At 36.0% G+C, this 68,348-nt stretch overlaps 2 protein-coding genes across 3 annotated transcripts; one reads left to right on the top strand and one right to left on the bottom strand.

Moving 5' to 3' along the window:
- Positions 1-8,960: 8,960 nt before the first annotated feature.
- On the top strand, positions 8,961-16,920 carry LOC141433259 (very long chain fatty acid elongase 7-like; the record flags this gene model as incomplete). The annotated part of the gene is given in 5 exon segments (XM_074095221.1): positions 8,961-9,039; positions 14,226-14,416; positions 15,420-15,494; positions 15,645-15,944; positions 16,538-16,920. Coding segments are annotated over 5 exon segments (855 nt in total). The 3' UTR covers positions 16,775-16,920.
- A 773-nt stretch (positions 16,921-17,693) lies between these two features.
- On the bottom strand, positions 17,694-53,140 carry LOC141433258 (very long chain fatty acid elongase AAEL008004-like). 2 transcript variants are annotated; one of them, XM_074095220.1, is made up of 6 exons: positions 53,066-53,140; positions 31,750-31,897; positions 29,255-29,445; positions 26,535-26,615; positions 24,972-25,271; positions 17,694-20,874 (listed from the first exon to the last, which is right to left on the bottom strand). In XM_074095220.1, the coding sequence occupies exons 2-6, from the start codon at positions 31,808-31,810 to the stop codon at positions 20,608-20,610; spliced, it is 900 nt and encodes a 299-aa protein (XP_073951321.1). In that variant the 5' UTR covers positions 31,811-31,897; positions 53,066-53,140; the 3' UTR covers positions 17,694-20,607. The 2 variants fall into 2 exon arrangements, with proteins under 2 accessions (XP_073951321.1, XP_073951320.1); XM_074095219.1 differs by lacking the exon at positions 53,066-53,140 and adding an exon at positions 33,690-33,817.
- Positions 53,141-68,348: the final 15,208 nt, after the last annotated feature.

The raw sequence follows: 68,348 nt of genomic DNA, 5'->3' as shown, positions 1-68,348 counted from the left end.
TCCTGAGCCGAGCGGTTGTTTTGTTATTACTGGATGGAAAACGAGCAAGTGGGGTCTCCTGATGGTAAGAGATCACCAACCACCCATAGACACCTGCAACACCAGGGGGATTGCAAATGCGTTGCCAACCTAGAGGCCTAAGATGGGATACCTCAAGTGCCAGTAATTTCACCGGCTGTCTTACTCTCCACATAGACACAACAGTGCAAGCACTGCTGCTTCACGGCAGGATTAGCGAGCAAGATGGTGGTAGCACCACCACACCACATCCAACCACATCGGTTACGTTACGTGTGCGACAACCTTTAAGATGTTATTATACTTTTTTAATTATTTAAATTCGTATCTTTTATTTGCCACTTTATATTTTACTCTCTAAAGAAATAAATGCAATAAAAAAGTAATAAAAACAAACACGAAAATTCTTACGCAAAGATTTTACTAGACAACCCTGCGGTGTTCGCGTTATAATGACCTCATGCGTAACCTTTTATCAAAGTCATTTTCGACCAAAAAACAGATAGGCATAGACTCTTAGTCAAGATCTAGGCTATAAATGATTTTTTTTTTCTCTAGAAATATGATAGTCCTGGGGTTGAAGTTTGTCCATCTTTGTTATAATCTTAGAGCAGTCATAATAAGTCAGTCTGTTGAACTTTGTTAATTGTAATTAATTAAAAAGTTTTCACTGTTTAAAAATTTATAAAAATCTGAAAAAGAATAAGACATATTTAAGTTCATTAAATACTAACCACTAACATTTAAAATGATACGTAAAACGTTCCATCTTTATCTTGTTTCATGAGATGTGGTTATTACAAAACAGTTAAATGTTTATACACATGGCATTTGGTTACTATTAATTTATTTAATAATATGAATACATTTCAAGTAAAGAAAAGTAAAAAATCCAATCAACAATATTAGGAATGGTTAATTTACTATGTTTAACATTGACTTGTTTAATTTAAGTTGTTTAATAATAGTACAAAATAACTTTAATTTTAAGATAAAATAAAAAGTTACTAACTGATTACTTGTTTATTTTAATGTGAATCATCATCGTGATCATCGTTCTTTATACTTTAACATCTAATTAATACCTTTAAACAATTTTTCGTATCTATGTAAGGGTTTTCGGGGATGAAATCCTAGATTGGTCTTATATCTGAGAAAAAGCTGGTTACCGAGTTTCAGACCGAGGTACTACTGATTATTATATGAGTGGCTACATGAGGGAAGGGACTTAACAAGCAGAATTGTAGCAATAAATAGCCCATGGCTAAGACTCTGTTTCCACCAGAGATCTGCGAGGATGCGTTGCGAGGAACTTGTTTTTCAGTAACCGATAGAAATGCTTCTTCTTTTACTATCCTCGCGCAGCACCACTGGTGGAAGCAGCTGAGCGGAATAGTATTTAAAATTTAGCCACAGAATGTAATAGTACATTACTACACATTAGTACATTACTGTAGAGGCCGGGAAGTAGGGGGTTGCCGGCCAAGCAGATATAGACGGCCGAGCGTAGCGAGGCCGGATAGGGATTCGAGGCCGGCAACCCCACGTTCTGGCCGAGGCTTGTATAGTACTTTTCTCAAAAATGACATGAAATAAAAAAAAAAAGCTGGCGGGACGCTAGTCTGATCAGCCTGTTGCGTGCGCGCGTGTCGCACTGGCTGCTGGCGGGCGGCGGGCGGCGGGCGGCTGCGGGCGGTGGTGCTGGGCGTGGGCGTGCGACGTGTCGCAGAGCGCGCGTTGAAACAAAAGACGGTCGCATTGCCGGCCAGCGGCCTGCAAACTTTGTGAAATCTCTTTGCAGGCCGCTAGAGTGACGGCGCGCACGCACCTGAGCCGCAGCGCCTGCAGCGCAATACTTCTCGGCCTATTATTTCTAACACAACGTCAATATTTCATGTCATGTTTGAGAAAAAGTAAGAACTATCAGATTTAACAAATTTTATAACAAAAAATAGAACCGACTACAAAAAACCCATGATAATTTTTTTCTACCAGTTCTGAAGTCGGTGCCTCAGCAGGAGTGGAACTATAATCGTCTACCTCACCTACAACTATACGAGTATATTGGGCTTCAATCACTCCTGCTGGCTCGTGCTGAGGCACCTACTTCAGACTGGTAGAAAATTATTTTCATGGTTTTTTGTACTTGGTTCTATTTTTTGTTACAATTTTTTTTCACGCACTTTAGTGAAAAGATCTAAGATACAATAGTTTATTGTCAACGGCTCAACTTTTACGAAAAATTGAGCAATGCAGAGACGTTCATTATTTCCAGTGCCCTATTTCACGAAGCAACAAGTTACAGTTTACAAGCGGTAGTCTTTGTTTCACAGTATGCATTGAAAAGAGACTACCGACTATTTCACCATATGAATTACGATGAGCTTAAATTGCTTAGCAACTGCGTTAAAGTAATTGAAATTCAACCATCCATTGGTCAAATTTGGTCTTCATCATCAGTTCTACTTCACCAAATGATGATTTTCAAGAGCAAATGACCGAGTTACTCCTAAATATATCGAAATTACCATAGGCGTTCCTACTATATTTGAAGAGTTCCCTCGATTTCCTTAGGATACAACCGTCAGATCCTGATTTGGTGCTTACGGGACCTAATTGAAAACATTCCTAGACGAACGGAAAAAAAATAATGAAAAAAATATATAAATGACGGAGTTCTGAGGTAACAAACATAAAAAAAAATCAACCGAATTGATAACCTCCTCCTTTTTTTGAAGTCAGTTAAAAATACGCTTGATTTATCAGACTTATACCAACAATTCCTACTTAAATCTCTGCAAGTTAAAGTTCGACTAACTTCCAGTAGTCTGATCGACTTGAACTTTGTCTTACTTATGTAAATTGTGTGACAATACGAGTACAATAATCTGGTAGTGACATCCTGGTAGCCCGCCCACTCAAGGTTTTTGAAGTTGGTTCCATTTTTTGTAAAAAAAAAAAAACATATTTTTTAGCTAGTTTTAGTGATTTGTAGCCAAAGTGCACCTCACAACGATACCATTAAGTTCAAACACAGCATAGTTATATCATTTTATGACAGAGTACCGGTACCTACGGTCTTCTTTACCAGGGTCCAGTTCACCAAATGATACTTACTGAATGTAAATACTTGACTTGATGTTAGAAATGCCAAAATCCCTATAGGTGTGCTTTAAAAATTCGAAAATTCGAGGGTTGCCCTCGATTTCTCTAAGATCCCATCATCAGATTCTGACTTGGTGTCAAAGGGACATAAATTGGGGGTCATTTTTTTTCTCATCCAATCTTGTAGTGTGGGTGTATCGTTGGATAGGTCTTTTAAATATTCAACTTTAAAAAGTAAAAAAATCCATTAAAATCGAGCGTCCCCCCCCCCCACCTTTCTAAAATCTAAACCGGTGTTTGGAAAAAAAAAAAATTCAGGATGGTAGTAAGTATATCAAACTTTCAAGGAAAACTATAACGGCTAAGTTTGCTTGAGAATTATTAATAGTTTAAAAGTAAATAGCAGCCTAAGGTATAAAATATACCTAAACTTGGAAGATTCCGTATAAAATACGAAATCTTTAGAAGAATATTACTTTTTTTTTCGTAATGACTACGGAACCCTATTTCGGGCGTGTCCGACACGCTCTTGGCCGGTTTTTATCATTAGTTTAATTGAGAACAGAAATACGTGTCCAATATTTTCTGATCATGTAACTGTCGGACTATAGTAGATTGTACAACGAGAGCATAAAACGAGCCATTTTACCCGAGACGTTCATGCTATTATAATATCTACTCTGCCTACCATGTTCTTGGTGATTAAAGAATTTCTTTGTTTGTTGTTGTGTATGGCAAGAGTGGATAGAGACGTCAAGGGGAAAATGGGTTTAGCGCTAGAGTTTTACACACTATTTTTCGTTAGATTGCGAAGAAATTAAACAGCATCAGCGGAAATCGGAGCCAATACGGGGTTTTATTGATTTATTTTGATTGATTTAATTGATTTTTACATAAATTAAAAATATGTACAAACTTCTATGTTTGTGGCTGTTTACACCTGATTGCCTTGGTCTTAGAAAAAGATTTTATTTTATGCACTAGAGCATAAAAAGTCATTTTAGCCAGACAGGTGACACTCTTTACCGGCTCAGATAATACCGACTTGGAAATACCGACCCTGTTTTTCATCTACACACCCATAGAAGCTCATGTAAGTTTTAATGGGGGTGTTCATGAAAAACAGAGTCGGTAATTCCATGTCAGTATTATTCGGCCCGGTAAAGAGTGTCACCCATGTGTCACCTGTCCAAACGATCGAATCAAAGACACATACGTTCTTTTTTAATGTTTTTTTTATTCTGGACTATGGAACAACCCGTAACCGACCGGACTGTCGTAATTTGGCGGTAAAGAAAACTTTCATTTTTTAAAATTAATTGTGATGCTACTTATAAATCTGATATTTTTTTCTGTTAATTAGAAAGGTTATTCCTATTGATATAAAAAGTTTCAAGCGTGTATACATTTTTCAGACATTCCCCATTGTATCTTGCATTTTTTATTGGATTTATATTTTTAAATTCGTAATATCTTTTGAATAATTCAAAATTTAAACAGTCTCGAATATACGTAATGGTTTATTTGGATAAGGATTAATGCAAAGGTATGGATAAGATGGTTTAGTTGTGGTCGGCATTTATATCAACTTTACGTAAAAATATTCTTAAATATCGTAAAACCTTTTTTTGTTCTATTATCATTTATCAATAGTTTCCGCAGCGCATGCGATGAAAGATATTTTATATCAACTTTTTTACACTTTGAGCTACCTTTGAGGAACCCTATTTTTTTCAAATAAAAAATATAGCATAAATAGCACTTTGGAATAATTTAGCATAAATTTAGAATGGTTAATAGTAGATTGTCCAACAAGAGCATAAAACGAGCCATTTTACCCAAGACGTTCATATAGCCCGAGCCGGTACGGAGAGGGTGGATAGACACGTCGAGGGGATAATGGGTTTAACGCTCGAGTTTTACACTCTGCTTTTCACTTAGATTGCGAGGAAATGAAATAGCAACAATGGAAACAATTATTCACTATCTATGTACCTTTTATTTTATATGCATTATTATATAATTCTTTTTTTTTTAATTTTACTGATTTATTTTGATTGATTTGATTGATGTTTAATTTTATATATTAATTATTAAAAAATATATGTAGATTACCTTGGCCTTAGATGAAGATTTATGCACTAGAGCAGTAGTTTTATTTTTCTGTGGCAAAATTTTTGATTTGTGGGCTGCCTCAGATGAATGATTTTTATTGCTTTTAGGTATGCATGAGCATAAAAAGTCATTTTGGAATGTTCGCCTACTAGTCTCCCGTGGATCCACCTGGACCACTTTAATCACTGCACTAGAGCAAAAAAGTCATTTTAATGTCGCCTAGATACAGCAAAAACACGAACTTTGCGAGCATGAGGTGTTTTTTTTTTTAAATCAGTCCAATAGATTTTGAGTTTATTCGTAACAAACGTCCAAAAATCCAAATCTTTTCTCTTTATAATGTTAGTATAGGTAGCCATTCACGATGACACGTGCCGTGGTTTTTATTACAGTCAAGGGCAAAGATATCGACACGGCCAAAGCTACAAAAATATGTATACACGACTTTTTGCACTAAACATTAAGGCCGTGTATACTTACATATTTTTGCAACTTTCATTGCCCTTGACTGTAGGTACAATCTCATCCTACTATAATATTAAAAATAAATGTTAAATGTAAAAGTTTGTGAATGAGTGAGCGAGTGAGTTTGTAAGTGAGTGAGTATGTTTGTTACTTCTTCACGCTGAAACGGCTGGACGGATTTGAATGAAATTTGGCAAAAAGTTAGTTTTTAACCTGAATTAAAACATAAAATACTTTTTATCCCGATATTCCCACGCGATAGGAATAAAATCTCTAAATAACAACCGTTGAGCTTAGAGTCATGAAATTAAGTACCTATGTAGATAGCTGGACATCTGAATTAACACATAATCTACTTTTTATCCCGGTATTCCCACGGAATAGGGATAAAATCTCGTACTAATAACCGCTGGGTTTAGAGTCATGAAATTTGGCATGGTTGTTATAATATAACATCAATGAAAACCGCGATGTAATTTTAGAGAATTCCCACGAGAATTTAATAAAATCCCAGAATTTCAATTTTAACTGCTGTATCTAATGATTTACGCGTACGAAGCCGCGGGTTAACGCTAGTTAATGTCTAATTTTGACAAAATCAAGCGTCTTCGTGGATGGCACTAGGAATATACCTAATAGATGTCCGTTGTTGTACACTTCCCCCTTTCTAGGGAAACCATGCTGCCCGAGCATTACTAGCCTAATAAATAATTATCACAATGAATAATCCTTTGGCTAACGGCTAAGCAATAAACTGGTCGCTCATATTTTCACTTATAACATTATACTCACAAGTGCAGTATTTAGGTAACATTACAGATAATTAAGCGATGTTTTTGTTACATTTGTGCTTTTCCAAGCTATAAATACCAACGCCTATTAATATTATGTTCAAATTTTAGTGACCAACTGGCCTCTTAATTTTATTTTTGACGAGAATTACGCATTTATTCGTGTCTTGACATTATATTGGCCGCCACTGTATGTCGTAACCCAAGCTCAAAAGTCACTTATTGTTCATCAGTTCCAAGGATCAGTCTTTGGCGGTCGATTTTAATGGATATAAGTTTTGACCTATTTCGTTGTAAGATCAGTGTGATCTGATCGCCATCTACATCGGTCGAACGAGTCATTGAGGTGTCGTTTAATAAAAGAAGATCACCGATTGATACGTGAGTAGATACCTAGTTAAATTGATTTACAATATATTTTAATTCTTCCAACTATTGTATTTTTCACCTACGATGAGTTCTGTGACACTTGAAAATTTTCCGAAATACGCAGACTATGTTCGCAAAATATTTTTTAAAATAATTTCTATTTTGAAGCAAAATAATCAAAAAATAATCAAAAAAATGGTAAAACTGTACTTTTAAAAAAAATGTATAGCAATATCAGTGTCCATTAAATAAAATACATCGAATACGATAGAAAAATATATTTTTCTTTAAATGACGCTATGTGTGAAACGGAGCAGAGTAGTGACACAACATTATCGGCAATTGCCGCGGTTTATTATTCAATAATGAAAACTAAGATATTTTAAATTCTTAAACAAAACTTGCAAGATTTTGTAAACGCGGCTATTTGGAACGCGGCCGCAGCCATCTTGTGCCTCTTGTGGCCAGTGCTTGTCAGTATCACTGTCAGTACGAGTGCGTCTGCCTTTCCGTTGCATTTTCTTAGCATTGTATTTTGTTATTGTTCATTTTTGTTTTTTAATATACTTTGTTACTTTGTTACTGTTTCTCGTTAAGTTTGTTGTTATTCTTTAGAAAAATGCCGAAACGGTCTAAAAAGACTGTTTTGAATATCCAGAGTCGGGAACTTGCAATTCGTTTTAGGGATTATTTTGAGCGAGAACGAGAAAACGGTGGCCCGGTGGGTGGAAAACTGGTTTTTTTTTTAATATAATGCAACTTCTCCAAAAAAAGGCACTGATAATTCTTAGAAAAATCGATAGTTCACTCGATAAATGGTACATCTCTAAAATTGTCAAACTCGAAACGACACAGAACTCATCATAGGTGAACTTCATCATCTAGATACCATACATCTGGGTATTAGTAGACGTACTGCGAGTTTGCGTGTTGCGAGTTTATAAGAGGTAACTTCTATAATTATTGAACTGATTGTATTAAGACTTTTCTTAATTTACATAGGATACTTTTGATCTTTTAAAATTTAACCTCAATTTTTTTCATCGGTACCCAAAACACACTACACGCTGTACGCTTGGGTAAAAGAGAAGCAAAGTAAAAATTTACCTTTATTTATTTATTTAATTTGACCTTCGCAAAGTAACGCTTGAATCAATCAATTAATTTATATATTAGGTAGGTATTTTATCCGAGGAAGTAATAAGGCGTCTTCGCTTTAAATCAGGGACTGGAAACGTTTAGCCTTAAAGGAGCTTTGATAGGGCATTTTGATAAGGGGGATTTAATAGGGTTGTTTTTACAAACCCTAAGGACACGCTAAACCTATCATCGGCGTAGTTATTTCTTTGGAGAAAGGGTAACTTAAATACATACACAAATCCTTCGCGATTTTCGCTCGCTGATCATAATTATTATATCGAAAATACAAACTGAGACATGGATACACAGAAAAACCGGAAAAAGAGACCAGCACTCTCAGCATTCCGTACTGCGTGCTATAACCCCTACACCACCGCTGGACAAATAAAAAAGTAACAAATTTGGAGTTGAATTAAAAAATACAAAAAGACTCCAAAAAACTAATCATAACATAATTATGTAAAATAGTGAAAAATATCTTAAATTAATAAAAAAAAATGATACAGTTAATTCGACTAAGTACAAACCCTATCCTAAAACCCTATCATCTGTAACCCGTTTTAAACTTAATAGGATGGTTTCAAGCAGTTTTAATCTTTATGTGCAAGCATTTTGGTTCATTATTGCACAATCAAAAGCGTAGTCGCTCATGCGTGTCGCGAGAGCGGAAATCTCTGAAATTGCTCGAATGCGTAAAAAAGAAAGATACGATCAATTAGGGTTAACCCAGTTATTGCTAAGTTAGTGCGAATAACCTACCAATACCCTAATGAACTAGGTAAGCTCCATTGCAGCGAGTTAACTCGTTTCGTTTCCCTGACGTTAGTCAGTTAGTGTAGATTAAAATTTACAATGTTCCTAACTTTTGAGATACTTATCTACCTAATAAATAAATCCCAGCTACCGACTGCATCGCAACTCACGCTTTTTGATTAATTTAAACAAATTATTTTGCAGAATTTTTTGGTGTTGGTAGGCCGCAAAATGACTACGACGGTCAACCTTCGCAGTTCATGGGACTTGTCAAAAAGCAAGTGTAAGTAGCAGTCCTACTTTCTACAATGTATAATATTATAAAAGTGAAAGTTTGTGTGTGAGTATGTTTGTTATTTCTTCACGCCGAAATGGCTGGACAGATTTAGATGAAATTTGGCAAAAAGTTAGTTTATAACCTGGATTAAAACATAAGATCCTTTTTATCCCGATATTCCTACGGGATAGGGATAAAATCTGTAAATAATGAGGAGTCCTGGTGCTTCACCATCCGTTCCATTTCACCATATGCATTACGATGAGCATAAATTGATTAGCAACTGTGTTAAAGTAATTGAAATTCAGCCCGTGAAATACTTGTTATTAAGTACTCGTAGTAACTCCGATGGTCAACTGTGGTCTTCATCATCAGTTGCACTTCACCAAATGATGATTTTCAAAAGCAAATCTACGAGTTACTACTAAGTATATCCAAATTACTTTAAAAAACAACCTCCTCCTTTTTTTGAAGTCGGTTAAAAATATAAAAATATTATAAATAAAATAAGGCGTCCTCGTGAAAACGTTACCCATGTTCATTAAGATCTATGAAGGTACCAATGTAATCACCTGGTACCCTGGTAGTGATGCCGTCCTAATTCAAAATGACGTAAGTAAGTCCAAAAAATGCAATTTAGTTTTCTTACTCATTTCGGTATATTTAACGTCAATCTATCTTGTGGGCTTGTTTTTGAAAGTAGCAGTGTCATATAATAAGACAGTAGGTACATATCACAGTTTACCTAGGTACTGAAAATACTAGTGGTGTTGCTTCAATTTTTACTAAATTGTATTTCCTGTAGAATCTACAGTGTACATCATTTCTTCATTAAATAACATATGAAAGGTTATTTGAGTTTACTTTTATTTATTGTATATGTATTATAAAACGTTAATTATTTATAAAACCTGTACAATTTTAATATCAAAAGTTATTACTTTGAAAATCTGCTCCGTAATTGAATTCACTTATTTTTATTCTGCGGAAATTTTGCATTAAAAAAAAGAAGTCTGTCCATCAGTGATAGTGTAGCTTTCTATTAGTAATAGAATTACTTAAATAAGCTCAGTAGTTTCAGAGATTACCCCCAACAAACAAAGAAATAAACAGAGTTGAAATATTTTCCTATTCCATGGGATTTTCTAAAAATCTTTCCCTAGTGCACCTCTCTATTACTTTAGGTCCATCTACTTATGCCAAGTTCAAGTCTCTAGCAACAGTAGTTTTGGTTATGCGTTGTCTGTCAGTCAGCCAGTCATGGTACAGTTCAGGTAGAGTTAGGCATACAATTATAAATAAATCAACCCTGAAGTTGAATTCACTTTTTGCTATCCCACGGGAGTTTTACGTTTTCCCGGAGAAAAGTAGCGTATGCCAATCAGGGATAATGTAGCTCCCAATTGGTAAAATATCTTTTTAAATCAACCCCAATGATGAATTTACTTAAGTATTTTATCCTGCGGGAATTTTGCATTCTTCTGTAGAAAAGCAGCCTATGTCAATCAGAGATACTGCAGATTACTATTAGTGAAAGAATTTTTAAAAATCAGCTCCGACTTTGGATTGTCTTACTTACTTCTATGTACCTATCCTGCGGGAATTTTGCATTTTCCCAAAGAAGAGTAATCTATACCAATCAGCAATAGTGTAGCTTTATATTAGTGGAAGAATTTTTAAAATCAGCTCTGAAGTTGAATTCAGTTTTTCTATCCCATAGGAATTTAGGATTTTCCGAAAAAAAAGTGGCCTATGTCAATCGAGGATAGTGATATTATATCATATGAAAGATTTTTTATAAGCAGTGCTAAAGTTGAATTTACTTAAATTATTTCTATCCCGCGGAAATTTCTCAGTTTTCTGGAAAAACGTATCCTATGTCAATCGGGAATACTGTAGCTTACTTTTGTTGAAAGAACTTTTAAAATCGGACCCGAAGTTGAATTCACTTATTTCTATCCCGCGGGAATTTTGCATTTTCCCGAAGAAGAGTAGTCTATACTAATGAGAAATAGTGTAGCTTTCTATTGATGTAAGAATTTTTTAAATCATCCCCGAAGTTGCATTCAGTTTTTTCTATCCCATGGGAATTTGGTAATTTCCCGAAGAAAAAGTAGCCTTTGTCATTTGGGGATAGTCATATCACATAATATGTAAGAATTTTTTAAATCAGCTCCGTAATTGAATAAATTTTTTCCTATCCCGCGGGAATTTTGCATTATCCGGAATAAAAAGTAACCTATATCAATCAAGGATAGTGTAGCTTACTAACAGTGAAAGAATTTTTAAAATTGGCTCAATAGTTTCAGAAATTCGACTGAAAACAAAGAAGCGAAAAAGTTTAGATATTTCCCTATCCCGTGGGAATTTCGAAAAATCCTTTCTTAGTGCGCGTCTACATCTATTAAGGAACATATATTCCAAATTTCAAGTTTCTAGCCCTAGTGGTTTGGGCTGCGCGTTGATCTATAAGTCAGTCAGTCAGTCAGTCAGTCAGTCAGTTTCTTCTTTTATATATATAGATAGATTTTACATAATTGTAAAAGCCGTGGTGGCCTAGTGGTTTGACCTATCGCTTCTCAAGCAGAGGGTCGTGGGTTCCAACCCCGGCTCGCACCTCTGAGTTTTTCGAAATTCATGTGCGGAATTACATTTGAAATTTACCACTAGCTTTGCGGTGAAGGAAAACATCGTGAGGAAACCTGCACAAACCTGCGAAGCAATTCAATGGTGTGTGTGAAGTTCCCAATCCGCACTGGGCCCTGAGAGGAGGCCTGTGCCCAGCAGTGGGACGTATATAGGCTGGGATGATGACATAATTGTAACTACAGTAGAACTCCTAACTATGCCTCCTAAATGTACCTACATTACCCAACATGGATACAACTTTGCCATTACCGTCTACAACGTTTTTTACTAAACTCATGACAGAAATCCTAATTCACTTTATCATCCTCATCATCATGTCAGCCGAAAGACGTCCACTTCTGGACATAGGCCTCCCCAAGGCTCTCCACTCAGACTGGTCTTGTGCTTTTCGCATCCACCGCAATCCGGCGATCTTAACCAGGTAGTCACTCCATTTTGTTGGAGACCTACCGACAGCTCGTCTCCCAGTCCGCGGACGCCATTCGAGAACCTTTTGACCCCATCGGCCATCAGTCCTGCGAGCAATGTGCCCCGCCCATTGCCACTTCAGTGTTGCAATTCTTCGGGCTATGTCGGTAACCTTAGTTCTACTGCGGATATCATTATTTCTGATTCTATCCCGCAGAGAAACCCCGAGCATTGCCACATGCTCGCATGCATACATTCACTTTATACAAAGTAAAATTTTCAAAATATATGCAGTTGCCCGGGCCAAAAAAGAAGACTACGTGTAACAAATATACTTTGTACTGAAAAAATATATTGAACCCACTGTCGTAAATAACGCTTTATCTTTTGGAAAGAATGACCTGTTTCCGAGTAATTGACTGTAAACTTAGTAGGCTAAGGGGCTGTGTTTATTCGAACAAAACAAAAAGAGACAGCATCACATTTATCCGTCAAATAAATTTTAACTAATGGATGGTGAAACAGGGGTTAGCCAATAGGTACTTGTATTTACCGTACCTACTTATACAGTCAAATTCTTAATCTTCTGAGCAAAAACTCGATCAAAAATATGTATCTGAACACCTACGCCTTAACAATAGAGTCGTTTTCACATATTTTTGATCAAATTTTTGCTCAGAAGTTCAAAAACTCGACGGTTGTATTTACTCTTTTATGATATAAACTGAAAAATCTGCGTTATATTGACATTACAGTACTTTTAAATTTAAAAATATTCCTTAAACGACTACACGCAACGCAACTATTAACCTAGAGCAAATGGACGTAAGTTTGACTTGAAAAATTAATCAAAAAAGACGCATGTCTATTTATTTATTATATACACAATAAATTAAATTTTAAATTTATGTGTTTGATTCATTTTAAAATGTACCGTTATATTTGAAAAATTTGTAAACTTTGTATACTTTTTTAAGTGTGCTAAGAGCTAAAAACTAAAAACGCCCATTTCTCAACTTCTATATGAAACTGACATGCACATGCGTCCTTTTGAATTACGACGGCATGGCCTGTGAATAAAAATTTTGCTCGTTTTATAAGCAAGAAATAATAATCTGTGGCCCGGTAGTGCCCCGCCAAGCAATTAATAGTGTTTCCTCCTTGTAGATAAATACTCATCTTAACATTTTTTTTAATGCTTATCGGTGATTCACCTCTATCTCACCTGATGATACGGTTTATATCAATCCAATTTATGAAAAGTGTAAACAAAGACGCCATTTACCCGACCAAAGACATTTAATGATGTGAAAACCTAGAAAAAACGTGCAAAATAATTAATCTGTTCAGTAAATCGATTAATTTATTAATTGAATAGATCAAAGTATTTTTGTCTATTTTATTATGTACAATACTTGATTTAATTCCAAATTCAATTATAAAAGCAGTAACTATTTTTTAATTTTATCGTAAGTAAATAAAAATCGCTTATTAAATCGAGCATTAATCGATTTTTAAAATGTCAAATTTTCCACCTACTCAACGCTAGTCTATGCTACTACAGATTATACCCATGTTTCATTCAAGAAATAAGGTCAGATTTTGACGAAGATTTTTCAAATAAAAATTAAATATTGAAATTAAGTTAATTTTGGTGAAAAAAGTGATTATACATCTAGTTTAAAGACACGAATTATAGATGAATGTGTTATTGATTCGATCCACTGGGTGTTTATGCAAGAATTTTGATAAAGTCGGTTTGTTTACACTTTATATAAATTGGATTGAATTGGTTCAGTAACAGCTTAATCACCCTGTGTCTACAGGAGGTCTACAGTCTGTAGGTTTGGTGCTGCTATACTCTAAGTTGATTTTTTTTATCCGTCTATTGACATTGGCACAAGCCCGTAGAGGCGCCACGAAGAATAATCATAATGATGCTAATGTCAAGTTGATGGAGCAGACAGTTCACGCGTCTTTCTTGTTGCTCATTGATGCTTTTAATGTCATTCATTTTTTATACAATTTATGTATGACTTTGTATTAGAAATACTATGTACGTTTGTGTTATAAATGGTTACAAGCACGAAATTCATACAAGAAATTCCATCTCATTTGAATCAATCCTTTTCCAGACGATGATATCGACAACCTACCTCTTGCGAAGAGTCCTGGACCAGTTTTAATGATAGTGGCCTTATACTTGCTCTTCGTGTTAAAGTTGGGGCCTGCATTTATGAGGAAGAGGCCAGCGTTCAAGCTCACTGGCACACTATTTGCATACAATGCTATTCAAGTGGTCATATCGCTCTACTTAGTACAAAAGGTAAATGTCAAGGTCCAGAGTAGACCCGAATGGTGCAAGGGACATTGGCTTTTGTTGGACATACGCTAAATCTCGAATACTCGAGCAGTGTTTGGCGTAGACAAAAACTTATGACCAAATCGTGAAGTGTTTGCTGCAAAGCAGAAGAATAAAAGAAAAAAAGAGATACAGCAGAATGAACATGACTCATTCTGTTAAGAGTTACATTCATACTAGTGTAGGAGCAGCTATAGCATTTTTCCCTAGCATCCCATTAGCAGCTCTAGTTTATTATGCTTTAGAAGTTCTCAAGCAATTACTTCTGTGTAAAAATTGTGCATACGTGGATGTAGTTTGCATTATCCTTTTTAAGTTTCCGTAGTCTTACAAGGAACCCTTATAATTTCACCATGTCAGTCCGTCCGTCAGTCCGTCCGTATCTTAGAGACAGTTAATGGTAAAAAGCTGTAATTTTGTTTGAGTATATCCTGTCCAAAAAAGTGAGAGAATAAAATTTTGAATTTGGTTACCTTCGCTTCCCTACCCGTAAAGTCGGGATGATTTTTTTTTCTTCGTCTAACCCATAGTGTGGGGTACGGTTGGATAGGTATTTTAAAAACATTATACTTTATGTAAGCTTTTTAGCAAATAAAATCATGATGGTAGTATATATAACCCTTAATAAGGCCCCATTTATTGGAGCATACATAATGAAAAGCAGCTATCGAATACATACCTGATAAAGTATTTTTAAAGATAGCCTTTTTTTAACAATTACAATGGATATGGTGACGTATTATAAAAGCAATAAGGTTGAATTTCCAAAGCAATGCAAGTGGTCGGTAAATCGCCTCTACCTTTTTAATTAAAAGGTAGCAATGAAATTAACAGCTTAGTAAACTTCACAAGTTAAAGAGTAATAATCGATCAAAACTTAATAAGTATTGAATATTTGCCGCATATTATTATGTCACCCTGCGCGTGGTCTGACTCCCCAAAGTATTCAAGGGTTTTTCTTTTCCAGTATTTCAGAGGAATGCTACAGTATGGTTTTGTACCCAGAAAATGTCTCATGAATGACGAAAACATTCGAAAAGAGGTGAGGATATACTATTTACTTTTTGCACGTTGCAGATCATAATAGCTTTATGTGGATTGTAGCTCGTATTCTTTATGAAGTTTGTTACAATTAGTGCTTTTTCACTTATTGTGCCCAAGTTATTAATAATTTTTAGTTAATTATTTTCAGGTGGTGTTCGGAATTTGGCTATACTTTGCCGCAAAAGTTTCCGAACTTCTTGATACTGTCTTCTTCATTCTCAGGAAGAAGGACAGCCAAGTGACATTTCTCCATTTGTATCATCACTCCATAATGGTGATTGGTTCTTGGGGATTCTTCAAATACTCGCCCTCGCATACTGCAGTTTTCATAGGTTTTCTCAACTCCTTAGTGCACGTTTTCATGTATACATATTATGGATTGTCTGCATTAGGACCAAATATGTCCAAATATTTGACATGGAAGAAATATATGACCTCATTTCAGTTGGTAAGTAATGATTATGTAACACATATTATTATATTTCTTCAATATTTCAACCAATGGAAAAAATATATAATAAATTTATTTTACTTGCAAGCAGTAAATTGCAGTTTTTGGAATTTTGCCGGCAAAATAGCTATTTAAAATAGCTATATTGTTCAAAAACTGTGAATTAAAAAAATGTAAAATGACAATAGTTTCCGATTGAAGCCAAAGATCTTCCATTTTAATTGTTCTAAAATTTGATTCTGGATCAGCAGATTAGAAAAGCTTATCACAGCAGAGCTGTGACAGTAAAGACTACAAATTATTAAGTAGTTAAAGCCGCCATTTCATTGTAACTACGGATCACGTTTTATACGTAAAGTTCAAAGAATTCTCAGGGTTTGTGTGTATGTTTTTGAGTGTTTAGTTTTAAATGGGTACCACTGAAAAACAGCGGTGCTACTTACTGCAACATTATGCTGAGGGGGGCCCAATTTATACTATTCGATGTTCATTTGTAATTCTTTGGTTTTAATTATTTTTCCGTGTATCGAATCTGTGTTCGATTCGAATGTTTCTCTTTCCTTCTTTTTATTCAAATTTTTGTTTTACAGATACAATTCGTTTCGCTTATCGTTCAGTACGGCGTAACCCTTAAGGTGACAGAGTGTCCACCATCCAAAGGCGTTGCCATATTCATCATCAGCAACGTTGTGTTCTTCCTGGTTTTGTTTACTAATTTCTATCGTCAATGCTATATTAGGAAGGATTTAACAAAATCCGACGATGTTAATGGACTAACAAGATCTGTATGTGTTATAAATGAAACGGAAAATAAAAAAAATAGTTGAGCTTAGTATCATTGCTTAGTTTAATCAAATGAAATTACCTGTCTTTGTGAGTATGGTTCATTTGTTGTTCGTTGTTCGAGAGAAATAGGTTTTGTTAACTATATTTTTATGTTTTTTTGACAAATGGTAATAAAAAACTTTTCAAATCCTCTCGTTTTATTTAAAATAAATACAAAGTGACAAAGTGGGGTGTGTAAGGGGTCTCATATATTATCTCACGAGACCCAAGCCAACCTCACCTGCCCGCGGTGCATCCTGCTTACTAACAAACGAGGCAAAAGTGGCGACCCACCAACCCGCATTGGACCAGCGTGGTGGGCTTATGGTCTATTGCTACCTATGGATGTCAACCCCCCCGAAACGGTGGTGAGAGTTTGTCCCGTGATGACGGTGACCGGAACAATCCTCGAACCAAGGGTGCTAAGAATCCCCGAGCGTTATCGACTTCTTTCCGTCAAACTAACCAGGCACGCAAAATGGACAAAGAAAATCTTAACGTTTTAACATACAATGTTCGAATTTTGTTAAAAGATAATCGATTGGTCGAGCTTTTTTTCTCTTTTTTTTTTGTTGAGGCTTTGAACACAGACTCCAGGTGATCATGTCAGCCTCATGGGAGCTCGCTCATTTTCCAAATTATAAATGCAAATGGCTTTGTCAGGTTGGCTCTGAGAGCCAACAATTGACCTAGCCATTGTGCATGGGGCCCAAACCTCCAAGTCATGTGGTACTCGAACTTTTCACTGTATTGTGCCATGTATGAGTTGAGGTACAGTGAGACTTTATGTTTTTATTAGCACGGTAGCTTTATTTCCAATAGCAGCAGATAAAAAATAGGTTATTAATTAAAAACGAAATATAAGTAGTATATAGCTGTTTTGAGATTAAGCTACAGTGATGTTTACAATAAAATAATAAGTTTATATAATCAATCAGGTCTTTATTGTGAGAAATTAAGCATGTTGTTTAGAAGTTAAATGATTAAATTGCAACATTTCAACAAAAAAAATAAACTTATTTCTAGGTATCAATTATGCCGGATATTATTCGTATTCGGTGAAACCCGTGTTCGGCCCATCTTCAGAGGTACCCTATAGAGGTCTAGCTTATTAATATCCCATAATTAATTAGTTTTGAGCAAGTGGTACAATACAGCATAACGCGCAAAAAAATTACAGACAGATATTGCGATATTATATTGCAGTCGCTCTTCAAATTTATTGAATACATTGCAGTTGAGAGCGGCTCAGAACAAAAAGTTTGCTATCGTCAAACAATAAAAGTTATAAAATGTTGCCAAGACTTCTGAATATTATTTTCAAAAAGAATGTAAGATAAACGTGTAACCGATTAAAATAACCCTCAATTAGTTACAATAATCTACAGAATTAACACCTTATTACTATTGGCAGAGAGTCCTGTATCTCGCTTTGGAAGAATTGAACTTGATTACTTAATATAATTACCTATAAATCTATCTAGATTTTCTTAGCATATATTATTTAGTAAGACAGCATCCGTGTTTTAACCAGAGTAGCGTATATAAAACTTATTTACCGTCGAGATTTGTATGTTACTAAGCGCGTAAGAATTAGAGCGAGCAGATAGATGAACTAGACGACGATTCTTCTAACACGCTAAGAGCCTGTAAGAACCTAGAAATACATTTTCTTTTCAACAAGATGCATAAACCTTGTTTTATTGCACTCACGCAAAGAGCTGTCATTTTTTATTAGTCTTATGATGAGTAAGAAAAAATATCCGATAAAGATATCGATTTTTTCCTTAAAAATCATCAACCTGCTATTTAAAATGATAATAATTACGGGCCAACATGCCTTTGGCAAAAAAAGTCCACTGCTCTGGTTCGGCCTAACAGTCAGTAATTCTAGTTGCAATTTAAAGCTGTCCTATTTTGATCATATGTATAACATATTATTCAACATAATTGAACATGAGAAATATATTTAAAATGTTGTGGTAAGACAGTTTTAACGTTAAAGTAGATACCCAGTAGCAACAATGTTAACTACATCTCACTGATCATTTTAAATAGAAAGTCTAGGAATACGTTTAAATTTCGTTTTTAAGGCTGATTGTAACAGTCTTGACACCACGTCATGTTAAAAAGATAATTAAGCAAAATTTGAAATATTTACTTACGTACCTATAATATTTTTCACCTTTGATGAGTTCTGTGACGTTTCAAGTTTGATGGTATTAAAGATGTACCATTTATCGAGTGAACTATGGATTTTTCCAAGAGTTATTAGTGCCTATTTTTGGAGAAAATGCATTTAAAAATAAAAAAAGTCCAGTTTTCCGCCCACCGGGACTCCGTTTTCTCGTTCTCGCTCTCGCTCGAAATAACCCTTCAAACGAATTACAAACTCCCGACTCCGGGAGTTCAAAACAATCTTTTAAGACCGTTTCGGCATTTTGCCAAAAAAACAACAACAAACTTAACAAGAAACAGTAACAAAAATCAACAACAATAATAACAGAAATGCACAATAACAAAATACAATCCAAAGAAAATGCAACAGAAACTCAACTCGTATACAAGGCAGACGCACTCGTACTGACAGTGATACTGTTATACTGATAGTGATAGCACTGGCCACAAGAGGCACAAAATGGCTGCGGCAGTGTTCCAAAGAGCCGCGTTTACAAAATCTAGCAAGTTTTGTTTTTAAAATTTAAAATATCTTAGAGTTCATTGTTATTGAACATTATTGAATTTTATTTTATTTTGCTTCAAAATAGAAATTATTTTTAAAAAATATTTTGCGAACATAGTATGCGTAATTCGGAAAATTTTCAAGTGTCACAGATTTCATCATAGGTGAAAAATACAATACATAAAAATATTTTGAGCATGTCATATTTGGGTCAGTCAACTTTTTCGTGTTTGTTATTCTGTCCCGTTGTCGAAGAGACAACAGTGATAGAGTTTCTTAAAAAAAATGCTTTGATATATGCGACTAATATGCTTAGGAGACAGTCTATAAAATAATAAGCTTGTAACTATGTCAAAATTTATACTTGATGAATTTTAACCACAGAAAACATAGAGAAACTCGTGATTTTAATAAGTTGTCCAAGGGACGTAACCATGGCAACGAGGTACAAGAAAAAGTTGATCGACCCCTTTATTAGTTATTTAGTCTACGCTTTCAAGTCCCTTTACAGTTCCTATGTACATTGGACGCACTAGAAAAGAGCTAACGCTCACAACAAATTAATACATTTACTTGTACAACCGCATAATATTAATATGTATTTTCAATGCTTAATTTACAGATACATTAAATAAATCTGAATAAATTGTGCAGTCACGATTCGTGCAAAAGAAGCAGATACGTTTCGTAAAAAGACAACACCCACTTCTCATGCAGGAATCACGCTTTTTACCTAACTACTAGAAATTAAAGTATTTCCATGAAACCATTTCCAAGCCCGCAAAATTCAAACAAGCCTTAAGCCAAACCAAAATAATGTAGCTCAATATAGAAAAATAATGATGCCAATTTATTTGGTTACCTTTATTTTGTACATAACGTCTAAGTTAAAGATTGCAAGCATTTGATCGCAATTAACTAAATACCAATCGAATAGTTACGTACATAAAATTCTGTTTAATAACCTTTTTTTTAACCAACTACAAAAACAATTAATGGCTTACAAATATGCGGTAGAGTTGCTTAAAGTGCAGCAGAGTTGCTTTTTAAATGTAGGTAGATTATCACACAAAAGTAGCTCTCAATAGATATACATTATATCATTTATGTACATTACAATTCTTTACATTTACAAAATTAATCACATATAGCTTATTTGATCTTCTTTTCATCACTCTGGTATTTGATCTCATTGGTCCCATTTCCAATTTTTGGGTGATCCTTTAATCCATTTTCTTTATTAACTTGACCGTTGGTTTTCGCTTCTTCTGGTTTCTTGTAGGACTTGTAATAAAAATCGTAAAAGAGATAATAGAAGAAGATTGAGTTCGGTAGAGTGAAGACCACACTCCAGCGAGGGTAGCCGCAGTCGTAGAAGAGAAGCTGTGAGGAGTGGAGGAATGCTATGCAGAACTGGACCTAAGAATAAAAATAAATTTAATTTTATAAAATGCATTAAGTAAATACACGGTAAATAAAACACAAGCTCATAGGTGAACTGATCTAATAATAATAATTTATAAATAAAAACAAATTAAAGGTAAAGTCGAGCATAATTTATTAATTGAGTTGCTTATTTTCGGTCACATAATTTTTACTTCATTCAGTGTTATGCAACAGTCCTGTTTGTGCCACACGGTGACTCAGAATAATTTATGAATTCAGAATAATTAATAATATGAAAAATAACAGGTACCTAGTAAGTGAACAATTATTGTTACCACTCACTGTTGCTATTTAATTTCCGCTAAATCGAAGTGAACAGCAGAGTAAAACTCGAGCATTAAACCTATTTTAACCCGAACGTGCCAACTGTCTAGCTAACACGATTCATGAGATACTGCCTAGTGACAGACAGACAGACGGACAGTAGATTCTTAGTAAAAGAATCCCGTTTTTATTAACCTTTGGGCAGAGAACTCTAAAAAGGTCTCTAATCAAGTGCACTTCACACACATTTTTCAGCTCAATTTCCCAAAAACTACACCCGACACGCACGAAGCCGGGGCGCGTCAACGTCAACGTCAACGTAGATTAAATGAATTTTATGGTTAGATTGATATTTTTTTATTTTCGTAATATCTTTTGAATGGAATCTCCGATTTGTATAATTCAAAAAGTAATCTACAGGTATTGAAACCGTCTTGAATATAACATTATTTATTTGGATAAGGTTAATACAAAGGTATGGATAAAATGGTCTGATTTTAGTCATCATTTCTGTCAACTTTTAAAATGTAAAAAAGTTGTTGTATAGAGTATCGCGATTTTTTTTTGTAGATTTTGATGTATTCTTTAATATCGTAAAACATATATTTGTTCTATAATCTATAGTTTCTGCAGCGCATGCGATGAAAGATGTTTTATGGCAACTTTTTTTTACACTTTCAGTTACATTATTGTAGTTTTAGTACGGAACCCTAATTTTTTCTGTTAATTAATATAGCCTATGGCCGCCAACCTTGCTAAATTTAAACTGGTCGAGTTTGATGTTTGTGAGTGTGGCTTGGGCATTGCAAACACTAATCATATATTTCTCTCATGTCCTCTCCATGACGACTCCTTCCTTTATGAACAGCTTATATCCTACAAAGTCCCATTACCTACGTCCATCTCTGTCCTTTTAGCCTTTGACAACTGTGTATAACGTATTGAACATATTTATAAATAATAATATTAATATTTAAATATGTATTCTTCAGCTCACTAAATTTAATTTACCATGTGCACCTATGTAAAATACCTTTATTTCTTTCGCTTTAATCCCATGTAATCTTCTCCTGTTGAATTCCGTATTCCGTATTCCAAGATCCCGTATTTTCTATTGATTTCATTTCCTTACCTTTCCGCGTCTGTCGCGGATGCGCAAACTGCGCGAGCCAGAAAAAAATAATACCCTATGGCACTTTGGAATACTTTAGCAATCTAATAGTGAAAGAATTTTTAAAATCGGTCTAGTAGTTTGCATACCGCGTGAGCCAGAAAAATAAATTTAAAATAGCCTATGGCACTTTGGAATACTTTAGCATTCTAATAGTGAAAGAATTTTTTAAATCGGTCCAGTAGTTTTTGAGTTTAATCGTAACAAACATCCAAAAATCCAAAGTTTTCCTCTTTATAATATTAGTATAGACTAAGTCATGAAAAATAAGTTTTTGCTAAAAAAAACAGTTTAAATACAAGCTTTGTCACACAAACTACATTGGCATACCAATTACAAGTTGATGCCATTAACCGTTGAAGAGTTTCGCCCTGCGGAGTCGATCCTGGCCGGACTACCAGGATGTCATTACCAGATTATTGTATTGTCACGCAATTTACATAAGAAGTATGTCAAATTTCAAGTCAATCCGACTACTGAAAGTTGGTCGAATTTAACTTGCAAGATTTGATTACAGACAGACAGACGACAACGGAACACGTGAAACTAAATAAAAAAATAAAAGCTTGTAATAAAAATAAACATATTAAGTGAACAATTGTTTTCATTGTTGCTATTTCATTTCCTCGCAATCGAAGTGAAAAGAGTGTACCTGAAACTTGAGCATTAAACCGATTTTCCCCTCGACGCGTCTATCTACCCTCGCTGTAGCGGCTCGGCTATATATGAACGTCTTGGGTAAAATGGCTCGTTTTATGCTCTTTGTTTAATCTACTACTAATATACGAAATGACCATGGCCTCAATTGTTCCCGCGGGAATTATGGATTTACGTATAATTTTAGGGTTTAATTTTTAGGGTTCCGTACCTCAAAAGAAAAAAATGGAACCCTTATAGGATCACTTTTTGTCTGTCTGTCTGTCTGTCTTTCAAGACCCTTTTTCTCGGAAACGCGTGGAGGTATATCGCCTATCAAGCTGAAATTTATATCAAATACTGAGGTCTACTGTCGCTTGGAGCTGCGAAAAAATCAAACTTCTAAGCCAATGCAATCAAAAGATGCGGCGTTTATGCTGCAAATTTCCGTAAATTTTCGAACTCGCAAAGAAATCAAAACCTACAGCGTACTTCCCGTAAACTCAGAATCTTGAAATTTGGTATGAAGGTAGCTATTATAACACAACCAACTAGAAAAGTCTAAAAATCTTGATTTTTTATGTCTGTCTGTAAATATCAGACGAATATAATCTGACCCCACACTGCATGCATTTTGCCTAAGAGTAGGGCTCTGTATACACTGGATGCATTAAATCACTCGGAAAAAGCGAGAAATATCTTCAAGACACGATTCCCGTTTATTTACATACCTATAAAATGTGTGCGGAACCCTCGGTGCGCGAGCCCGACTCGCACTTGCCCGGTTTTTCTTCTCAAGGGAGTTATGACTTTAGTTTTAGAAAGAAAGAGAGCCAACGTTTTATACACATCTTTAAAACTTAGCTAGGTATAACCGGTATAACCCAATTTTACACCATACTTTTTTTTTTCACGCATCATGAAACTTTGTTATTTTTATATTTTAAATTAATTTATATGAAATTGTTTTTCAATACTTTTACCCCCTTATTCATAAACGACAATCAAACCTATTTTAGTTAAAATGCCGCTAAAATTCGTTTGTCCTTATCTGTCACTTCGACATTTGTATTTGTTAGAAAGGGACAAAGCATTTGTTAGTTAACATAGTCTTGTTAAGTTTTATGAATAAGGGGGTTAGTAAGTACTTTTTTATCATGTTGGAATAATTAGCTTAGCATTATCTATATGGTAGAAGGCTCGAAAAAAGTGACAGGGGGGCTACTATGCAATTCGAAAATAGAAGTTCGTATCGTTTTGCTGACACAAATATTATTTAATACGAGACTGAGAGGGACGGTACGATACGAATTTTGATTTTCGAATTTTGTTGTAGCCTCCTGTATTGGCGGGTAGCAATAGCAATTACTTCATTCATTTGTTTTTATAGCGTCTTTCTTTTGCCGAGCTGTGTTTGCCGAAGTGCTTAGAACGAAATTAATCTAGAATAATTAGAGTAATTAGGAATCTATCTAGGAATTTATCTAGATAAATACTCAAAGGCTTAGACAGAAAATAATTTCGTTTTTGGCATTTTTTATGTGTATCACGGGCCGTAAGGGGATTACAAACTCGAGTAATTAAATAAAGCCCTCCGCCTCCGGCGTCGGGCTTCTAACAGAATCACGTTAGTAGGCCCCTACTTACGCCCCTTAATGCACAATATACTATTGTTACATGGTGTTTCAAAGTACTGCCCTAGTATAATGTTTTTGTCTCAAATAAAGTCTCACACTATTGTTTTCTGCTACGAGTAGGTATTAAACTATTAAACATTCATCAAACTCGTTTGAGTTGTTTGTTGCAACAGAAAATATATTGATTGGTACTGGGGCCCACGCAGCTTCAAATGTAGGTATTTATAACGGCTCGCATCACAGTGAAAGAATAAAATATTGGTGAAATAAAAGTAGCATAGGTACTGCGTTTCAAATAAACCATTTTCTTTCTTTCTTTCTATTAACGGGCTATAATCTAATTCAACATTTTTGTTACTTACCATTTGCAACGTAGTTATGTGTCGCTTCCATGCAAAAAATCTCTGGTACTTTGGGCCCATGGCCGCGAACATGTAGTAGGTGTACATGATGATATGGACGAAAGAGTTCATGACCCCGATGAGGGTCCCATGGCCTCCAGGGTAGTATTTAGTGGCTCCCCAAGAAATCATAGGCATTACTGTGTGGTGGTACATGTGCAAGAAAGTTATCTGCCGTTCCTTCTTCCGGATCACGAAGAAAACGGTGTCAAGGAGCTCCGTCATCTTCGCTAGGAAGTAGATGTATACTCCTCGTGCAACCTGGAATTTGTAAATGTAAATGACGTGATTACGAGTATTAGTCGAATAAGCATTTGCCTACTAAGCTAGCTCGTTCAATCTTAGAACTCCACAATGAACGACAACCCGCCACTTGCTTCCACCGGTTACCCGCGACTCTAGCGATATTGTCAGTCCACCTAGTGGAAGGCCTGCCAACGCTTGACTTTGACTTGACTTTGAGATGTGCGAAGATGTGTTGCGAGAAATGTATTTTTGCCGTGAAGATACGCTCTTTTTCTGATAATAAATTTTAGGACTGTAGTAAGTGTTTTAATTGTGTTATAACTATAACGCACATAATATTACTTGATTTTTTTCATAATGGCTACGGAACCCTATCTTGTGCGTGTCCGACACGCTCTTGGCCGGTTTTTTAAGAGGTAAATGAAGCATTTCTATTTTTGTAATTTAACTACAAAACTAAATAGCGTACTCCAAATTTCATTGATATACATTTTATAGTTTTCGAGTAAAATGCCTGTGACATACGGACGGACAGACAGACAGACAGACAGACAGACGGACTTGACGAAACTAAAAGGGTCCCGTTTTTGTCATTTTGGCTCCGGAACCCTAAAAAGTAACAAACTAACCAGTCGAAACTTGTTTTTGTACAATTTTCTTGATTGAGATGATAGGGATTTTTTTTGGTCTTCCAGGCGGGGTGGGGGGGGAGCGTCTTTACCCTTAGTACTTATATTCTATTGGTCCGCACGAAATGGTTTGCTTAATCATTCATAATGCAAACTGCTAAGGAATAAAATTCGCTTCCATGATCTATATTTCCGGATAAATACAACTTAGGGCTCTTCAAGACTAAGAGTGAATAGGCTGTTACTAAACCGTTGCGATACAACTTTGGCCTCATCTGCACTTTTAGTCAGGGAGATTGGTCAATCAGAGGTCTGTATTACTTAACAAAACATTAACGATAAAATTTACCGATTTGGCTTTATTCGCCGAAAATATATCTCAAATTTTGACAATTATTATCTTCTAAAGAGTTTACATATATACACATATAATCCCTTCTTTAATCATAATTTATACCACTATTTGAATAATGTTAATAAATAATGCATTCCCTGCCACCTGACTTCCACTGGTGCCACCGACGCACATGTGCGTTCAAAATGACTGTTGGAATAATTATGACAGCGGCACTGGGCGAAGTTCCAAAAACGCATATGTGCGTCGGTGGCAGTGAATGCGTTAGTCAAATTAGGATTATGGATTACTAACTCGTATTGCTTCTGGCGTATTCGAGAAGTCAACCGGTTGACATTTCCAGCTGTAAGTCCTCAACCATCCTGCGTCTAGTCCCTGAAATTAAAGATGCAAATTTTAATATAAATTAAGAAAATGTGTTTTGCAAAAAAAAAGGAGACAATTCATTACTAATTCAAGTTTGCATATAGTCATACAGCCTTATTCATAAAAAAACCTTAATTGAGGTTTGATCGGTCTGTTACGCAGACTGATTAAGCTTAATAGACGTTTGTCGAGAAGTATGATTCATAAACACTTGCTAGCAGTCTGCTAGTTGTTGAGCTGCTGATAGACGGATTAGACGCGTTATGTTGGCCACCTTGACAAATCAAAGACAAAAAATGGCCTAATCGATAATTAAAAAAAAAATTGACAGCAGTGACAGCAAATTAGCAGGAAAAAAAATAAAAAGCGAGATGTTTGTTTTCCCGCCATTTCCGATTCGCATGTTTATGTTGTGCAAAAAACCATAATTATGTTAATCATCCTAATTTTTTTTCATATTTATTGTTAATTTATTGTTGCTAATTTAGAGGATTTTTAAATACAAATTCCTGAAAATAAATTTTCCAGTTTTTTTTTTAAATCTTTGCGTAGCCCTGCTTCACTATAAATATCTTCGGTATGGTTTTTTGCTCTTGTCAAAGTCAGCTGTTCAAACTTGTGGCGGCCATTTTGTGACTTAGCAGGGAGAAAAAGGAGGGTCTACGGTCCTCTAACTTTAGCAGAGCCTTGATCGACTGATTAGCGCTAACAGACGTTTATGAATCATGTTTTTTAGCATCGAGCCTTCAAGGAGCCTTCAAGGAGGCTCTAACTTTTTATGAATAAGGCTGATAGTCTCTATTCAAAAGAGTCCAAAACCTTCCAAAACGAAGTAATTACAAATCTTCAATTATACGAGGGGCGATCAATAACCCGTACCCCGTGTGGTGTTGGGTTAAAATTACACCTCTCCATTTCTTCCGTGGATGCCGTAATATATATATATATATATATATATATATAAGGTATACCGTAGGCTAGCAAAGCAACCTGTAACTATTTTTTTCAAACTTAAAATCTAAAATTGCTAAAGGTGGCTCCGAAGCGTACCCTATTTGAGAATACAGGCTTGATGTGTGTGTGTGTGTGTGTGTGTGTGTGTGTGTGTGTGTGTGTGCGTTCAATAAATTCTCGGTATAACAATGAAAACAAAAGAATGTGAAAGTACGATTTTTTTATTTTTCAATATACTCCCCCCTTTTGTTTATACACTTACCTATTAGATCGGTAGATTTTTTTAAGCCCTCATAAAAATATTTTTCGATTTTGGTATCAAATGCTCCTGAACTGCTGCCTTCAGCGCTTCATTGTCAGAAAATCGGATTCCTCGAAGATCCATTTTGAGATCGGGAAACAAAAAGAAGTCGCTAGGGGCTAAATCTGGACTATACGGTGGATGAGTAGTAGTTTCGAACCCAGATGCAAGAGCAGCGGCCTTGGCAATACGAGCAGTATGCACCGGGGCATTGTCATGCAGCAGCAGAACTCCCTTGCTTAACTTTCCTCTCCCTTCTCTTTGATTGCTTCCCTTAATGACGTAGAATGTTAGCGTAGTATTCCCCGGCAATATTTACAGCCTTTGATTTAAAATCGATCAGCAATAATCCTTCACAATCCCAGAATATTGTGGCCATGACCTTAGCAGCTGAAGGCATGACTTTGAACTTCTTGGACGAGGTGTTCATTTAATGTGCCACTGCATGGATTCTTGCTTGCTCTCAGGATCATAATGATAAACCCAGGTTTAATCTCCGGTAACAATTCTTTGAAGTACATCATCAGGATTTTCACCGCACATCTAGTTCAATAAAGTCGGAATAACAAGCTACATGGTATCTTACTGAAGCGGTGACAACATTCGCGTCATCCATCTCGCACTTGCTTTTGAAATATTGAGGTGGTCATATATAATATCATGTACAGTACCAATATAAGGATTGGTCCTTCTGCTATAGATTTCACCTTTATTCGACCATCTTTTAATATTATGTTCTCCGCTTTATTGACATTTTCTGGTGAAGTAGCCTTGACAGGCCGACCAGCTCTAGGGTCATCTTTGATGCTCTCCCTCCACGCTTAAATTCACTATAGACCACTTCTGGATCGTAGATAAAGAAGGAGCAGACTCACGGTAAACAGAATCCATTTCTTTTAACCTTTCCCCTGTTTTGCAAGAATTTTATTACGGCTCGGTACTCTAATTTATTCAACATTGCAAAATCGTTCATAGTGATCACGTTTATTCCGCTGTTGCAGAGAAACAAAAGAATTTATCAGTTTGCATTTTACTTTTTTATACTGTCAATGAAAAATACTTAGCGGGGCTGCATAAAAAAAATAAAGAGGTTTAAAATATATCAATACTGAGAATTTATTGAACGCCCCTCATACATTGTACTTAAATTCCACTACACTGATTTGTAAACTACTACCTACCTATATACCTATGTACATACTTAACTTATACATAGCTTAAGGTAAAATATATTGTTGTAGACTTTAAGTGATATTATAATTGTACTTATTGCTAATTATTTTTGGAACACCAGCATCCACGTTGCTTTACTTAAAAGGATAAGTCACCACGTCTGTTGCCATTTCGGCTACGGCATTCTAAAAAGGAAAATTAATGTTGTAATTATAAATACCTCGTGGAACACCCAGCAGCTAACCAGCACTTGGAGAAAATTATAAACGACCATTGTCTTCTGGAGCTGAAAGGGCTGTTTGTCTGCCATGTAGCGTGGGCCCCATTTCAACACAAACTGGAGGTACAGGTATATAATAGTCAGACCTGGTATCGGGCTGGTGATCAAGAACCAGTCATTGGTGCGGGGGTCTGGAATAAAAAAAAATATGACTCAAGGCGAAACGATCAGGCGGGTCACATGGTGGAAATGTAAGTTATCAACTTATCATCGTTGCCCGTCGACGTCTATACAAAATTAAAAAAAATACTGGTACTTTGCCGGCCGTTCGAGAAACTTATAGATTCGTTTTTTAGGGTTCCGTAGTCAAATAGGATCCCTTATAGTTTCTCCATGTCTGTCCGTCTGTCTCTCTGTCTATCCGCGGGTAAGCTCAGAGACCAAGAAGAGTGGTACTAGAAAGCTGTAATTTGGCAGAATATGCATATCAGTCACGCCGACAAAGTAGTACAATAAAAAAAAGTAAAAAAATATTTTACGGTACCTCCCATAGACGTAAAGTGGGGGTGATTTTTTTTCTCGACTAACCCTATAGTGTGGAGTATTGTTGGATAGGTCTTTTAAAACCATTGGGGGGTTGCAGACAATTTTTCCATTCAGTGATGTGTTTGCGAAATATTCAACTTTAAAGTGCAAATTTTCATTAAAATCGAGCATCCCCCCCCCCTCTAAAAACTAAACTGTTGGGTGGAAAATTTTGAAAAAAAACAGAATGGTAGGAAATATATCAAATTTACGAGAAAAAATATAGCGGCTAAGATTGCTTGAGACTTATTTTATTATTAGTTTAAGAGTAAATGGCAGCCTAAAGTATAAAATATACCTAAAAGAAAACACAATACAAAACAACACGAAACAACAATACAAAATCCTTAGAAAAATATTATTTGATTTTTTCGTAATGGCGACGGAACCCTATCCTGGGCGTGTCCGACACGCTCTTGGCCGGTTTTTTATATTTTAGTGATATTGGTGCTGCAAGATTATATAATATGGCAACAATATAATTTACAATGTTACTTTCTTTTTCATTCGTTTCCTAATATACTTTTTGCAGAGTTATATTTATACGTGGTAGTGGTGGTTGACACTATAAATAGCAAATACATTAAGTTCTGACAGAGTCATTTTCCGGTTATCCTTTTATCAGTACCTATTTATGTAAAGCTTCGTCAATAAAATACAACCTTACTTTTGACATCAAATTATATAAATCTAGCTTTTGCTTATTAACTAGATATTTTACGGGAACTATATGCAGTTTTCCGGGATATGAATTATCCTATATCCTTCCTAGGGTCTCAAACTATCGACGATCAACGACATTCTATTTGGATGCATAAATTGGCATTTTCTGAGTGTTTTAAGTCCATCTTTATTATAGTGCGACTTTAACACACATATTACATGAACACTTAGACTAATATCAAATAGAGGCCCATGGGCTAAAAATATTTTAATACTTGTATTTGCGTTAAGATTGCGTCAAGGCAAATACAAATTCGTGCTTGTACTTTGTCCGTTTGTGAACAGATTTTAAATCACGCACTTCAATTTCAAACCTCTATTAGTAAGTATCCATGTATATGCATACCCATAAAATATCACTACACTATTTGCCCAAGAAAGTTGTCAAGAATGCTCACTGCTGATCATTACCGTCTCGACGACCACCACCACTCTGTCAAGACTCAAGAGTAGTAGCGACTTAAAAAAAGAAACTATTAAGATTGGTTTTTGAAGTTTTTTTGTATTTTTTATTTCAACTCCAAATTTCGTTACTTTTCATAGTTTTTTTTTTGTAGTTTTTTTTTGGTATATCACGTGGCACGGAATGCCGAAGGACCTGGGTTCGATTCCCAGCGCTGGTGTATTTTTCTGGTTTTTCAGTGCATCTTTGTTTCAGTTTGTATTTTCGATAAGAAACTATTAATTACTTGTGTTTTTTTTTGTGAGAAGCAATAAAAGCTTGTGCTAATGAAGAATACAATATTAATATGGCAAAATATTAGATTTTATTTAAATATTTGGCCCACGTAAGAGAATCAAAGTTAAGAAAGGGATATTTGAGGTCATTCGACGTAAATTACTGCGATACAATTTTTGATTTTATATTCTAGAAACTATGTTTGACTTGTGATTTGGCACTATTAATCGGTGTAGGAAAATAATGCATTCACAGTAAGAAAAACGGCGCCTGTCCACATGTGAATTGAACCCATGGGCCATATTGTTTATGATCTATTATTAGGCAATCATTATTATCTACAGTCAATGCATATACTTTTTACACTTTATAACCAATGCATTATTGCAGCCCTCGTGAGCGGAACTAGTGATTAAACATTTATAAAAGACTATCCTTTACCCGCGGCTTTCCACCAGTAAAATAACTCATTTTATGCTCTTGTTGTAAAATCTATTATTTTACATACCTGCTAGTTCTACAAATAGTTTGTTGTAGGTCCGTGCGATTGTATTGTTGGAGAGCGACATCTTGCGGCCGATTCTGCGCACTATTTACTCGATGTTGTCATGAAAGGCAGACCGGCATTTTCCAGCAAGCTTTTGTGTAACCGATTCCTGAAAATGAAAATGTATTTTTATATTAGATGTTTTATATCTCAGCTAGCAATCACTTTGTTGTCCGCCGTCTGACTGTCCGTACGACCATCTGTTAATACCCTTTTTCGGATGAGCGTGTGGAGGTATCAGGCTGAAATTAATATCAAATACTCAGTTCTGCTCCGTGCTACTCCTTGGAGTAGTGAAAAAATCAAATTAACGCAATCAAAAGATATGTCACTGGAAACGGTTTTTCTGCACAAATTGCCGGGGAATCGAAATCTGTAAGGATACTTCCGTTTTCCTCGAAACTTAACTTCATACCGCATACCACAACTAATAAAAGTCTGAAAATCTTTTATTTTGTATGTCTGTCTGTTTCAGTAACTAATATAAAATGACCCTACACTGCGTCCATTCTGCTTAGGTATTTAATAACTACAAATTTCAACGTGTCTAAAGTTTCAATTTAACTTTTTTTATAGCTAACCTAATGAACCAGCTAAATAAATCATTTTTAGGGTTCCGTAGCCAAAATAGCAAAAACGGAACCCTTATAGCTTCGCCATGTCTGTTTGTCTGTCCGTCTGTCTGTCTGTCTGTCTGTTCGTCCGTGGCTTTGCTCAGGGACTATCAATGCTAGAAAGCTGAAATTTTGCACGAATATAAATGTAAACTATGCCGACAAAATGGTATAATAAAAAATAAAAAATAATTTTTTTAGAGTGCCTCCCATAGACGTAAAGTAGGGGTGATTTTTTTTTCTCATCCAACCTTGTAGTATGGGGTATCGTTGGATAGGTCCACCATTAGGGGGTTGCTAAAATGATTTTTCGATTCAGTGATCTGTTTGCAAAGTATTTAACTTAAAAGTGCAGATTGTCATTAAAATCGAGCGTCCCCCCCTCTAAAATCTAAACCGGTGGGTGGGTAGTGGGTGGTTGGTTGTCCGACACGCTCTTGGCCGGTTTTTCCTTTTTTTTTTTCACTGGCCTTAAGATGACAATAAACAATGTATGCGATACAAACGTGTAGGTATTTAAAAATTCAAAGATAGTTTTAGCCCTTCTTTATTTCATCCAGGTCTTTGTTTTTGTAAGTAGTTATATATTGGGAAGTATTGTTCAAGTTTTTACATTCCCTCGTAAAGAAATCTACTCTAAAATACCTAATTACCAGCTGGGACCTATATAATCTACGCGCCCCCATTCGAATTTAAAACAAATATCTTTTTAGTATAATGACTTTTTGATTTGTATTGTAATTTAAAAAATAGAAAAGGCTGCTTTAAAGTATAATAAATATTGTATTAAAGCAAAAACTCCGTGCGGAAACTTAGTAAAAAACCTGCACCTATTTATAAAAGATACATACGTAGGTACGTACATGTTGTAACACCTATTTGAACCCCAATTGCAACCGAATCGCCGAACACTGATTATCAGTTAATTTACTAAATGTAACCAACTTCGAGAATGACGACGTTTTAAAGAACCGATTGAAATAACAAACCAAATAAAAGCTTATGCACCAGAAAAAAATAAAAAATATAAATATGACAAAAAAACTGTAAATTCATATTCCAAAATCAATTTTGATGATCAGATGACGTTAACTAAATTAAACATGCTGTGATATGTTTAACCGCACAGTTAGTTGATATATTCCTGCTAATCTAGCACAAAATATTCGCTTTCCTATAAGGTTTAATCACGTTACTCTTAAATGCTTAAAAAATACTGCAGTGGGCCACTATCGCAACCTTTAACCTTTTAAAAAATAAACATACAATATAAGATCACACACAAACCTACAAAACCGCCAATATGGAAGACATGCGCTGTATTAAAATGGCTTTAAATTACATAACATTACACATTAATGATTTCTAATCATGGTGCCGCGTTTTGTTTGGAAAATCGTGCATCGCGCGCGGGCGTTGAAACGAAACTGAGCTTTCGAGGGATAGTGTTGCAAACATTTATCTCGTTTTCCCCAGAGTAATAAAGAAATATCTTTTAAATATTTTTTAGATGACTTTACTTCATTACCGGGTCGTAGGTAAGCTGAAAGACAGTCACTACTTCAGTTCTGTCAACAATTGTGACGAGTTTCACTTTCTTTAATTTTTAATTTATGACAATATTTCAAACATTTTCTGGTGGTAGGACATCGTGCAATTAAGTACATTTGAAATTTACCACAAGTCTTACGGTGTACCTATCGGCGAACAAATTTAATGGTGTGTGTGAGTGAGTTCCCAACCCGAACCGGGCCCGCGCCGCGTGGTAACTACGGCTCATGCCCTCTTATTCTGAGAGGAGGCCTGTACCCTGCTGTGGGCCGTATATTGGCCGAGATTATCATGATGACGATGATGAGGACATCGTGCACGGCACGGCCCGACTAGATAGCTACTACTATCTTATCTTAACCGGTAGGTAACATGCCGCCAAATAGCATTGTTTGGATTATAGTGTTCCCGTTTGGGTGGGTGTAATATAGCCGTAATAGCCTTAATATAATGTTACGTTCGTGGGTGGGTTCGCGATTGAAAAGCACTTTTAACACCGATGAATAAGAGTAGGATTTATTTTCACACTGTTACTTAACTTTACAAAACACTTTAAAACAGTTCACAGTAATTTCGCACTCTAAAACTCACTTACAAGTCGCTTTGATTCTCTTCGATGTTTATCGCTCGGTATCGCATTCGAAACTCTCCTCCGCCGCAACCTCACCCGGCTTATATACCCCCGGTGAATCGGTCCACAAAGTTCGAGAACAGTCCAGCTAGGACGTCATACCTACATCTCGAATGTTCCGGAAACGAGTAGAGTGTCTGTCTCTTTCATGTGCTATCTCTCTCACACAGTTACTAGAATATTCCGGAAACAGGATTATCAGTCTGTTTCTCTCACACATATAGGCTATCCTTGTCACACACCTTCTCGAATGTTCTCAGTATAGCTGTCTCTTTCTAATCGTGCTATCTCTTTCACTCCTATTGGAAATTTCGCCATATACTGAAATGTACTTCAGAGGCCCATAAGGGGTCCTGAAAACGCCTGAAAACGGGTTTTCAGGTTATGGCGTCATCGGATAGAGGGTGGCCTGAAACGGACTGAAAACATGTTTCAGGCGCCTGAAAACAACGGCAACTTGGGTGAAATTTTGATAAACTAATATGTGATAGAGCATCCTCTGAAACGGCCTGAAACCGTATTCCAGCCTACTGAAAACGCCTCCAATGGGTCGAAAAGCACGATCAAAGTTTCCACCTAACCCACCGCCGTAACACTGCCCCCTCCTAAGACATGCTCGTCCCGAGCATCATTAGATCCATGGTATTTGGCCAACCGATCAACATGAACAATCTTACAGGGGCTACGCGCGTTACGCTGTATCCGGTATGTGACGTCGTTGATCCTAGTGACTACTTTGTACGGCCCTTCCCAACTCGGTGATAATTTCCGGGACTTCCCTTTACGTCTTACTGGGTTACAAAGCCAGACGAGTGAGCCTTCTTCAAACTTCACGTGATCCATCTTCCTGTCGCATTGAGTTTTTGTTTTAGATTTCTTCCAACTCAGAATGGGCCTGATATCGCTACGGTGATGAACTTCTTTAATCGCTTTCCGGCACCATTTCGGACTAATGGTGTCTGTTCTTAGCAGCTTCACATAAGCGTGTTCTTTTCTCTCGTGCCTCATGTCAGAATTACATGGCCTTCTGGATAAAACATCTGCGTTTTCCTGCCGCTGTCTTGCCGCGGCGCTCGTTACTACATCCGCTGCTCTAGATTCTTTGCGCCAACTTTCCATATTACTCCGAGCATCTCTCTTAGGGCACGCAAATCTCATATGGCCCTCTCTCTCCACATGCATAACACATAAGTCCCCGTCGGAGTTTCACTTTATCCGTCGCCGTTGGAATACGGTAAGAACTAGCATCGCTGCGTACGGCCTCTACTTCCAATGCGTGCGCTAGAGCATCCTTTAAGGTCCTGTGATGACCCAGTCGTACAGCAGCCCTCACTTCAAAGTCTCGAATCCCATCTATGAATGATTGCACTAGCATAATCTCTACTACAGATGGTAATGACAAGTAAGCCTTTCTAACAAGCCTCTCAATTTCCAGGCTCCATTGCTGCAGACTCTCGCCATCTAGCTGCACCCTGTCTTTCAACTGAGCTCTATAAACAGGTTCCAGATGGGAGTCACCATAACGCGACTCTAGGAAATCCATAAGTCGCTCCAAAGTCACCTCAGTTCCCGCCATCGCCATGATGTCTAATACAATCAAGGCTTTACCACACAGTCCCAACACGAGGGCAGCTAGAGCTTGTTTGTCAGTCCAGCCGTTCGTTTCAGCAACCATCTCGAATTGGAGCTTGTATGCGGCCCATGAAGAGGTCCCATCAAAAGGTGGTAACTTTAACTTTTCCCCTCCTGTGGCTAGTGTGCCCGTAAAACTGGTAGTGCCGTTGGCCACTTTATTCTCCAACTTCTGGAGGCGATTCTCGAGGCCCTCTACCTTTTCGTTAAGCCCGTTGAGACGCGTTTCGTAATTTTTGACTTTAATGTCAACTGCCACGATTTTATCCTGGACCTCAGCCATTTCCTTCTCTTGTTCTCGCGGAGTAAGCGGCATTTTCAATCCCACTTCTGACACCAAATGTTACGTTCGTGGGGTGGGTTCGCGATTGAAAAGCACTTTTAACACCGATGAATAAGAGTAGGATTTATTTTCACACTGTTACTTAACTTTACAAAACACTTAAAAACAGTTCACAGTAATTTCGCACTCTAAAACTCACTTACAAGTCGCTTTGATTCTCTTCGATGTTTATCGCTCGGTATCGCATTCGAAACTCTCCTCCGCCGCAACCTCACCCGGCTTATATACCCCGGTGAATCGGTCCACAAAGTTCGAGAACAGTCCAGCTAGGACGTCATACCTACATCTCGAATGTTCCGGAAACGAGTAGAGTGTCTGTCTCTTTCATGTGCTATCTCTCTCACACAGTTACTAGAATATTCCGGAAACAGGATTATCAGTCTGTTTCTCTCACACATATAGGCTATCCTTGTCACACACCTTCTCGAATGTTCTCAGTATAGCTGTCTCTTTCTAATCGTGCTATCTCTTTCACTCCTATTGGAAATTTCGCCATATACTGAAATGTACTTCAGAGGCCCATAAGGGGTCCTGAAAACGCCTGAAAACGGGTTTTCAGGTTATGGCGTCATCGGATAGAGGGTGGCCTGAAACGGACTGAAAACATGTTTCAGGCGCCTGAAAACAACGGCAACTTGGGTGAAATTTTGATAAACTAATATGTGATAGAGCATCCTCTGAAACGGCCTGAAACCGTATTCCAGCCTACTGAAAACGCCTCCAATGGGTCGAAAAGCACGATCAAAGTTTCCACCTAACCCACCGCCGTAACAATAATAAACAAAATTGAGGTCTACCACCCCAAAAAATTGTCCTAAACTTTAAATCCCTAAATTTAAGGGAAAAGTCCCCAAGCGCTGATCGAGGGGCAGGGAGAAAGCTCCGCCGCCATATTGAAGCGGGATGAAAGGGGAAGGGTGCTGCGGCCTATTTGATTTTCCCCCAATTCGTGTCTAACAATTTATAGAACTCGTCCACGGGTTTCTAACAACGACGAGGGAGACTTTTCAATGTAAAGACACACCACAATGACAATAAATAAAATCCTGAAAAAGTTTGGAAAACACTGTTTTAAAGAATAAATATAAATAAATAATGAACATCATGGGACACCTTGACTCCGGATCCGGACGTTAATCAAACAGAAATCTTGTCAACTTATACGTAAAATTCATGCTTTAACAAAATTATTTTAAATATTTTTCTTTGAAAATTTGCGTTAGATACCTACGTTGTCATTAAAATTAAGAAAATATATTATTAAGTGTACAACCTCAATGACTATTCTTCAAGTTTTTCAGAAAACGTAATTTTCTTGATTTCATGTAGGTAACTATGTACATTACATTATCTAACAGATCTGCTCTCACTTACAAAGTTTAATATTTTAAGCATTAATCACTTATCAAGCAAAATATTTGCATAACAACAAGTCAATACACTATTTTGCAATTGGGTTCTCCACACCTGACATCGTAAAACGCTGTGATTTTGCAACCAATTAACAAAGACCCTTTATTTACTCCTACTCTCGGGCATCTGTAGTTCTTTACGTATGGTCACAGTTCACCAAACAATGTTCACTTATGCACCTGGATTACACTCTAAGCTGAATAGTAATAATTGTCATATTCGAATGGTTAGAGGTATATGACGAAATGGCCTGTTAACTGGTTGACCTAAATACCGCGGTTCAAAGACTGCTTGGAAAACCTCAGCACTTACACTCTTGTTTAATATGTGTAAGTACTTTAGTGACGTCTTAAAATGCAGAGAAAGGGTTATTGAAAATAAGGTAAAGAGAGCAGTAGGTAGTCTATATCTTTCGCCTATTTACCTACAGTGTTTAGCCGCAGGCTTTGCACGAGTAAATCAGATAAAATTAAATTTCGGGATTTTACTAAATTCCCGTGGAAATTCTCAAAAATACATCGTGGTCTTTATTGACATAGCATTATAAAAAAACCTTGCCAAATTTCATGACTAAGTGACCAAGTACACAGCGGCGCAGATTTAAAGATTTTATTCCGATCCCGTGGAAATACTCGTATCGTGGATGTATCGCTTGCTATTTCTAGTGTACAAGTCATTGTATTGAATTGTATAAAAGAAGCCTTTCCAAATCTCATACAAATCCGTCTAGCAGTTTTAACTTGAAGGAGTAACAAACATACACACACACACACACACACACACATATTGTGAATTTCACATTTATGATATTAGTAGTATAACGAAGCTTTAACGAGTATTTAGTTATTTTATATTGTCTGTTTTGCTCGCAGGACTGATGGCCGATGGGGTCAGAAGATTCTCGAATCGCGTCCGCGGACTGGGAGACGAGCTGTTGGTAGGCCTCCAACAAGACAGGTTAAGATCGCGAGATCACGTTGGATGCGGTAAGCACAAGACCGGTCTGAGTGGAGAGCCTTGGGGGATGCCTATGTCCAGCAGTGGAAGTCTTTCGGTTGACATGATGATGATGTAATGATATTGTCTGTAAAGCATCTGCTAAAATGGCAGGCTTTGTAATTTATTCCTTTCTTTGTTTGTAAATAGAGTAAGGATAAACAAATAGTATTTGAGAGAGTTTCAAGATGAAATCGCAAGTCAGTTACTTGTAAGTTTTTTCTCACGAAATTGGGCCAAAATGGCTAGAAACTATACAACCTTGAAATCATGTGTAATGTTATTCGTAAACCGTAATCGTTCTTTGAATCATCATGAAATTCGCATGGTACTGTTAAACAGCAATGCCACAGTATACCAAAGTAACAGTATTAACGTCTTCATACAAACACACAGTCGCGAGTACCTACGCCGTAGTTAAAACGCCGCGACTGTTTTAACTACGACGTACTATAACCACGGCCAAAATTTTATGTACTTTGAATATAATGGAAGAAAATGTAAAAAAGGAAAGATTTTCTAAAATAAAATAATAATAGGTTTAGTGCACTGTGGCATTGCGTGTGCCAAAAATTTTGCCACATGGCTGGAAATAACACCAGTTTGTTTTTACCTTTGTACCCTTAATAAGGTAAAGGCGATTTACCGATCACATACACTGCTTTGGAAAGTCAACCTTATTGCTTTCACAATACGTCGCAATATCCATTGCATATATTGAAAATACGACTATCTTAAAAAAATACTATATCAGGTAAGTACAGTCACCAGCATTAATATCTGCCACAGCGGAGCGTGCAAAAATATCTGACACGTCCTTCCGGCCCTAGAAATAGAGTCGTATCACAAAGTTATGCACGCTTGTTGTGTCAGATATGGGTGCTGGTGACTGTACTCGATAGCTGCTTTTGATTCTGTAGTAGTATGCTCTAATGAATGGGGCCTTATTAAGGGTTAATCTACACATTTTTATCAGCTATTTGTTTAATTCTACTCCTATCCCATCCTCCCCTACTATTAAACGTATATTTTACATACAGGGTGATTCGGGAAATTTGAGCAAGTCTAACTCTTTAATAAAGGATCAAAGACAACATACTTGCTTATTTACATACATACGCTACGCTCGAAAAACATACCTCTCCTTAGGGCTGTTAGGTATAAAGCTAAAAGTTATTTAATTGTAATTTATTTATCCTTAAAGTTTGAAATAATAAATATATATTTTAAACCTTATTAAATTAATTCTAAATAACTGTAATTTAGGTTATTATCAATTAGTCAATTCTGTTTATTACTCAATTTTAGTACAATAAAGAGTTTACATATACGAGGTGTTTAACTGAAAACCAAAAAGTATTTTGCTCAGAATCGAGTATAGAATAGATTACACTTTGTTTTAAATCAGGTTGTGTTTTTGTTTTTCGATCCCATTTTATTGTGCCCAGTCTAAAATTTACGAACGCAACATGCACCAATTTAGAGTTAGAAATCAATTAGATTTACTGACTTAGCAAAACACACGAATATTTTGGGAGATAATTAAGGTATTCAAAAATAAATGCAATCAACTAACTCAAAATGAAAAAAATATTTTTGGGGTGTCTGAGGTTTTCAGTTATTTAATTAACACCTTGTACACACGTACATACAAGAAATGTTACGGAGGTGGTTTTAGCGGAACCGAAGTCGGAGTCGAAGTTTTTAAATTAATCTGTCATCTCCCAGGATAACAGGATCAAAGGAATTTGGGCACAAATTTGTGCCTCTGGGAGAGGACAGGTTAAGGATGTCAAAATCGGAGTCGGATGTGGTGGCAGAAGAGAAATGTATCCGCAGAAACTTCAATCAAAATCAGACTCCAAATACTTTCAGTTTGATACCTTTATCCGTTCCTGAGAGCGTTTCAAGCTTAGCTGCTCACTCACATACTGCGTTTTCACTCTCGAAGCACGTGTGTATAAACTATTATTTACAAAATAGTGAGACATTATTGACAGAGATCTAATCTGTACAGTGCAAATTATTTTTCATTCATGGTTTTCATACAGTCAAGGGCAAAGATATCGACACGGCCAGTTACAAAAATATGTATACACGACTTTATGCACTTAACAGTCTTAACATTAAGGCAGTGTATACATATTTTTGCAACTTTGGCCGTGTCGATATCTTTGCCCTTGACGTATATTGCAATAATAAAAAAGTTATACTTTACCTTACCGCTTCACTGTATAATTGGAAAATGTTTGAAATGTCCTTTTAGTGATTCGTTTACACCGTCGATGTATTGAATATTTTAAACCTACGTAATGGCTAATTACGTAATTGCAAAAAACTTAATTGATGATGCGATTCAAATAAAAGCCAACAGTTTCACTTACGAACTATTAAAAAATCGACCTTTCTGTCATTCATCAAAATTAATTGGTTTATTGTTAGCCTATTCTTTCCCACTGCTGAGCAAAGCCCTCCCTCGGATTCTTCCACTGCTTTTTGTCCACTGCATACTCGTACAAGGGACAATCCCTCAAGAAGTAATCAAGTTCGTCCCGTCAAAATTATCATTTTAATAATTATAGACATCTAAAATAACGATGTTTGCGGTCGGAATGTGATATATTACTGTAAGGAAATACTTATTCCTAGGGGGCATACAGACTGTCGCAATGATTTGTTTACGCTTATGTTTAATAGCCATCGTTGCATAAACTTAGGCACGACACTAACTTGACATGACACCTATAATTTTAGTCTTATGGTATTATATTATGTGCGAATATTATCTGACTAAACTAGCTGTAGGTACTTGGGAACAAAAACTCGGTTTGGTAATAGTAAGTTGGATAAGTTTGTGTATGTTTTTCCGTACATTTCGATTTTAAAGAGTAGAAATTATGTAAATAAACGTATCACATAATACGTTATTCGCTTATATCAGCTCAAAAAGGCACTACTATTATTTATTCTGTGCCACAGGTTTTTATGGAACCAAGCATGGAAGGGAACTCAGGTTAAAATACTTGAAGGAAACTAGAGTTGCAGGAATAAAAACGGAGTTTATTATTTACGCTGAGCGACACAAGAATAGTATTAAAAATACAAAATATGCATTGTATCAAAAGGAGATTTTATACAAGCAAAATTTAATTTTAAATTACAAACGATGTTGTGGGCGACGGAAAGAAACATACGAAAGAAAAAAGAAAAAATGGTAATGTATTTTTTTCTTTCGTTTTGAGAAAGTACTTTACGTTCACATTTTACTGTACGGTCTCAGTTGAGATAGTTTAGATACATCTGAATGTATATTAAGAGTATTTTACAACTTGAGTTAAAAGCCACAAAACCATTTTACGAACTCCATTACTCTAAAGTGGCAGAATGGAAAAAGCCATGGCTTCTGTTTTTGATGCCAATTTTTTAAAAATCTCTAATCATTTATGTCGAAAAAAATAATGATTATTATTTACTACTATGATATAATAAGTAATAATTTATTGAATCAGGCGTTACTTTGTGGAGGTCCATATTAATGAACTAAAATAATTTCTGTGCTCACCCGCGACCTTACGATAGCTAAGTTTAAGGTGAACACGCATACCTTGCATAAACTTAGCTATCATAAGGTCGCGGGTGATCAAAGAAGTTTTTTTAGTTCATAATAAATAATGATTAATAATTTTCAATGATCTTTTATTTATTTTCTAGAAAGCGTATATAAATTATCTGTTATTACATAACTATATTTTAACATCAATAAATCCGTACCGTTATTTAATAAGACGCAATGCGCTATATCAATATTGATTCTTCATTAAAATCTTACGCGTTTAAATATTCAAACAGTCAGGAAAAGGATATTTGGAAACCTATTTACTTATCCATACATGAAGATCTTGTGAACGAGCCTGCACTTCAAATGTGGGCCAGAGCTATTACAAGTGTTAGTTAAATATCTCTGTGGCTGTGTACTAGCTAGCGGCGTAGCTAGTAATATTTTTTTTCTAATATTTGGTAGGTACATCAGCCAAATATTATATGGTCTACCACCCTAAAGTTGATAATCGTTTGCATGTCATCAAAACAATAATGCCAATAGAAAGAAAGAAAGAAAGAAAGAAAGAAAGAAAAGTTTATTTTGGATCCAAAAAATGTACCACCTAAAACTAAGACTAGAACTAGCACTAAAACTATGTTACTAGGTGACACAGCAGGAAACCAAAAAGGGTCTCCACTCAGCATGTGTCACACATGTCTACACACACATAGACATGTCTGTCATCTTGAAAGTTCGACTTTAGCGACATATTCATTTGATAGGAACTTGTTTTAAAATGGATAGACCACTTATTTGGCTGATGGTACCTTCCTGAATCTAAATCGAAACAATTCTAAAGAACCTTACAGTAATATGAATTGAATGCTAGAGCGCTGACCACAATACAATACAAAATAATTACTCTTAATTGTACATCACATAGAAAACATACAGAAAAACAGGTATAATGGAGAAAATACCTATATAAACAATAGGCGCTTCACTAAAAGTAACTCTTACTAAAATTTTGTTACTTTTAAGGGTTTCTTATTTTATTGACATAATATTACTACGTACAGAAGTTACACTCCTTTGATTTTGAAGAAAGCCGCCGTTTTAATAGACTACGTACGCCGCCAACTCGAGTGTAAGGGTTATCACTTTGTCAGAAAATTAATATAAAATAATCCATAGAAACGTTTAGAAATGTTATTTATAATGCGACTTCAAAAAACTTCTTTTGGTAATTTAAAAAAAAGATAACCTCGAGTTATTTATTTTGTTTATTTCGACATTCGTCCACGCAACAGTTCAGTTCAGTATTACGATTCGCCGTTGTTACAAACGGTACAGTGCAGTGTACTACAGATGTATTTTGTCGGAAAAGTTTGTATTTATGTTACTTCCTCAACTAGCTTACTGAAGCTAATTGAGACAGCAAGATAAATACGAACTTATTCGACAAAATACGGTGGAAAAACATTATTCAATAGATCTGTGTACTGATCTCACAAGCAATAACACAGATATTTAGGTAAAGATCGAAACATTCAAAGCAAGTGTCGCGTCACGCGTGTGCTCGCAGGCGCGCGGCAACCCCCACTGCTTAGACAATCTCAAGTTATCGCGCGCGGTAGGTGTTTATCGCTGTAGGTATTGGCAAGTGACGGATGCCTGCCTGTGATTCTAGTATGACCACAACTAGCAACAAGCACAAAAATCCGACATTGTTGTACAACAAGGTGTTTAAATTCATTGTGTGCATTAAAAGAAATGTCAATCAATATATAACACGCTTTCAAACAATCTATTTAAAACTGTAATTTATTTTAGCTTTTGCATAAGAAAAGATTAAGACAAATTGGTGCGTTCAACAGTTGAATGTGTTGAGCTCTGGTTTTAGTTTTATTTCAACTGTTGGAGAGTTCAAGTAATTCTGGTTGTGGTAATGATAAACCTATGTGGAGTCATTTAGCCAGTTTGTCAACCTTTATATTGTGAATGTTAACGGTAAAGAGAGCTTCAGAGATGCCGCTTTCTTTATAGCAGGCATTGTGTTACAATTATAATAGGTTTTTGTTAAGTAAAAGTCTTAAATTTTTAAAAATGCTTTTTAAAGTCGGTGGATTTGCAAAAGGTTTACTATTTCCAAACGTAATATTATGGGCATATTCATATTAGCAAGATCGGCAACACGTAATTACAGCCCGCAGCACTTAGTCTTGTGTGTAGCTGGGGGACTGAGCGATGCGCGGAGCAGAGTAAGTGTACGTGACATGTGTAAAATCAGATGTGCGCCATTGCCACATGCACAGAGAATAACAGAAACCTTAAAACATGAAAATTATGCCGATGGCAGATATGGGCATGGTGTATGATTATTGAATTAACTTTGTTTAATGTTTATTTGGGCAAAAAACGGTACTTACAATTTAGAAAAAAACTTAAGAAAATAATACTTAAACGAAACATAGACCAGCAAATATGCCACTATTAAAAAACTTTGTTTTTATTATCCATCTTTGCATAATTAATTACGACTAAAATAAGATTATATTAATCGACCTTATTTCCGAATGGTGATTGATTTTATCATCAATTTGACGAAAAAAATCTAGAATAATAAGTTGGGAAACTGTCATATTAAGCCCATAGCAACAATATAAGATGTCTTATGTACACTTAAAAATACAGTGTTAAATATTGTATTGATACGGAATCCTTCATGCGCGTCTGTGACTCGTAAGTCGGTTTTGAGATGACGAATGTCAATATATTTAACACATAGATTTACGAGGTAAATAAATACTTAGCTTTCATTTGAGAATTGATTTGATTGATCATTTGCTTACCCGTGGGATAGGGGTAAAATCTTGAAATCATAACCACTGGGCATAGAGTCATAAAATTTTGCACGCCTGTTTTTAATGCAATTAAGGTCAACTGATAAACTTCGGAAACTGTTTTATATTGCTTTACACGATAGTTGTGATTTTGTTTTTATAGAAGATGCAATTATGCATTGAAGTTATAATTTCGTTGTTTTTTATGCCTTTAGGCATTTGAAATAAAATTTCTCCTAAGTTTTTATTTTATCGCTAGTAGAGCAACAATTTATTATTCAGTGGTACCACGAGGAAAGAACAATTCCTTCTTGACTCACTGGTAGAACAAGTTGGTGGTACAGAATAATGGTTAAATCGTAGTTAAATAAATTAAGAGTTATTCAATAATGTTATCATGATTCACGATTAAGTTGGTTAAGTATCCTTAATCGTTATAATTTGTTAATCAATTACATATACCGATCATGGCTGATTCCTACCGTATGTATTTATCTAAATACGAGTATGTATGTTTATTCGTTGCCTAGTACCCATAGTACAAGCTTTGCTTAGTTTGGGACGAGGTTTGCAGGTGGTAGGACCTTGTGCAAGGTCCGCCCGGATTGCTACCACCATCTTGCTCGCTAATCCTGCCGTGAAATAGCAGTGCTTGCACTGTTGTGTTTCGGCGTGGAGAGTAAGATAGCCGGTGAAATTACTGGCACTTGAGGTGTCCCATCTTAGGCCTCTAGGTTGGCAACGCATCTGCAATCCTCCTGGTGTTGCAGGTGTCTATGGGCGGTGGTGATCTCTTACCATCAGGAGACCCACTTGCTCGTTTGCCATCCAGTCGAATAAAAAAAAAAGGTCAATTGGTTTAAATGGTCCCATGATATTTATATATTTAATTACAATTCGAAATTGTTAATCGGTCATTCGGGATAGAATTTTTACTTAATATGTTTATGTTGATGATAGGAAGCTGAATTCCTCTAAGACTCATAATATGACTTCGCTATGAAGCCAGACTTTTATTCGAGCCACAATTTACAGCATACTTCTTTTTCGGGTCAATGACATATGAGTTAGACTTGGCTGATTATTTTAACCGCTAACTGTTAGACTTAGAACTTTAAACCGCAAGCATTTTGGTCTAACCACATTCCTGACCATCCTAGAATTGTAACCGCGAGAAAATCTTTTAGTCCCAAAAGTACTTATAAGTTTTAACAACTTCGATATAAAACTCGGAAATACTTCCCAATTTTAAATAAATATTCCTAGTTATTAATATTTTCTCTAAATCATAATTGAAAACTAGGACACATCGATTAAAACAGACAAGTGTAGCTGGGGCTGGGAAGTAAATTTAATTAGGTATACTAGCTGCTGACTTTGGGGCTTTCGGGGCTGGGCTAACTTTGGGGGCGGCAGACGTGAGCTTGCCTTCGGCCAAAAGCTTAATGGTTACTTGACCTGAAATGTATATTTCAAAATTACTATTTTTATTATTTATTTATGACGGTGGAAGCATTCTACACTTCCACTGAACGTAGATATAGTAAGTGTTTAGTTTTGTAACTAAGGGACCCCATAGGTAGATCACTGTGTTATAATTATTTTGTTTTTTTTTCTTTAATTGTATACTGTAAGTTTTTAAGTATTTTATTTGTAATTATTTTATTTGAAAAAAAAAATACTCTGCCAAGTTTCTTGCGGCGCATTATTCTTGGCAATGATGGTCTTTCCGAAAGCGCTGGTAGTTTAAAAAATGACGTGTAAAAGTGCCCATCGCGGCCGATCAACTATTAATAACTTTATCTGGGCCAATCAACTATTTTACCGACACCTTGGACGTCTCCTGCGTTAACAAAATTGTCTCTGGCGTTACCAAAAAATCGTACTTCCAAGATATTTCACGGTTTAATAGGTTGAACTTACGTAGGATTGCATGTATTCACGTACACCATCTATTAAATTACAGAAAAAACATGTTTACTTACAAAAATCTGCAATTGTTTGAAAAATGTCGCGGACAGATTAGTGTCGGTAAAAAGTTTATTGGCCCATCTACCAAATATAAAAACTGGCCAAGAGCGTGTCGGACACGCCCAAACTAGGGCTCCGTAGCCATTACGAAAAATGAAGTAATATTTTTCTAAGGATTTCGTATTTTATACGTAATCTTCCAAGTTTAGGTATATTTTATACCTTAGACTGCTATTTACTCATAAACTACTAATAATTCTCAAGCAAACTTAGCCGTTATAGTTTTTATTGAAAGTTTGATATACTTACTACCATCCTGAATTTTTTAAATTTTTTCCACCCACCGGATTAGATTTTAGAGGGGGGGGACGCTCGATTTTTAATGAAAATTTGCACTTTAAAGTTGAATATTTCGCAAACAAAGCACTGAATCAAAAAATCGTTGTAGCTATCCCCTAATCGTTTTAAAAGACCTATCCAACGATACCCCACACTATAGGATTGGATGAGAAAAAAAAAATCACCCCTACTTTAGGTCAATGGGAGGTACCCTAAAAAAAATTTTTTTTGACTTTTTAATTGTACTATTTTATCGGCATAGTTTACTATATACCCTTGCAAAATTCAGCTTTCTTGCATTGATAGCCCCTGAGCAAAGCCGCGGACGGATAGACAGACAGACAGACAGACCGACATGGCGAAACTATAAGGGTTCCGTTTTTGCCATTTTGGCTTGGAACGTCTCACCGTTTTCAAGAATTATGGATTTTTACGATTTTTTATTTTAAATACTATTTATTTTTATACTATTTAAAATATTGTCTCATTCTTTTTTCAATTTAATTTTGCCTCATCTCCTGAACTTTAGTCAAGTTTTGAAATTATAATATGACTATTGTTCAGATTACTAGCTAGCATACAGATAACGTATGGTGGCCATTCTCATTTGTACGCTATGTTGAGGAGCGGTGTCTCTTAACACAAGCATATTAATGCCTAAAAAGAGGCACCAACTCAGATTTGGTGTTATGTCTTAAGTTAATAAATAAACTATTTTTATTTTATTTTATTTATTTTAAGTCTAATTACCGTGTCACTAATGTGGAAAAAGCGGCACGGTAATTAGACTGGGGCTTACATGAATAAAAATCAGAGTTGCTCAGCGAGCTACGGAAAGAGCTATGCTTGGGGTTTCTCTACGGGATCTAATTAGAAATGAGGAGACGCTGGTCGAACGAGGATCACTGACATAGCCAGTCGAATTAGCTCGTTTAAGTGGCAATGAGCAGGCCATAATAGTACAACAGATGGCCGCGGATCGGCAAGCGCAGCGTAGGTTGTCTACCAATGAGATGGACGAATTACCTGGTGAAAGCCGCGGGTTCACAGTGGATGCAGGCCGTTTCCAACAGAAGCAACTGAAGCTCTTTGGGGGAGGCTCCAACAGTGGACATCCTACGGTCTATGGTGGTGATGATGGTGAATCGACTGGTAGCTAGTGTAAACTTTCCCTACTGACCATATCAGTACCCCCGAAATGTCGGCATTTATTTTAGCTGCATGTCGCATGATCTACTTATATCATGACTATAATCAACGAGTAAAGCACGAAAGCGACTTTCCTTTTCTTTACTCATATTATAACGACAGTCGTCCAAATGTACGGTAAACTATGTTTTCATTGAAACGCATAATTATGTAATCGCGACCCTTTTTACTTTTTTCATGGCGCGGCACTTTCTTGTTTTGGATAACCACATGGTTTAGTTTTTGTTTCATTGTTATGAAGTCAGTGTTCATAGTATCAATAATGGTATTACTCTATTTGTGTATTAGATGAGCTAATAAATTGTATCTGATAACTTAAAATAACTTTTAAGTTTTGAGTAATCATCATCACCACCATCATAAATCAGCCGTAGGACATCCCCTGTTGGTTATAAGTAAGTCTTGAAAAATAGTGCATTTTATTTGTCAAAATTAGTAAAGTAGCTAGTGGCTTCAACATAGTTGTGCCCTATTTCATGGGAATTTTGCAATTTTTTTTTCTATATTGCATCATAATATTCACAATAGAAGCCACAAAAGAAAATTTACACATTTTAGCCCCAAGGGCTTATTAAATTGATTACAATCGTTTATCAACAAGCAGACACATCAAATGAAGTAGTTTCTGCGTGAAAGAGTAACAAACATCCATCCATCGCCATACTTAAAGAAATGTGCTTATTTTTTATTGCCCATCTTCTTCCCACCATATATCTGGTGAAATATGGATCTCAGAGAAAAAATGTATAAAATCTTATTTACAGATAATTTTATGCAGACTACTTATGTCTTAAAACATTTTTTGCTGTGGGCCAGCGTTTACGAAAAACTAAAAAATGGGACCTTTGCACTTCGTACTGTTAGTATGTGGTTTAAAACACCATTCTTACACTATGCCAAAATTCGCTTATACACGAGTTTTCCCCTAAGATGCAGTTTTTGGTCTTCGTTGGGTAGGCTACTACGTAAAAACCAGGTCTTCAGTCAAAGGTTTATACAAGCTTTTTTTCTGACTGTACTTTTTGTTGACTGTACTGGTATTGTCACCCAAACTACATTTGCATACCAAATTTTAAGTCGATGCCATTAACCATTGAAACGTTCCGTCCTGCGGAGACGATCCTGGCTGGACTACCAGGATATCACCACTTTCAAGTCAATCCAACCAGTAGTCGGAAGTCCTGTGGAGACAAATCTGGCCGGACTACTAGGATGTCACTACCAGATTATTGTATTGTCAACATACGTATATTAAATTTCAAGTCAATCCAACTACTGGAAGTTGGTTGAATTTAACTTGCAAGATTTTATTAGAGACAGACAGACAACGGAACAGGGGAAACTGAATAAAAACTTGTAAAAACCGCACACCTCTTACGGTAGGTGATGCGTCAGTTATTCGGTTACACTATAGTCTCATGCTTGAAGTTGGGCCGACCAATCAGAGGGCGGCAATTATAGTAATATTCTTTTCAAAGTGTACGTTTAGGAACACTCTATTACCTAGTGTATTCTTCTAACGCTGACGATCTATCAAGATATCGCCATCGTGTAATGTATACGAGACGGAATGCCAATTATACTTCAACCGCTACTATTACCTCAACTTTCACACGAACAGGATACCAGAGTGAGACGGCGACTGTACCTACCTACTTTGATCCATACACAGATAATCGTTACAAATGGATTTAAATCATTATAACCGCTGTTTCTCGCGTCTAACATTGAAGTGTACGAAGTTCACGCTTTGCTGGTTCAATATTCAGCGTTTTTACGTAGTACCTAGTTGATAACTTGTTTACAATTCATATCGACCTCTAAGAACATGTCTACCCATGAATTATTATTTATGAAGACGCATATGGAAACTTAAATTCTTGTTACATAATTGTATGCTGGCTATGTATATGTGCAATAGCCGTATCTAATAAATTTCCCACCACAATCAACTAACAAGTGTCAAGCATAGGTTATCGTTTACGAAGCGATGCACGTTTTGATGCCGAAGACCGATTTGACGCGGTGTAGTAAAAGTACAGTTGAGTTATGGCGTACTGAGGGAGAGACCTTTATCCAATAGTGGACGCGGGGATTCCAGCTGATGGTGATGATGATTCTTTTGAGAATTCCCAAGGGAATTTAATAAATTAAACTCAACTGCTAACCCTAGGTGCACGCGGACGAAGCTATGGGTAAAGGCTTGTAATCGATATCAATCACGTAAATTTCTGCAATGTTTGACCAAATAAATGAATACCTACCGACTACAGAAGGGTAGGTTATTAACGTACATTATCCACGACGAATGAGAGCGCCTAGGTCCGCGTAATAAATAGCTAAAAGAATTAAAAATACCGACCTGCCCAAGCCCTCAAATTCTGTGAGGAGGTCAGTTTTAATAAGCATATATGAAAAGGGAAGGGCGGAGGGTTAATCTTAAAAAAAAACAGAGAATCTGAAACACGTGTGTCGAGAAAATGACGATGGTTTGAAATTTCTAATGGACGCTAGACTTTTGCATTATAAAGAACAAGTATTATTGTATGATGAGGCGTGTGTCCAGGAAAGAGATGAGTGCATGCGGAACGATGAACCCGTTTCGAGTAATTTTCTTTTATTCAGCATCTGCCTGTAATTAATTACTACTTTCTCATATTTTATCTTATCTCTGATTCGTAGTGCAGCCTGTCAATGAATTATCTAGTGAAGATCGCACCGTTTATCCTTTATTTTACGCACAATAAAGATTTATATTGGTCTTTATTCTTTTGAAAATAAGTCCCAGTTTTGATTGATCCAGGAGTGACACTAATTTCGCGTCGCGTGTCAATACGCCATTCATCGTTAATTATAGATTCGTTGTCGAAGACGCAAGTCGATGCAATTATGTAAGTGAAGTACTAAGCTATAACATACTTCTGAAGGTTAAAATCATCTTGATCTCCCAACAATTGGCTAAGTTAAGTTTTTTGAAGAGGAGCAGTTTTTTTTTTCAATAGTCTTGGTACTTACTAAAAAAAAACTAATCCCACTAATATTATAAATGCGAAAGTTTGTGTCTGTTTGTTGGTTTGTGTTTTTATTTGTTACTTCATCACGTCTGAACCACTGAACCGATTTAGATGAAATTCGGTATACAGACAGGTACAAAGGACAGGAAAATTGCATAGTTCCCGCGGAACAGCGATAAACGAATTCTGCGCGGACGAAGTGGCGGGTAACGGCTAGTACCTTTCGTTCTGTGTTGAAATGTTAACCGTCACTTGACAATTTTTAACCCCCGACGCAAAAAGAGGGGTGTTATAAGTTTGACCGCTATGTGTGTCTGTGTGTCTGTCTGTGGAACCGTAGCTCTTAAACGGGTGAACCGATTTGAACGCGGTTTTTTTATAATTGGCAGCGATGGTTTTGGACATGTTTTATGAAAATTGTTTCAGCCGTTTTTGAGATATTGAACTTTGGAAGTGACAATATCGGGGGTTATCCAACTTTTTGTTGGTTAGGTTATGTCATCATCAAATGAAACAATAAATAACGATATTTATTTAATGTTGACAAGTGACAGATGATATCGCGTTGCATTTTCATTTACGAGTAAAAGCAAGGAAGCTTGTCTGCCATTACCTTTGCAAATATCATCTCGATCAAAAAAAGTCTTATTAAAGTATATTATGGTCCTTGTAAGAAACATGGACCAGAACAAACTACTTTTCTGCTCAACGACCTCGCGTGCAATCCGCGTCTGTTCTCAAGAAAATCTCAATTTGGGTTTGCAACGATACGGAATAGCAAAGTAATAATGATGATCGTCGAATTAAAAAAAAACTGCATTTAAATCATTACTGTGTGTCGTATTGACCTCGTAGGGCCTAGCGTAATATATATAATTGACATAATATTTGAACTTCACTTGATTGACGTTTGGTTTAAATTGCGAAATACCTATTGTTACAAAATAAAAAGACGACACAAATATTGAAACAAGTCTTAACAATTACTTACGCATATGCGCACTCCAGCGTCTTAAGTAGTCACGCCATTGTGTGCTACATGATAGGTACCTAGCTAGGTACTTTTTTAACTTTTTATTAATTGACGGAAATAATACAAATGGACAGCAATTTTTGCTTCGTTGATGCAGCAATTATCAGCCCGTAAAGCTATTAAGAGATTAAAGAAATATTTACTTACCAACTTATAGTAAAATTTCTAGTTTTTACAGGGTTTTGTATAACGTTAGCACAAACGGAACCCTTAAGGATCACTTTCTTGAGTCTATCCGTCTGAAATTCTTAGTTTTTTATGCCAGTCTGCCTATTTTAGTAACCAAACTAAAATGACCCCACACTACGAACATTTTGCTTAAGAGCAGGGTATCTGCTTATACTGGATATTCATAGATATAGGTAGAGCCATTCACGATGACGCGTGCCATGGTTCTTATTACAATGTCCTTAATGTTTAATTTTGACAAAATCAACCGTCTTCGTGGATGGCACTAGGAATACCTACCTTCAATTTGTAAGAAACCCTCGTTGCGCAAGTCCGACACACACTTGGGCGGTCTTATTTAAATAATTTATCAAGAAGAGATCTTGCTGGAATGAGAGGACGAGTAGAAAGGGAAAGAGGTCTCTCAGCCCAGCATTGGGACACTGAGTACAGTCTAAATAAATTAAAGAAATAAAATTGAAAATTTTTGCGCTAAAGCTGATAATTCTAATGTCACAGATCTACGATACCTCCTGAAGTAGATTATTTATTTGACTTCTAAAACAATAACGTTAACACCAGTTTTTTAGCAAAATTATTGCTGAATGCTCGGCTCGAAATAACGGCAAAAAACGTTGGCGAACTCTGTCCATTAGACGCATCATGGTCAATGGCTGACGTTTTTTACCTCTTACTAAATTGTATTTACCGTCAGTTTCACGCAAGTCGTCAGTTCACTGAACTAGACGGCGCCTAAATTAGCCTTTTTGCACTACATAGATATTGTGCTGCCATTCACCTACACCCGAAATTGCAATACAGTAGCTTTTTAACCGACTTCAAAAAAAGGAGGAGGTGCTATGTTCCAATGTTTGTATTCTTTTTTATGTATGTTCACCGATTACTCAGTCGATTGTGGACCGATTTTCAAAAATATTTTTTTAATCGAAAGGGTAGTCTTCTGAGGTGATCCCACTGTCACCAAGTCAAGATCTGATGATGGGATCCTAGGGTAATCGAGGGTAAACCTCAAATTTTATAGGCGCACACCTATGGCGATTTTGGCATTTTTAGCATTGCATTTACATTCAGAAAGTATCATTTGGTAAACTGAACCTGATGAAGAAGACTGTAAATTACCAATGGAACTCGTCAAAGCTAAGTAATGCTCGCTCGCCTGTAAACGATCATGATTAATATACCTAGATAAGCGACTAAGAAGAAGCTTTAAGTTAATGATTCTTTCGAACTGATCTGACGCTGAAGCCGGAAGGTAGGCAACGGAACTCTGTTATTAAACAACGTAACTAAGCCGTGTTTGGGCTTAATGGAATCGTTGTGAGATGTAGTACTTTGGCTACGAATCACAAAAAAGTGAGAAATAAAGAAAATTTCTAACAAATGAGTAAAATCGACTCCAAAAAAATAAAATAATAACAAAAAATGGAACCGACTACTAAACCCTTGAAAATATTTTTCTAGGTACCTACTACCTTAAAGTTGGTGACTCAGCACGACCCAGCAGGATGGATTGAAACCCATAGTATGTAGGTGAGGTAGATGACTATTGTTCCATTCCTGATGGCCCGTGCTGAGGCACCGACTTCGAGTTAGTAGGTACCTAGAAAAATATCTTCAAGGGTTTAGTAGTCGTTTCAATTTTTTGTAATTTTGTATTTTTTTTGGAGTCAGTTTTAATTTTTCGTTAAAAAAAATATTTTTAAATAACGTATTAAATATAATGACCCGGATACCTCACGTCTTAAATCGAGATCGTTATCCGGGTCAATATATTTAATATGAGTGAGTCTAACGGTAGTTTCATGTTATAAATAACGTTTTAAAACTAATCTGCCCTCCTAAGCCAAAAGGCGCTATCTCAAAAAAAAAACACGAGTTATTAATACTATTGTGTAGCTTAAGACATTCTGCATCACATGGTATAAATAACTCAAGTGTTTTTTTTTTATAATACAAATACAATTAAGTATTCTTTATTGCACACCACAAATCAGTACAAAAAACTTATAATATAAACACTAAGATTCACAAAAGGCGGTATTATCGCTTAAAACCGATCTCTTCCAGACAACCATGATGATGATGTCAAAGATCAAGAGTATTTTTTGCACGTGCCGTAGGCGAGAGATAGCACTGTTAACTTTGTTATTAATTATACCGTTGAATATCAAATCGCAAACTATAATAACGGTGCATACGTCTGTGCCGAAACTAGGCAGCTATACTGGTTCATATACATATGTAAACTCTAAACCTATATTTAGTAAGTTCATATACGATTTCTAGCAAAGCCGGTTCTGGAAATGCGACCAGACGACGACCACAAAACCTAATCTCAAAAAACATAATATGAAAGTTGTGCACAATAAGACATTTTAATTTACTTGCTCACTCAATCTCTTTTCCTTAAGTTGATTGAAAATTTTATTTAATTGTGGTGCTTGCTTTTAATTGTCAAATTGAATTAATTTGCAAGTAATAAATTTATGTTTATGTAAAAGAAATCGTAATAAAATCATATTGAAAGGTTTAACCACATTTATAATAAACTAGCCCGCCCGCGGCTTCGCACCCGTTGTCAAAAAACCTTCCATAAAAACCTTCTCCTGACAATTACAAATACAAGAAAAAAATAATTAGTGAAATCGGTTCAGCCGTTCCCGAGTTTTGCGCTTAGCAAGACATTTTACGATTCATTTTTATATATAGAAAGTTATACGTTTACTGTTCAACCTTTTTATAATGACTCAAAGATAAGGCTTTTGCAGTATTAAAAAATATGTCATATTTTACAAGTATAATGTAAATGTAAGTATAATGCTATAAATATAATTTAAGATTATAATCAACACATTTAATCCTATCTCTTGCTTTTTTCGTGTTGAAGTGAAAGTGACAGATCAAAGTATTACATACGTACAAAATACGAAATCCTTAGAAAAATATTACTTAATTTTTTCGTAATGGCTACGGAACCCTATTTTGGGCGTGTCCGACACGCTCTTGGTCGGTTTTTTCTCTTAGGGAGAAGTGGCCATTATCATGAGCTCGTTGAATGATTTCAGTTTCTAGTGTCTTTGGCATAACTAGCCGCTTCTCAAGTCCTTTTTACAGCAGTCCATTGTCAAGGACATAGTCTTCAAAACTGTTTTCTTTCATGATTTCCTTTATAGCCTTTAAACCATCGTCACAGTCTTGTGAATACCTTATGCCATCATCTAGATCTGCAAATTATATTGCACCTACATATGGGTACCTGCTCAGAGCGTCGACATGTCGCATTTTTGACCCTTCACGGTGTTTCACTTCAAAATCATAGTCTTGTAGCAGTATGATCCATCTAGCAACTCTAGTCGAGATAGCTAGATCTTTCTTCTTTAACGTCATTTCAAATGCCTTACCTTACAGTCTGTCACTATTTTGAAATGAAATCCAAACAAATAATGGCGAAATTTTTTAATACCTTCCACAATGACTAACGCTTCCAGTTCATAGCTGCTGTATTTGCTTTGGGCTTCACTAGTCTTACGGCTGAAGTAGTGTACAGGGTGCAAGTCTCCATCTTCAATGCATTGTTGCAGTAGAATAGCCGAGTATGCCACACTAGATGCATCTGTATGCAGCTTTGTTTTCAATCTGGGATTAAATATTGTTAGGACTGGGCCTGAAGTCAGTTTTTCTTTCAAAATGTTGAAGCTTTTCCTGGGTTCATTGTTAATCTGAAAGACTTCATTCTTTTTTAGCAAGTCTGTCAATGGTTTTGCTATGAGTGCAAAATTCTGAATGAACTTTCGGAAGTAAGAGCAGAGCCCAATGAAACTACATAGTTGTTTAACATCTTTTGGTTCTGGATAACGTGAGACTGCTTCAATTTTTCCTTTTGATAGCCTGATCTTTCCATTTTCGATAAGATGTTCCAAGTATTCCACTCTCCGTACCATTAACTGGCTTTTCTTCAATATTTAGGCCATATTCAGATGCAGCCTGCAGAACCTCATTCAGTTTTTCTAGTGCTTCTTGATCAGTCTCCGCTGAAATCAACAAATTATCAATCAAGATTATGACACTACCTTTAGCAATCAAGTCTCTAAATATTATTGAAATGAACCGGGTAAACACTTTAGGATAGATGGCTATCCAAAGGAGCTCTCAAAAATTCATATTGACCAGTCATGTTGACAAATGAAGTATACTGAATTGAGTCCTCATGAACTCGTAGATGAAAATATCCATTTTTCAAATCGAGGGCAGTAAATATCTTGGCATTATGGCATCTGTAATTTTTTTATATAATTTTCTATGGTCTACGCAAACACGTAAACTGCTATCTATTTCCTAACCAGCACTATCGGGCTCGAATATTCACCACTGTTTTATTTGTGCATCTACTTCCTGCTGTTCCTTGAGTGCGAGCCGCCGAGGTCTCTGGGCGACTGGTACATCGTCCTTGAGATGAATTTGAAGCACAATCGGTGCCTCCTTTGTTTTGATGGGCACGTACGACGTCATCATACACCTCACAAGTTGCTCCGTGGCTGGGCTTATTTCACCACCTATAATATCAAGATCAGACACAACACACATAACGTTTCAGAACCATTCTTCATTAGCAGGTAACAAAAACACCTTACTGTTATCCATGACCATTACCGTGTGTTGTAAGAAATTTTGATCAATTATTATCGAGTACGGCATTACATCTCTGGATACGATATGAAAACTAGTGTCTTTAAATGTTTGGCCATCAACACGCACTGTCGCGGTACACAATCCCAAAGCTAAAACCTTTTTAGTGCGTCAAATTTTACACTTTTGGGCGACCCTAAACTACGATAGCACTCAACTGACATTAGATTAACGTCACTGCCCGAATCAACTAAAGCGTCAATGGTTTTTCCGCATATTTCCAGTGATTTAATCGGTTTCTTGTGAAAATTTACTCCAATGTTTACATTTAAGACGTCAGCCGGGTCAGTGTGAGTGTCGTAGCCGTCGCGGGCGCCGCCATCTTGGTAATTATCGCCAGTGCTGCCATTTGCCCCATTCGTCAGCGTGCGTTCCGTTTCATAATCGCTTGCTAGGGATGCGCGCAGATGCAGAGTTCGATCGCGCCCTGTTGCCATCTTGCATCCGGCGGAAGTACGGCTTATGTTGACTTGTAGTATCAGCAACGTCGCTGTGATTGCCGCTCTCTCCTTGTCGCACACCACACTGCGAGGCAAGATGTCCGAAAGTATTGCAATTAAATCACTTCGCACCTTTGTTTCTATGCGATCATTCTGCCGAATTATGCTTGTTTTCTCAACAATTATAGCATTTACTCGATTCAACTTGGCTTCGCGTTTGCGTGTTTGAGCTTGCTACGTTGCGCTGCCGTTGCCCTTCGACCTCATGCTTCGTTTTTCCCTTAATTGTTTCATAAATCTTCAATTTTTCTTTCAAATCACTGTAACTGTCCATGATTCGGTCCAAGTATAATCATATAATCTGGACACGACTCGTCACGTTATTTTTTTCTAGCACTCATCATCTCGTGGATCGTCTTCGCATCCATGGAATCTGTGAATTCTTTGATGAGAGCCGCCTTTAGCTCCAACCATGATTTGTGCGGTCGCACCGCGCTTAACCACAATGCCGCGGTCCCCGTTAGCGCTCGCCTCGCCACCAGTAATTGCTGCAGCGGGGTCCATCCAAAAATTTCAGCATGATCTTCAACGTCCTCTATCCATGAAGTGGCCGCATAAGTCTTATCACGCCCGCTGAACGCCCGGATTAGGTCCGCCGTCATAAGCAACATCGCGCGTCCACCGGATTCACTCTCGCGCTCCTCTGGGTCGTCTTGCCGACTCTGCCGTCGATTTTCTTTCCCCATAATTCGTCGTCTCGTCGTATAAAAGTTTTTATAAGTTTTTTTTACAAAAAATAAGAAAATTACACAGGCAGCTCGTTGGCGCGTGCACACCCATCTCGCTTTCTCGCTCTTTCATTCAGCTCTCTCTCACACATTTCCTTCCGTTCCAAATCACGCTTCCAATCTCACATACTTATATCATTATAACCCAATAACCTCAATATATGTCAATTTACCTCTATATAAATATTTTATTCTAACTTTAACACCTGTCGTAGTGATTGGCATTTTTTTAAATGCGCTTATTTGCCCTTTAGCTCCCCATTATTCTATGCGGACGTAACAAAATGTATTATATAAGCAGTACATGCAACATGCATATTAACTAGTTGCACTATTCAATTAAATCGTTGATAAAGGTGTGTTTCTAGAACGCATTAAAAAATAAACCTTTAGGTTCACTCCATTCTAATATGACAGCTTGGTTTCTTTACGTTTGAAATGTTCATAAATAATATACGCACAATCGCAAGCATCTGAAAATTATTTTACAGTCTTCTCCACAGTAACTCAACATTTTTTTAATTAGTTTGATTTAATTTATTAAGATATTTTTAAAGTAAATCACAAACTCGAAATATGGAACCTTTAATTAAATGAACTAAATTAATAGTAGATTATTGTCGTGGCCTGGAAGTAGGCAATTGCTGACTGAGTATGAGTATTAAACGGACGAGCTTGAGAGTCCGTTTAACTAATACGAAGCCAGCTATTGCTATTCCAGCCGAAACATATTATACAATTTTTTCTCAAAAATGGTGAATAGAAATAGAGTTATTTTTTCTCAAAATATATTTACATAACATTTAATTTTATTCCAATATTTATCTTATGCTTTCCCGCCTCTTTTTCATTAAAAATAAACTGCAGTTGTATTTTTCCACTGAAAATCCCACAAGCTGTTTCAGACCCAATAAAAAAAGTCCGGAGTTCCAACAATATTTGATACTGGCCATTAGACTTTGCTGTATACGACTTGTGCCCACATTAAAAAAATTGTGCCTGATTGCAGGCGCACTAATTTTTTATTGTCGAGCTAGCACGCCTGCAATCTTTTTAACTTTTTAATTTTTCGCTGACCATAAACTAAGCACTTCACCTTCTGATATATAAAGAATAATGACAACTTTTACGGACATTTTTGAGAAAAGAAAATAATAAATGCACAAGTTATATTGCCAAGCATTAGTTGAACCAAGAACCCTTTTTTATTTTTACATGTAAAAAAAATTGTCCTAGAAATCTGAGTGTACCTATGTTTTCGAGTCTTCTATATTGAAGTATGTATTTACTCACATAAGTATGTTATCCATTGTCTAGTACCCATAGTAAGTTCACGCTTTACTTTATTAAGGACCATAAATTGGTGTAGATACTTATATACTTACTAACTGATTATTTATTTTATTAATTAATTTTCTTTTAAAGAAACAACTTCCAAATCATGTGTGTTTTATTTCTCCTACTTTTATACGATATACTCCATTAACTGCCACTTGACTTCCACAGAAGCCACCGACGCACATGTGCGTTCAAAATGTATGAATAAATATGACAGCGGCACTGGGCGAAACCGCATATATGCGTCAGTGGCAGTGAATGCGTTAATGGTATATACATGAGGTTGACTAGAGGCATCAGAACGACAGTAACTGAAAACTACTTCAAGATGATACCTTACTAAAAACGTTTAAATTGAAATAAACAAGTTATTTACTTTCAATTTTAATTTGTATCATTTAAATACCTATTCTTATTATTGTGAAACAATTAAGTATCATCACACGAATATACTTAATGATTGATTATTGTACGCAAATTAGAGTGAGTTACGCCAAGTTACTATAGTTTAGTTACTTATACAACCAATATGAAATCAGTTGTCAAACCAAAAAGAATCGGAATTCACGATTTATTCTATGTAAAAATGTAGTGAATAATGTTTTGACCATCTTATTTTGTCGGATAAGTTCGTGTATTTATCTTGTTGTCTCAACTAGCTTACTGAAGTTTACTGAAGCTAAATGAGAAAGCATGATAAAAACGAACTTATCAGACAAAATACGATGGAAAAACAGGGAACATCGACATTTTAACCGTAGGTATTTTAATTTTCGATATTCAAATATGTAACCAAAAACAGTATTCATTCATTAGATCTTTATGTATAAATAAAAATATTTAAAATTAATGGGACGACTGACACCATGCAATTGACCAAGCTATAACTATGGGTAGGTACTAACTATGCAACCTAAGCAAAGCTTGAACTATGGATACTAACCATATAAACTCTTAACTGCCCAAAAATAAATAAACAAACACAAATTAACAAACGTTGAGATACATGTACAAAGGCGGACTTATCCCTTTAAGGGATTTCAACCATAGTAAGGGATAGTTATAGTAGGTACTTATAGTAACTTGACGTAACTCGATACAGGGTGACTCGGGAGACGTAAGTAGGAAGCGTACCGGATTCAGTTATTTCAGGCTACTATACAAATCACCCAGTATAACATAACATTTTATTCTAACAGAACTGTGCAGTTGTATGCACCAAGTTTTGATGCAACTGCAGTGTGAACACAAGGACGCAGTATGCGACTCATTGCCACACGTTGCTCTAATGTTGGTTGCATTTCTGTTTTGAAATGACGAGACCAACGGTGCGAAACGCGGTGAAATAGGCCTGACATGGTTATAGGGTCAACTACCCACTGACGATGTTTTTATTACTAAAATTGTGCGTTAAAAAGGCTTCAATCAAGGGTTACTGAATAGATTATGAATAAGTAGCAGTCATCATCGCTAGATCCGCTGAACATAGGCTTCCCCTAAAGCATACATTTTGAGTCTTTAAATAACCCGAATATTTCGGCAGATGGTTTGGTTAAATTGGCTGAAAACTCTAATAAATGTTATTCTAAAATGTTTGATAAATATTTCTGTACATAAATTAGCCGATGTTCAAAATGCACAGCGTTAAAGGAATAATTTCATTTAACGAAAATTAAAATGGAATACTTCACAAGAATGATCAGTCAACTTACCCAATCATTGAAAAGAGTATATAATCACTACGTTTTAAGAGTCGGAACTCTTCATACAAAAACAAAACCACGATTGTAGTATGAATTCAGTGTTTTTTGGTGCCAATATCAAGAAACGAACTGCACAGACTAAACAGTGAAAAAAGTCACATTGAAAGTAGTGTTGTTAGGAACAGTCATATTATCGATATTGTAACAGCATAGTGTTTTGTGCTTTTTTATCGATTATTGTCAAAAAACGGCACGTAGTGGTGCGCTTTTTATTAATTAAATGATCGAATTTAAAGAAAAAAAAATTGTTTTTCTTAATAATAATTTATTTTTCAATGTCATGGATCTGTTTTTTCTTTCATAGGTAAATACAGTTTCACGTTACACAAGTATTGTATTGTAGTATTGTATTGTCCGTTTTGCACTGCACAGCACTTGTGGAAGGCTGTGATTGTAAATATTCCACACTGGGCAACTCCAAAGCTGAACCTGAAACAAGTTAAATTTAGCAGTAGCTTACACTAACTAATGCAAGATAAAATAAAATTGGTACGCACAATCCAATTTTTGTCATATTGCAGGTCAATGACCTATGTTTACCTAGACAACTTTCTTACAATTTCTTGCCTTATTGTCAAATATGTCTTTACTTGTCAAATGAATGAAATGAAATGTAAGGTGATCTTGGAAGTTGACAATACATAATTTTGTATACCTCTGATAACAATCTTACTTTGCCATCAAATGTAATGAAATTAATTCTGTAGTTTTTTACCCGATTCTGGTGAAGCCCAAAAGGAGGATTATATTTGACCTGTATGTATGCATATCCATTTCTATCTCTTCTAACTACTAAAGCAGCTCAACCTATTCTTTAACCCCTAACACAAAAAGAGGAGTGTTATTACATGAAGTTTACCATAAAACACAGACAATACAGAGAAAAAATGGTCAAGTGCGAGTTGACTCGTACATGAAAGGTTCGTAACAGTTCAATAAAAGTTTTTCTGAAATTCTTCTAATATAAGTTTTTTTTGCTGACTGTACTATATGCCCCTGGTTACCAAAGTACTCGTCAAGACGACAAACGAGTCCAAACTCGATGCAGTTGTGTTGTTTATCACAGTGTTCCTATGGTCACCCGCTTAGCTTTATCATCAGATCAACTCTAAAATTCTAAATTATGCTATAAGGTATAGATTTCTATCAGTGACAGCTTACCGTTGTATTGTCAGTTTTACACTGCGCACCACTTGTTACAAGGCTGTGCATGTGTAAATATCCACACTGGGCAACTCCAAAGCTGACCTGAAACAAAGTTTAATTTAGCCAGAAGCTTCCACTAACTTATACAGGTGAAATATAATTAGTGTGTATAGCCAATTTTTTCTGTCTATTACTAATGCTCTGACCGGCAACTATACTATACACTCAAAATACTAGCATTATTATTGATGACGAAGCAAATTAATTTATAAATATATTGTATATAAAAAAAATATGTGCATGTGTATTGATGGTATTTATTAGGGTTATGGTTTGGGGGCGAATAAAAAACAGCGCCTGTTAGCCAAGGGACTTTGTTCTGCAAGGTGCAGGCATAAGCTGAGTCGCTTTCCTTTTGATAGTTTGATTGTACTTATTATTTGTTATGTACCTATGTAGAATTTGTAAACAAACTATTAAATCAATATCTTTATTATTTATTATTATTATTATAAGATGCAGTAAGTCAAGTTGCAATAGAGATAAATTGAAAATAAAATAAAGTGTTTACCTTGGTGTTCTTGCCATCTTTAGGGGAAACCCTTCAAGAATTCTTCAGAAAGAGGTGGCATGGAAGTCCCAATTTTGGTATGGCTTTCTTCTTCAGCCGGGTTTTCGATTTTGTGAAATCTCGTTGCCAACTACTTTCACCCACTGCTTATAACTGAAATAAAATTTAATTGTCGTGATACTATATAATACGAATTTGACGTCGGCCAGCCAAATATAACCTCAACACCTATTATCAGATTTATCAGTAACTTTACTTACACATGTTCACTTAGAGGAAATCTAGCAAAGAACATTTTGTTTTCACAATGTTTTTCTTGAATACCACAAATTTCGCATCTCCTCATGTTGAATGGTTTCTTAGTAAAGGACAGCCGTGAAAATAACGGTAAAAACTAGAGTCCTGTCTCGAATAAATGCACTTTAGTGAAAGAAAAGTTAATGCGGAGGAGAAATAATCTCAAACTCAACGCTATTAACAAAACAAAACACCAAAATACACGAAAATACAAACACAAAATCTCGCAAGGGTCCGTTCCCACGCAGCAGATGAAGGTTTGTGGGTTGCCATATAATTGAAAAATAGAACTAAAATTTTTTCATTTGCTTAAATAAAAAAGGATCAGTCAGAATTATTTTTATATTGTATTATTTATCTTAGTAATATTTTTTCCGCTTATTTTTTTTTTTCACAGCTTAAATTGAAGAATTGCAAATATTATAACTTAAGTGAATCTTTCTAACACAGATCATTTCATAAATATGGCAACCAATAAGTTATTTTGAGAGGTTGGTACAAAAAGTTACACTAGCTCATACATAGATTTTTTGTATGGAGTTTCACCAACTGATCATTGAATATTTCTGAATCATTTTAAGGCACCTTGTACGTAAACATAAATATTAAACGTAGGTATTACATTATTGTTAGAATAATTAAGAACGACATTATTGTTTAATTTTGAAAAGGTTTAGTGACACTTTGCATATTATTAATTTACTAAAAGTGACACTTTTATCTTATTGATTGGCAGTGACACATAACTTTTGCAATTCATCACGATATCCGGCGCTCCGATTGGTCAACTGCCATCCTCGACCAAACACATAATTGTATTTTTGTTGCGTACATGGCACTTAGCTGCAGCTCATTAATAAGTGTCTATTTCTAAAATGGAACGTGAACGCGCAATAGCCTTAAGCTATATTCCAGATTAGGCTGTGTTTCCACCAGAGATGTGCGAGGATGGTTTGCGAGAAACGTCAAGTCAAGTCAAATTATCTTTATTCAATTTATAATAACAAGCACTTATGAATGACAAAAAAATCTACCACACCTCTAGCGCAGCGCATCTCTAGTGGAAACAGCTTGGCGGAGCCAGGATAGGTAAATGAGCGTTTTCTATTGGTTCACGACAAACACATTCCTCGCAACGCATTCTCGCACATCTCTGGTGGAAATACAGCCTTATTTTGAAGACACCTTAGTACGGCCTCATTGATAACTCTACATTTAAATGTGATACCTACCACAAGTTTGTCTTTTTTATAGCATCCTGAGTTCCAATGACAAACAAAAATAAGTGTAACTTACCAACTTGTAACATTTCATACAGCGTTGTATGAATAGCGATAAGTTTTATAAACGAGATTACTACTCCTCTTATGTAGAAGGCAAATAACAAATTGCATATTACCTACTACCGGAACTATAAGTCAAACTGCATCATTGCTTATCCATATCAAAGTTATTTAACAAAACATGGAGGAAATGACTAGAATATAATACTTATATATGCAGTTTCCCTACTTCAATAAATTCTTACTCGCTGTCTTCCTTGTTCAATTAATTTAAAGATAACATCTTAACTTGTACACTTAATTATTACTATTTAAGTATCTACATTTTTTTATTTGTTAGTACTCGTACAAGTTAAGCTACAAGAAATATTATTTTTTCCTTCTTAGTTTATAATAAACAAAAATATCAATCTTGTGTTATTTTGTACAAGGTTTTAATTAGGTATAACTATAACTGAAAAACTTAAGACACCCCAACAGCCTTTTTAGGGTTCCGGAGCCAAAATGGCAAAAACGGAACCCTTATAGTTTCGCCATGTCTGTCTGTCTGTCCGTCCGCGGCTTTGCTCAGGGACTATCAATGCAAGGAAGCTGTAGTTTTGCACGGATATATATGTAAACTCTGCCGACAAAATGGAACAATAATTAAAAAAAAAAAAACTTTTCAGGGTACCTCCCATAGACGTAAAAGTGGGAGTGATTTTTTTCCCCCATCCAACCCTATAGTGTGGAGTATCGTTAGATAGGTCTTTCAAAACCATTAGGGGTTTGCTAAGACGGTTTTTCGATTCAGTGATTTGTTTGCGAAATATTCAACTTGAAAGTGCAACTTTTCATTAAAATCGAGCGTCCCCCCCCCCCCTCTAAAATCTAAACCGGTGGGTGAAAAAAATTGAAAAAATTCAGGATGGTAGTAAGTATATCAAACTTTCAAGGAAAACTGTAACGGCTAAGTTTGCTTGAGAATTATTAGTAGTTTAAGAGTAAATAGCAGCCTAAGGTATAAAATATACCTAAACTTGGAAGAAAAGGTTATAAAATACGGAATCCTTAGAAAAATATTACTTAATTTTTTCGTAATAGCTACAAAACCCTATTTCGAGCGTGTCCGACACGCTCTTGGCCGTTTTTTTTTATTTTTAGTTAGTTTATTGCATTTATTTATATCTGAATTTTGGGTGACGGAAAACAGCATACGGTGAACCAAGGCAAAGAATTGTCTCATTTTGCGCTTTGTCCACATGAGAACAAAGCCAATTTATTCTGAGGGATGGCATTTGCACAGCACTGGATCGCACTTAGGCTGAATACGGGTACTACAGAAACGCGAAGTTCAATGACTGTTCACGTTTTTTCACGCCAGTTATTTTAGAATATATTTACTAAATTATTTCAGGCACTTGGTAGCTGCTTGCTACTCTAGCGCCAATCTGGAGGGATTTGGAACGTTTGTTTACCGCTTAAAACTGGATACTTTTTCAACTTTACATCATATTTCTCCGTTAAAACTCTACAATTCATAGCTTGTTATTTTAGATTTCACTTAAATAATATAACGACAATTTGTGCATTGGCATTAAAATAATAGTAATAATAATATCTTGGGACAAATTACACCAATTGACCTAGCCCCAAACTAAGCAAAGCTTGCACTATGGGTGCTAGACAACGGATAGACATACATACATAATATATACATAAATATATCATAACGTTACATCATTATAAACTCTTTACAGGAACAGTAAGTTTATGAATTGACGGACTTTCAACGCTTGCAATTTATTTATTTTTACATAAAACTGACAGTGAGTGACCCCTATCTCACCTGATGTTAAGTGCAGACGAGGCCAAAGGTGTATCTCACTAGTTCAGGAACAGCCTATTCACTCTCTAGCCTTGAAGAGCCCTAGATTGCATTTATCCGGAAATACAGACGACGATAGGCATTAAAACTGGTACATAATATATTCTTATAAATCTTAATCTTAAAGAGTTGTCAAACGTCAAATTATTTAAAACAATTTCAAAAAAAATTTCAAAGTGTTACTAAAACAAAACTAGCTTAGGGCCGATTTTTCAATTAACGGATAAATGTTATCAACTGGTTAAATTATAGAATGGTTAAATAAGTTGACTGACAGCACTGCGTCAGTTGCACTGTATGCATGACGTTAAAATTTAGCCGCTTTACACGTTATCCGTCAGATAATATTAATTCGATGATTGAAAAATCGGCCCTTAGTCATGCGAGTTGAATCGACCTTTGCATAAAAAGCTCAATGACTAGAGGCACCCTGTATATTCCATTATTGGGAACCTGGGGGTCTACCAGCTTCTTTAATATAAAAATCAAAGATTAGTTGCTTATTCCGTAAATTTCGACAAATTGCGCAAATGACAAACGATTTTTCTTGGCGTTAATTATGTTTTGCTTAAAAATCAGTATCATATTTGCTAATTGTCCGTACGAATTTATTATGCTGAACTCGAAAAATAATGTTATGATTAAGTGTCTCAATTCACTCTCTTTTATACTAAAAAGTTAGCCATTCTGTGGAAATTATAATTCCAGGTACTTACCTAATTGACAACATTTTAGCCTTTCATTTTATCGCTTCTCTGTTGTACATGGTTTGAAAAGACTAATACGCTGATAGTTTATTTTTTTCACCTGGGTTTGCATTTAATTTATTATTATTCACTACTCTAAAATGGCGTAACTCCAGTTCTAAGTTAGAATAGATTCTTTACTTTAGTCTTATCTTGATCGAAAAAAAAAGTTATACGTGAGCTGACGTTGTCATTGTCGAAAACGGGTCTGTGGTGTATTTTTGACGCCCGATGCAAAAAGAGGGGTGTTATGAGTTTGACCGCTATGTGCGTCTGTCTGTCGGTGGGACCGTTGCTCTTGTTTAAGAGCACCCGT

Source organism: Choristoneura fumiferana, chromosome 12 (genome assembly GCF_025370935.1).
Source record: "Choristoneura fumiferana chromosome 12, NRCan_CFum_1, whole genome shotgun sequence".
Classification (NCBI taxonomy): Eukaryota; Metazoa; Arthropoda; class Insecta; order Lepidoptera; family Tortricidae; genus Choristoneura; species Choristoneura fumiferana.
Note: the sequence above shows the minus strand (reverse complement) of the source record. Positions and strands in the feature narration are given on the sequence as shown.

What these genes read in the sequence shown, in the direction of transcription:
- LOC141433258 (XM_074095220.1), bottom strand. Translation starts at nt 31,810, where the DNA reads ATGTCGCTCTCCAACAATACAATCGCACGGACCTACAACAAACTATTT. An exon ending in GCTGCTGGGTGTTCCACGAG is followed by an intron (nt 26,616 to 29,254) that starts GTATTTATAATT and finishes CTTTAATTTCAG; the next exon opens with GGACTAGACGCAGGATGGTT. An exon ending in ACATAACTACGTTGCAAATG is followed by an intron (nt 20,875 to 24,971) that starts GTAAGTAACAAA and finishes TTTTATTCTTAG; the next exon opens with GTCCAGTTCTGCATAGCATT.